This window comes from Vitis vinifera, chromosome 3 (genome assembly GCF_030704535.1).
Source record: "Vitis vinifera cultivar Pinot Noir 40024 chromosome 3, ASM3070453v1".
In the NCBI taxonomy this organism is placed as follows: Eukaryota; Viridiplantae; Streptophyta; class Magnoliopsida; order Vitales; family Vitaceae; genus Vitis; species Vitis vinifera.
In genome coordinates, this window is record NC_081807.1 from 6,729,655 (window position 1) to 6,801,743 (window position 72,089).

General features: G+C 31.2%; 7 protein-coding genes across 8 annotated transcripts; 5 read left to right on the plus strand and 2 right to left on the minus strand.

Annotated features, from left to right (window-relative positions):
• Nucleotides 1-6,173: 6,173 nt before the first annotated feature.
• On the plus strand, nt 6,174-9,462 carry LOC100257657 (uncharacterized). Its single transcript, XM_002271886.5, has 3 exons — nt 6,174-6,900; nt 7,645-7,992; nt 8,088-9,462. Exons 1-3 carry the CDS (start codon nt 6,445-6,447, stop codon nt 8,709-8,711), a joined length of 1,428 nt encoding a protein of 475 aa, XP_002271922.1. The 5' UTR covers nt 6,174-6,444; the 3' UTR covers nt 8,712-9,462.
• A 9,101-nt stretch (nt 9,463-18,563) lies between these two features.
• On the minus strand, nt 18,564-20,064 carry LOC100252521 (classical arabinogalactan protein 9). The gene is made up of 2 exons (XM_002272000.5): nt 19,373-20,064; nt 18,564-18,871 (listed from the first exon to the last, which is right to left on the minus strand). Exons 1-2 carry the CDS (start codon nt 19,958-19,960, stop codon nt 18,791-18,793), a joined length of 669 nt encoding a protein of 222 aa, XP_002272036.4. The 5' UTR covers nt 19,961-20,064; the 3' UTR covers nt 18,564-18,790.
• An 11,216-nt stretch (nt 20,065-31,280) lies between these two features.
• On the plus strand, nt 31,281-35,259 carry LOC100242279 (upstream activation factor subunit spp27). Its single transcript, XM_002272111.5, has 2 exons — nt 31,281-31,682; nt 34,855-35,259. The coding sequence occupies exons 1-2, from the start codon at nt 31,365-31,367 to the stop codon at nt 34,972-34,974; spliced, it is 438 nt and encodes a 145-aa protein (XP_002272147.1). The 5' UTR covers nt 31,281-31,364; the 3' UTR covers nt 34,975-35,259.
• A 2,113-nt stretch (nt 35,260-37,372) lies between these two features.
• Nucleotides 37,373-40,536, plus strand: LOC100257649 (pentatricopeptide repeat-containing protein At5g02860). The gene has a single exon (XM_002269435.4). The coding sequence runs from the start codon at nt 37,682-37,684 to the stop codon at nt 40,115-40,117; it is 2,436 nt and encodes an 811-aa protein (XP_002269471.1). The 5' UTR covers nt 37,373-37,681; the 3' UTR covers nt 40,118-40,536.
• A 4,305-nt stretch (nt 40,537-44,841) lies between these two features.
• LOC100264565 ((S)-8-oxocitronellyl enol synthase ISY1) lies at nt 44,842-46,539 on the plus strand. Its single transcript, XM_002272235.4, has 2 exons — nt 44,842-44,972; nt 45,158-46,539. Exons 1-2 carry the CDS (start codon nt 44,934-44,936, stop codon nt 46,286-46,288), a joined length of 1,170 nt encoding a protein of 389 aa, XP_002272271.1. The 5' UTR covers nt 44,842-44,933; the 3' UTR covers nt 46,289-46,539.
• A 1,758-nt stretch (nt 46,540-48,297) lies between these two features.
• LOC100259392 (uncharacterized) lies at nt 48,298-51,860 on the minus strand. Of its 2 annotated transcripts, XM_002272423.4 has the most exons (6): nt 51,573-51,856; nt 51,427-51,448; nt 51,234-51,339; nt 50,491-50,598; nt 50,201-50,345; nt 48,298-49,588 (listed from the first exon to the last, which is right to left on the minus strand). In XM_002272423.4, exons 1-5 carry the CDS (start codon nt 51,631-51,633, stop codon nt 50,244-50,246), a joined length of 399 nt encoding a protein of 132 aa, XP_002272459.1. In that variant the 5' UTR covers nt 51,634-51,856; the 3' UTR covers nt 48,298-49,588; nt 50,201-50,243. The 2 variants fall into 2 exon arrangements, with proteins under 2 accessions (XP_002272459.1, XP_010647941.1); XM_010649639.3 differs by lacking the exons at nt 48,298-49,588; nt 50,201-50,345 and having other exon boundaries at nt 50,352-50,598; nt 51,573-51,860.
• A 2,796-nt stretch (nt 51,861-54,656) lies between these two features.
• On the plus strand, nt 54,657-57,029 carry LOC104878832 (putative disease resistance protein RGA3). Its single transcript, XM_010649675.1, has one exon. It carries the CDS (start codon nt 54,657-54,659, stop codon nt 57,027-57,029), a length of 2,373 nt encoding a protein of 790 aa, XP_010647977.1.
• Nucleotides 57,030-72,089: the final 15,060 nt, after the last annotated feature.

Genomic DNA, 72,089 nt, shown 5'->3' on the forward strand with positions numbered 1-72,089 from the left:
AAAAATGGGAATCAAAGTTGAAAACGCGTTTTCTTTTGGGCCCTCAAACGTGGGAACTTTTGGCCATTCTTCGTCTTCTTCACATGCCCAACAACTCCCCCCATCTCCACCATTTCAAAGCCTACTACTATTCCATTCACATTCACATTTCACCCTTCCCTCACCTCCCCATACATATACAAATATTTTTCTTCTTTATATTATCTTCTCATATTATTATATTCTATACTTTATTATTAATTCCCTTTTATTAATTGCCTAAAATCTTACTATAAAAAATAATATATGTATATAAAAATAAATAAAAAATAAAAAATTGAAGAAGTTGGAGGGCAATAATAGAAGGAGAAATGGAGAGAAGAGATGTATGTGATGATTGATGAATTTGTTATTAGAAGGAACAAAAATTTGGAGGTTGTATATGAATATATGCCATGGAGAGAATCTTGGTGGATCTACTTTTTGTGACACTTTCCATCACCCACCAATGGTCACAACATGGATTTCATTTGTCTACCATCTCAAGTTCAATGGCTTTTATTTTATTATTTATTTATTTATATATATATTTTTTATTATATGCTTCAAAATGTATTATGGCTAGTTATGTAGGACCCTCTTCACTTATATGAATGGTGGTTATTAGGCATATTATAGATGTAAGAACAAGAATAATGAAATTTATTCTCCATTGTATGATTATTGAAATGATAGCAAGGATTTATTTTTTCTTCTTTTTGCATATATATTGTTAGGTGATGGCTAGCATTTTATTAATCATATTCTTCATAATTTCATATAAAATGGGAAAATAAGGGTTTGTTTGGAAACAATTTTTAAAAGTAATTTTTAAAAATGGTTTTTGAAAACTATTTTATGATTTTTATGGAACAAAAATCTGTTTGAAAATATAAAATGTTTTTAATATGTTTTAAACATGTTTTAAAAATATTTTTTATAGTAGTGTGTTATTTTAAATTATTTTACATGTTTATATAATTATTTATTAATATATTTTTCAGAAAATAAATAAAAATAATAAAAAACAAAATAGATTTTTTTTTAAATGCTTTGTTTTATGTTCTTAAAAATAAAAAATAGAAAACAATTTTTGGTTATCAAACGTGTTTCTTATGTTTTCTGTTTTATAGATTAGAAAACTATTTTAAAAAAACAGTTTCTAAATACGCCCTAAATTTATATTTTCTTAATTGATTTGGAACATTTTTTTAAAATAAAATATGCATATGAGAAGAAGAAAAGAGAAAAGAATAATAGGAATACTCGAAAAATAATTTGCCCATTTGTGACATTAAAAGAAAAACATAATTATTTTGAGTATTAATATGGTGCAACGTTTGGAAAAAAAAATCATTGAATTAGTCATAACAAGTCATATTAATTGGAATCCATAAATCAATGGCATCTCCATAATTTTATTGGAGTTTAAGACCAAAATAATATATTTATAAAAAAAAATGATAAGAATAGTATCCATTTGAAAATATTTGTCAAAGTAGTCTTCTTTATCCACGTAAGCATCCACATAGATTTTAAGTGTAAAGAACCACCGTTGGTAACTGTGGTTTTAGAACTTACAAAAATTTCCTTAAAACCACAGTTACAAACTGTGGTTTTACAATTTCTCTTAGAACCACAGTTACTAACTGCGGTTTTAAAATAAGTTTCCTTAAAACCACAGTTACAAACTGTGGTTTTACAATTTCCTAACTTTACAATTATTTTTAATTCGTTCACATTTTAATGGTGTTATAATTTTAATATTATTTTTAAAATATTTTTTTTATCAAAACAACCATAAAACCACAGTTATTCAAATTAGTGATGTTATGTTATTCACATGTTTCCTTGATAATTTAAACAAATAAAACTCAAATGCATCCTAAAGTCTAAATGAAATAAATTCTAACTAAATAAATTATTACAACCACTACCTATTTTTCTTTCATATAATTAAAAAATTATACATTTTAACCCAGACATAAGTTCAAATCATACTTAATAATAAATAACCTAAAATCATAATCACTGACATTAATTTTCATATGAAAAGATAAAATTTTAAAATAATATAAACAATTTCTTTAGTTATTTTAAAATTTAAAAATAATATGAATAAATAATTTTCTTTAGTTCATATGTGAAAATATTTGTAAAACAAATAAATATTTTATTTACTATAAATATATAAATTTTTATGGGAATGCATGTAGACCAAATTATTTTCTCAAATTTTCAAGGAAAATATGAAAAAATAAAGATAATATATATATATATATTTTAAAACAGTCGTAACAAAAAAATTTGTGAAAAGCAAAATTCTAAAATCCCATACTTTTTTATACATGAGTCCCCTTAAAAATATTTGTGAAAATTACAACATAATTGTAATTTTGATAAAAAAATATTTTAAAAATAATATTAAAATTACAACACCATTAAAATATATGCAGAATGAAAATAATTGTAAAACCACAGTTACTAACTGTGGTTTTATGGGTATTTTGATAAAAAAATATTTTAAAAATAATATTAAAATTACAACACCATTAAAATAGATGTGAATTGAAAATAATTGTAAAACCACAGTTACTAACTGTGGTTTTAAGGGAAATTGTAAAACCACAGTTTGTAACTGTGGTTCTAAGAGAAATTGTAAAACCACAGTTTGTAACTGTGGTTTTAAGGAAATTTTTGTAAGTACTAAAACCACAGTCACCAACGGTGGTTCTTTACACTTAAAATCCATGTGGATGCTTACGTGGATAAAGAAGACTACTTTGACAAATATTTTCAAATGGATACTATTCTTATCATTTTTTTTTACAAATATATTATTTTGGTCTTAAACTCATTTTATTGTGTGTCAAAATCGATTACAAAAAAAAAAAAAAGAAAAAAAAAAAGGTAAATTCAATCGAATTTTCTATCAATTACGAGAATAGATTACCCCAAAAAGGCTAAAGGCCAAAGGCCAAGAAAAAAAAATTAAAAAAGAAAAGAAATATTGAGTGGGCCCACGCATGAGACCAAGGGATGGCCCATTAGCGTAGCACACGTGCAAGCCTTGTGAGGCCAATTTCTTAGCAAAGTCCATATATGAACTGTCAAAAGAGAAGAAACATCAGCCGGTCAAAAAGCGGTCCAATTTTAATGGGCCAATTCTTTATAGTGGGCCCATTCCGTCCCTTCACTTTATTTCTAGGGATATGACCTCACTTCAATATCTTTGCTTTTAATCCTAAGTTCAATTTATTTTTATTTTTTACTTTAATCATTCTTTTACCACAATTTTCATAATTTATCACCACCCTTAACTTCTTGTAGACTTTTTTATAGCTTACCATTTTGGTCCATTTATACTATAATTTTCTAAATATTTAGGTCCTGTTTGGATCGACTTTTAAGAAGTCAAAATGTCTTATTTATTTATTTATTTATTTAAGCTCAATAAAAACTTATATAAATTTTATTTAGATGTTTTAGGGTTTTTAAAAAATATTACTATTAAAGTTAGAAAAACTTTACTTTTAAAATTCTAATTTTGACTTTTGGTAGGTCAAACTTCTTTTCTATAAGTTCAATAAGAATTTTCTATGCACTTTTCATTTTGTTTAAAGATTTTATGGTTTAAAAAATTCCTTAATATGAAAATTAATGAATATTTTATAATATTAATATCCTCCTTTAAAATTTATGACTTTAGTTTTAATTTCCAAAAAAAAAAAAAAAAAAAGAATCTCAAACCAGGACTTACTCTTTTTTTTTCTTTTATTTCATGCCATTATTATTATAATTATTATTTACTAAATTTTGCTATTTTTAAACTTAAAACCAAAAAGGTAGAAAATAATGAAAAGAGAAAAAAAAAAAAAAAAAGGGAAAAAGGAAAGCTTACGCATCATCAATAGATTTTGATATACTTGGAAAAAACATATTTCATTTGGTAAAATGCTTAAATCTATTTGATTGAATGTTTAATTATTTACCTTTAATAAAAACTTTTAAATTGACATAAGCTGGATTTTAGGCCCTTAGAATCATATTTATTAATAAGGCAAATAACGTATATAAAAAATGAATTTTTTTACTAAAATTTATGAGGTCATTGTATTTCTTTTATCGTGAAAAATGTGTTTTTATATGCTGATATGAAAAAAAATAAAAAATCATAAAATAGGAACTCAAATATATAAAACACAAATTTTAAAATGTTATTTTAAAATAATTAATTTTTTTTTTTACAAACGTGTTACCTTTCGGGTATTATTATATTACCATTGATTTTTTATATTTAAATAATGCAATAATTTATTAATTAAAAATTAATTTTACATTAAAATAAAAAATATTTATATTTTTAATATTATTTTGATGATGATGTATATTCATAATAATTTTATAATTTATTTTTTAAAACACTTAAATAATGCATTTAATTTCATAATTTATCAAACATTTAACTTTTTCTCATAATTTATTTTCAACATAATCAATGTGAAATTTAAAATTGGGACTATCAAATAAAACAAATATTTAATGAAAAAAATATATAAAAATCCAAAATTCTCGAGCTCCACCGAAATTGTAGGTGGGGGAAAAATAATAATATTTAAGCCATAAAAAATTTTAAAATTAAAAAGAAAGAAAAGAGAGGGAAAAAAAGTACAACAACCTCTGTCATTCTTCGCGGTTGCCGTTTCATTTTCTTTCTCTGCCGTTTTGTCAAAAATCTCACTCCGCTAACGGCGTAGAATATTTGGAACAGCTGTGCGTGCACCTCCGCGAGTGTCTAATGGCCCGTACTCGCTCGAATGATTGACCACGTGTCACACATGCAAAGGAGGAACATATATCGCATGAAATTACGGAAACGCCCACGATAAACACTGAGAGGTAAAATGTAACTACATTCCATGGAACACGGCAATCTTTTTTCCCGAATATATGCTGTCACTACTGACTCGCTCCCCTCGCGGGAATACGAGCCTCACGCGCTATAAAGGAGCGTGGTGAGTCCTCCTCCAATCACATAGGAGAATAGTGCTCTTCTTTCACCCATCGACATCAGCTATGGTCCATTCAAACACCTTTCTTTTCTCCATTCTTTTATTTTTTTGGACATCGCTGACGTCATCAATTTTTTTATTGAGTTTATTATCCCGCGTATGAAAATTTAATTATTTATATTATTTTATAATTACACGTCATACTAATAGTTTTAATTTTATTGTAATACATATACTCCTCGTGCCTCAATAACTCATTGAATTTATTATTTATCATATAAAATTTTAAATTTCTAATAATTTAATCTAAATTTATATATTTTATGTTAAATTTACAAAAATGATGATATCGAGTGTTTTATTACATTTTTTTATTTTTTATTTTAATAATTATTTGATTTTAAATTGGAACCGATTTGATAATGATTTTATGAATGGTTTTTTTTTTTAATTTTTTTAACATTTTAAAAATATTTGAAAAAATGTTTTATATGAATGACAAGACGTTCCAAACCCGTTTATTTAAATTTTAGACCGTCTTATTAGGAATAAGATAATGACACTAATCATCCCGATGTCATTCATAATTTTTTAGAATTACCATCAAACGTAAATTTGTATTAATTTAGATTTTCATCTTGCCATGATTTAAAATTTTTTATTTTATTTAGGTTTTGAAATTTTGATTATTTTTAAGAATACAAAAATGATTTTTTTTTTAGATTTTTCATTAAAGTTTATCCCAATTATAATATTTATTACCATAGACAAATCTTTTAAAGGACAATCAGATTGGATGTTATTATGATATTTAAAAATTAATGTTTTCTAAATGATTTAAATGAAGCCGTCTACAATTATTATTATTATGTATTATTTAATTAACGTACAAAAGTGTATGTTGATGAGTAGCTATTTAAAATCAAAGCCAAGTATGGAGTGTAAGAAAGTCTAGAAGATTTACAAAATCTTAACAGGTGTCTTGTTTTGATTGGTGGAGAGGATGGTGTATGGTGGACCTTCCATACCATAGAGCCAGCCTAGAAGCGATGAGCATCGTATCATTGTGAACACATGCATTCCCCACGCTCTTTGCATGCGCGTGAATATCTCTCGATCACCATCATGCAAACTCTCTTGCACTCTCTCTCTCTCAAAAATCGGTCACCGTACTTTTTCTCTCTCCAGAATCATTCTAAAGCCAGAGTCTCTCTCTCCTGTTTCTCTCCAAAATCACACTCTTCATCACTCTCCCTCTCTCTCTCTAAAACCAGTTCACCACTGTTGACTCTCTCTATGAAGAGCTCACATTCACATTCTTCTTACTCTACTCTCTCTTCGTCGGTTCACCAATCTCTTTGATTTCACCTTTGATTCGTATTTGTTGCAGTTAGGGTCAGGGTTAGTGTTTGTAATGGATCGGAAGCAAGGGTTCTTCGCGGCGTTGAAGGAGGAGGTGGTGAGGGGGCTTTCTCCGGCGAGGTCGCGGGCGAAGAGTCCGGGGAGGGCGGGGTCGCCGATGTCGGGGCTGTTACGGAGGAGGAAGCAGAGCCACAACCAGTACGTGGCAAATCCGGAGCCGCTGATTTCGAGATCGGGGAGTTTGAGGCCGGTGGTGGGGGAGACTTTGACGCCATTGATGGAGGGTCCGGATCCAGACGGCAGCGAAATCGGTGAGTCGAAGCGGAGTGGCTTAGGCTTAGGGCATTGGATGAAGGGACAGCTGTCCAGGACTCCGTCTGTGACTTCTGCGGCGTACAGGAGGTCTGATCTCAGGCTGTTGCTTGGGGTGATGGGCGCTCCTCTCGCCCCGGTGCACGTTAGCACCACTGACCCTTTGCCTCACCTGAGCATCAAGGACACTCCCATTGTGAGTATCCCTCCCTCTATTTGCTTGAGGTTTTTCTTTATGATTTTTTTATTTATTTTCAACTCCAGTGTGATCATTGAAGTGAGACAGCAATTCGATGTTTTGATTTAGGAGAGCAGAGTGTTTGTTTATGAGCGTTCTTTATCTTTTCTCTTTATTTGTACACATGGTTTGGAATGCTTCAAATTAATCTTTTCTCTTTTGGTAGTTGTGATTTACATTTAAGATTTTCCATTTTCTAACGTTTCTTGATTTTTTTCTCGTTTGGTTGATGATGGAGGGGGAGGAAAAGAAAAAGGAAAAGAAAAAGAAAATGAAAATTTAGTCTTGAATTTTACGTATGAAAAAAAGATCTTTCTATCGAGCCCGATTGGGCGGAGGGTTTTTTTTTTTTTCCCCTGTTTTGACTGTTTCAAACACCTAAAAAATTATCATAATTTTGTTTTATTTTTCTACATTTTTTATGATTAGCTAAATCACTAAGATCTTTGCAGCATAAACTTTTATAACTTTCATTTAGATCCATGAGCTTGTATATTTTTTGCTTTTAGATTTTTTTTTTTCAAATTTAAATATTTTTTTTGGCTGGATGTGTGGGGATGAAAATGGGATGTTGGTTGCTGAGATTCAGTTGATCCGAGGGCTTGAAATTATTTTCTTCAATTGGCAGCGTTCAACTTTATATTGTCTGTAGCTGAGTGAAATTACCCTGAATTTTTGTCTGCTTTGTGGGTGTTATTGTAGGAAACTTCTTCTGCCCAGTACATATTGCAGCAATACACAGCTGCCTCTGGAGGGCAAAAACTGCAGAACTCAATTCGAAATGCTTATGCCATGGGAAAGGTGAAGATGATAGCTTCTGAGTTTGAGACTGCAACTAGGGTTTTGAAGAACCGGAATGCCTCAAAAGATGCAGATTCAGGTGGGTTTGTGCTCTGGCAGATGAATCCAGACATGTGGTATGTTGAACTTGCAGTTGGGGGTAGCAAGGTTCATGCTGGCTGCAATGGCAAGCTTGTCTGGAGGCACACACCCTGGCTGGGAGCGCATTCTGCAAAGGGCCCTGTTAGGCCGTTGCGTCGAGCTCTTCAGGTGAAGCTTTACATGATCATTCACTTGCTCTAGTTTTGGTTTTCCATTTTAATCAGTCTTCTGATCAGATGGCTTTATTGCATTCTTTATTTCAGGGCCTTGATCCAAGAACCACCGCTAGTATGTTTGCTGATGCAAGATGCATTGGAGAAAAGAAGATCAATGGTGAGGATTGCTTTATCCTCAAGCTATGTGCTGACCCTCAGACATTGAAGGCCAGGAGTGAAGGCCCAGCAGAGATCATAAGACATGTTTTGTTTGGCTACTTCAGCCAGAAAACGGGTCTTCTTGTTCACATGGAGGATTCCCATCTTACCCGCATCCAATCCAATGGTGGAGATGCTGTTTACTGGGAAACCACAATCAATTCATTCCTGGAAGATTATAGGCCAGTTGAAGGGATCATGATAGCTCACTCTGGGCGGTCAATAGTGACCCTTTTCAGGTTTGGAGAGATGGCAATGAGCCATACCAAGACCAGGATGGAAGAAACTTGGACAATTGAAGAGGTGGCATTCAATGTTCCTGGCCTTTCAGTGGACTGTTTCATCCCTCCAGCTGACTTAAGATCAGGGTCCATTAGTGAAGCCTGTGAACTCCCTCATGAAGAAAGAGGAAAGAGCTCAGTCTCCCTAGCAGCACACCGTGCCAAAGTTGCTGCGCTGGAGAAAACGCATGATGGTGGCATTGATAATGTGATTTGGAGGATGGAAGTCTAACAAAGGGGTAGGATTAAATTAGGGCAATTGTTTATATTGGTAGCTAGTTTTAATTTACTAACAGATTAGATGGTAAAGTTACAGAGTAGGTGCTAAGTTGATCGAGGGCTTTTGGAAGTTGCGGTATGCCTCTATTAATCTGTAAATAGAGCATAATCATTCACAGGTTCCACCTGGGCCTCGATGAATCTTTATACTCTCAATGCAGGATCCAGCTATGGAGTTGGAGCTCGATTTTCCAATTAGGGATAGAGCAAGTGGAGGTTTTGTTTTTTAGTTTACCTTCCATGCATGAAGGTGGTGAAGCTTTGGTATAGCAGATCCATTAAAACCTTTTTATGATTCTACTAATTCTCTTTGTCTAAATGAATACGGTTGTGGTAGCGACAAAAACTCTGCTACCATCATCCTAAATGGGTTTGACACTAATATCTTAGTCCTTTAATTCTACTGTTCATGGATGTGCTAGTCCTGGTGTGGTTGTTTGATGTTATAGTTCTTGGTTTGGGAAGTAAAAAGGATTTCTTCAGATCTGAGGGAAGAAAGGCAGGCAGGGTAAAAGAAGAAAAAACTCTGTAGTGTTTGTTTTTTATTTTTGATAGACTCTGCCACAAAAATATGTCTGATATGGGGTTTCTGGTTGTAGTGTGGCATATTGTCAGTGCTGCCAAGAAAAGATGTAAACAGGACATTGTGTCCGTCACATATTGAATGCTTATGAATGTAGAGATAAGCATCTCTTCCTTTTGGATCTCTGTGAATTGTACATTTCAAATCTTTTTCAATGCCCAGACCCTCTTTTTATGATGAGTAGAGATATAAAAGCCAAAACTCCTGTGTTTCTGTATACATATTGAATGCCCAAGTCTTATTTTTTTTTTTAATCACAGTAGTTTTCCTGAGCCTGTAAATTGTTTGATCATTGATAAGAGCTTCAGTTCTTAGATCTCTTGCCTGTGGTGGGTAGGGTGTGGTTGGGGGTCTCTCTGAACTGAAGGTCTTCTTACTATCCATCTGTCCATGGATCTCTTATCTTAGCATGGTGCTACACAGCATCTAGGGTTGGTTGTTGGAAAGTTAAGTGGCAGGGTTGCCCTTAGCCTCTCTTCCTTTACTCTCCCCCACCTAGTGGGGGATGGTGGGGTCTCTGCAAAGTTGCTTTACTGTTTTTTAAAACCCATCTCTCACCAGTGGCCATCAAAAAATTAACCAATGTGGGGTTAGGTTGGAAGTGGGTTTGCCTCGTTTGAGGCAAAGCTTGTGCTTGAAATATCATTACAGCACCAGGGGCACTAGGTGAAAGCCCTTGCTAAACCCCCATGTGACTTCTATCTTTTTAGCCCTTCTCCTTCCTCAGCACAGCTGTTTTGTTTTCTCTTACATTTTAACCTGCTTTTCCAGACCTTGTCTTTCTCTTCTTTACTCCACTAGGGGTGTTCTTAAAATATATATATATGAAGTTTCCACCTCGTGATGATGTTCCTGAATGGTCAAATTCTGAATTGATGAGTGGGGGCTTAGTATCATTAGCTTTTTGGGGTAAGGTACATAGGAGCATTCGTATTGATGGTGGTTTTTGGATGGGAGGGATGACTTGGAAAAGTATCAGTACAAATAGTAAATGGGATAGCCCACCTCTCCAACAAAATCCCTACGCTCTTCAATTAGGCAGTTGCTTGTCTTTGCTTTTCATGGACCATTCTGCGCTGAGGATTTCTTGCTTTTCTTTTGTCTTCCAATGGGATTCTTCTTTTGCTTTGCCTTACACATTGTGTAGTGTTTTTCTTTTGTGTTGCTAAGAAAATGACCTCAATTTGGGTGCCTATCCAAATTTTACTTGTGTCAGCATAGTTGTTTCCATGGGTTGAGGACCATCCTAGTTAAGTTTTGATTTTGCAATTCCCTAAATGTGAAGGAACATTAAACAACTCTCCCAAGAGGCAACTCAACCAAACCCTTGTCCACCTTCTTAATTGCCACCTTCCACTGTCACAATCAGCTCCATCTCACTTATGCCTTGTTATTAAGCAAAGCTTGATAAAAAATGGGACCATTCAATTGGTTGCTGCATTCCTTTCATTTATTGAGTCCAAATATTTGACTCAAATCACTACCTTAACTTCCATTCTCACACGTCAGAGAAAGTGATGGTCGACCGCAGCCTAGAATCGTGCAATTAATTTAATTATTGGATAACTTAGCTCATTAAATGGGGAAGACCACTGGTTAAAAAATCAAGGCCAAGTGAGTTGAAGGTTGGTCTAAAGTCCAAGCTTTTCTTAGGAAGTGGGGCTCCATTGAGTTTAGTGAAACAATGTAATATACAAATTCATTCTTCTAATAAACTAATCTTGGGCAAGAACATCTCATATTCTTTATTTTAACAACCCCTCCTTTTCCTTTTCCTTTTCCTTTCTTATACTGGCTTTGTTAGATTCTAAAGTTGACTCAACACCCTCAATCCTTGACTACAAGCTCTGCTACCATTCCTTACCTTCGCTTCCATATAAACATACAAGCATGTGTTGGAGCGAAGGAGCGCCGGTGGCTCCGTCTCGCTCAATCCCCTTAAGTTGAACTATGACCATTATTTATCATATGGATAAAACAAAATTTTGATACCATGTTAAACTATTACTTTAGTGAATTCAAAATGAGCCAAGCTTGCGTGAAATTTGGTTCATTGACAAGGGCTATGCTTGACTTCACTTAAGAGTATAATTAAGAGTTGGAATCTTCACAAAAATTATGATAATACATTTGAGGAATGAAGCTAATATTTATGGGTATTTGCAATTGACTTTGGGTGGCTTAGTATATAGTATATAGTATATAGTATATAGTATAATCAATAAATGTGGTAAGAGTTTTAGGAAGTGTTGTTGATTTGCTTGACATGTTGAGCACTTCAAAAAATAAAATAGATGGGGGGGTTGGGAATTGGCATGAGAGTTGGAATTCAATTGGGTAGATATTTATGTACCTGAAAAAAAGTGTCGGCAAGGGAAGCTTATATGTATTGCAGTGTGAAAAGATTGGGGAGTGATGCATTTATGCTTTCTCAGGATATTCAACATCACTGCTTCTCATTTTACTGTACATGTTTGGCTCTTTGTAATTATGAGAAAAAGAATATAAAAAAATGGGAATTTTATTTAAGAAGAAAAATATTAATGAGATGCTTTTTTGCACATAGGAGTTTAGGAAGATGTTTTAAGAGTTAATTAAATTTTATTACAAATTAAGTTAGAGTATTAGGTAAATCTTTTACAAAAGATTACGAGCTTGTGATAATTGTTTTTGAGAATAATTTTTTATTTTCCAAAGCAAAAAAATAAAAAAATAAGTTTAACTACCAAAAAATTGTTTTTTGAGAACTGTTTAAAATATAATTATACAAACGTGTGAAATAATTAAAACTAAAGTACTTAAATATAAAAATTATTTTTAAAATATATTTAAAAATATTAAAAATATTAAAAACATTTTAAATTCTCAAACATATTTTTATTTAACAAAATATTAGAGAATGGTTTTAAAAAATTATTTTTTAGAAATATTTTAAAAAACAGTTATCAAACAAAACCTGTAAAACACTTGATTAATTGTAGAACTAATTTTCAAAGTAACCAAATGACCTTCATTTGTTGGTTATATAACCTTATTCACCTATGCATTTAGGAATGATAATGAAAGTTTTTGGACGCCATTGTCATCTCACCCCTCATCAAATAATGTTGGAAAAAGTACAAATGTTTTAAAAACCAGTTTGAATTTTTTTTAAAAAAAAACTCGAACTAGGTTCAATTATTATTTTATCTCGTGCCGTCCGATTATATATTAATTAAATAAAAATAAATTTATTTGATTTATTTTTTATTTTTCTTTTTTAATACATATAAAAATAAAATATGTTTCATAAAAATAAATAAATAAAATTTTATAATATTTATATTTTTACAAATTACATTTACTTTGAATATAATTAAAAAATTTAAAATAAAAAAAAATATTAAATGAAAATTTCCCTTATCCTCCTCTACCCATTTGCTATATTCACTGACCAATAACTGTGAGGAAACTATGGTATTTATTATTTATAAAGAAAACAATTTGTAGTTGGATACGAAATGAATTGAGAATCCTTAAAAATCCTCGAATAGATTTCATTGGTTGGCTGCCCACTTAACTCTCTTGGCTTATTATATCTTGCCACGACAAAGCCAAACAACCATAGGAATGCGCACGTGCTGTTTTGAGAAACAATATTGACATTAAAGAAAGCATTGGAAGAAGAGCCAAAAATAATACTGGATTTTTAGGAAGACGGGTATGAAAAGATTGAAAGTTATCTCCTTGATTTTAGGGGGAAAAAAATGATAACACGTTCCATATATTATTTTCCCTAGAATTCTCCCAAATATTGGACTCCTATGACTTTAAATGTAAATAGGATACATGTATTGTGATGGTGAATTAATAATATTGTTTTGTTTTTTTTTAAGAATTTGATTCTTCATCGACCCACTTCATATTATTTTCCTTTATTGATTTGATTTTTTCTATGGATATTGAGATTTATAGATGTTACGGTTCTATTATATTAATGTAAGGTAAATGACCTGATATTAAAATACAAATAAACAAAAATATAGTATATATATATATAAAACTTTTATAATGGTTCGATGTTATTAGATTGAGATCCACTCTCTTCAAACTCTTAATCATATCAAAATTACACTAACAAAACTTCAAGCTTTACACTTAAATTGATTGACTTCATTAGACACTTACACTTTTTCTTAAAAATGTTTTATTCTTGAATTTCCTAAGTGATATCCCACATTTATGATTTCTAAGTGATACCTTACATTTAAATGTGTTCCTCAAGTGATACCTCGCATTGGAGTCTATGAGCCACCTTATAAGGTATACAAGAAAATATTTGATAAGAATATAACTTTTAGTTTATTATTTTATACAATAGAATATAAGGAAATTATGGTTGAATGGTGCACTAAGATGAAATGCAAATTTGAAAGTGCAATTTAAAAACATTTCTCCAAGAATAAAATAATATTCAAGAATGATTTAAAACATTTCTCCCTCGATACAAGAAGTTTGGAGCCTTTAAATAGGAATTGGAAACATAAATGAGCTATTAGACACAGTTTGGGTTCTAATAATTGACCAATCGATCAATCAAGCTTTAGCCATTAAGGTTACTGTTACCCAACTAGCTCAATCAATTTTCAACCAACTCTATCGATTTTTAATTGGTTGATGTATAACCTCGATTGAATAAATACATGAAGAGAGAGAGTATAAGTGCACCTTGACTAGTACAATCCAATTGACTCAATTGGTTCCTTCCTACCTCAACTAGTTGCACTATACAGTGCATAAAAGACCCCAATTTGAAGTTTGGACCCTTCAACCATTTGTATTCAATTTCGCAAACCCTTTAAAGCAAGTTTAAGAAAGATTAGATTTAGAGTTTTAATATAAAAAAATGAAATCATCCAATTTATAAAAAAAAATAAAAAGAAAACCAATTTAAACATTAAAGAAGTTTGTATGACACTATTTCCCAATTTCTCACAATTTGGAGATAAAAATATCATTTATTGGCTAAAAAAATCACTTCATGGGCTTAAGCAAGCTTCTCATTAATGGTTTGTTAAATGATCATTAGAATTATTAGATGTTAGTTATAGGTAATCAAAGGCACATTATTCATTGTTTATTGAACTTACAAAAGATTCTTTCACTACAACAACATTGATGCAATCTAGGCCACTAAACAATTTTTGCACACTAAATTCCACATTTGAGATTTGGGAATTCTTGAATACTTCCTTGTGATTGAAGTTTTTTGCTTAAAGTGTGGTATCTTTTTTAGTCAAAGAAAATAATCCTTGAAGCTTTTTGAAGAATTTGACCTTCTTGCTTCCAAGCCTTCTTCTATACCTTTGGAATATCTTCTTGAGCCAAACATATTCAATGTTAAGTTAGTAATAAATCCTTCTAGTTATTGTAGACTAAGTAGGTTATTGTATCTCATAGTCACTCGGCTAGATATCTCCTATAGTGTTCAAGTATTAAGACAATTTTTGGATAAGCCGTGACAACCTTACCTTGTTACAATAAATCATGTTTTTTGTTATCTCAAAGGCTATTATAGGTATGGAATTCTTCTATCTTCTTCTATTACACTAAAGTTAAATGCTTACAATGATTCAAGTTAGGCCGGTTGCCTAGATTCATTGTTCCAATATAGGATATTGTGTTTTGCTTGGGGATTCACCAATTTCTTGGAAATCAAAGAAACAATATATTGTTTTGTGTTTCTTAGCTAAACTAAATATTGGGTAATAGTCACTATTTGTTGTGAAATCACTTGGTAAAATTTTTTGCTTATTGATCTCAATGTTTGTAACATGAAGCACACGAACCTTGCTACTCTTATTTGTGACAATAAAAGAGTTCTCCATATTGTTGCCAATCCTGCTTTTCTTGAGTATGCCAAGCACATCAAAATCCATTGTCATCTAATTCGCCAAAAGACTCAATAGAGATTTATTCAAATAGTTCATCTTCCTTCGACTAAGCAGTTAGCTAACATCTTTACAAAATCTTTTGGGTTAAACCATTTTCGCATCTAATTTTCAAGTTGGGTGTTCATAGCCTCCATATGTCAACTTGAGGGGAAAGTATTGAGATTTCAGCAAAAATTAATATTGAATTTTTAGGAATGCGAGTATGGAAATATGGAAAGTTGGCCCTTACTTGTTCCCATTTTTAATATAAATTATTTTCTAGAATTCTCCTAAATATTAGACCCCCATATGTATAAAGATAAATAAACTACATTAATACCATGTGATAGTGAGTTAACAATATTGTTTTGTTTTATTATTTTTATCTTAAAGCATATAGATTCTTTATTTTTGCATACAAAATTAAAATTTGAATGAAGTGTAGCTTGCCATGATTTTAGTTTAGATTTTTGAAAACTAGGGCCTGCTGTTACACGATCCAACAAGGATGCTTTCATTTAGTGTCCAAGAGTCGGATAAATGGCACAATAATGGTTTCGTCTAGCTCGCTCAAGATGTGGACGACTGTGGAACTTGCATACAAGGTTATCTAGGTGGTTTGTCCGGGCACGCCCCTTCGATGTTGAAGTCAATAAATGGCTTAAGCAAGTAAGAAATTTTTTCAAAAAGAAAGCGCATATCATTTATAGAATATGCATGGTTATTTATACCTATTGTGGTCTAATGTCTTTTTAGGTGTCTTAATGACACTTTAATTGTGCTTGATTGCATGATATTACGACATTGACCTGCATAACGCCTGTCTTGCCATGATGAGCCGCTGAGAATTGAATTTTTCCAGTAACAATTGTATTTAATATGAAGCGTGTTTGACACGTAATCTGCGCATTAATGAGTGAGTAAATGTGTGAAGGACAGTCGAGCATCAATCTTATTGTATTCATGTAGGATTTGTTCGTCTAACCTACTTTGGGACAGATCAATCACTCGACCTTAAGGTCATTGGGTCATACGACTAAAGATGGTCTATCAAACGACTTGCCCACCCAAATGATTGATGTAGAGTAGAGGATTACGGGACGACCTTGCAGAGGGGTCCTACAAGGCCTATGTGCTTAGACATTAACATAAGTTACTAATCACTTTTCAAAAGGCTTTGATTTTTTTTAAATTTGATAAATTAAATTCTAGTGATGATTAAAAGAAAGATGAAGAGAGGAGGTCTCGGTTGAGTCAATTCCATGTGGCCATACCTAATTTAAAATCGTTAGCAAGTCACATCAAGGTGGGCACCTAACTCCATTCAAATCTCTCTGTGGACCATATTCCAATAAGATTTGGGCCTGTAAAGTTGTGTTGCAAGGCCCAAATATTAACTTTCAACACCCTGAACAATGGGGCCCTATTGGATTAGCCCATACATATTTCCAACCAAAAAAAAAAAGAAGAAGAAGAAGAAGAAAAGAACCTATAAAGATTTGAATTGAAGATTGTGATTATGAAATTTTAGATCTCCACATGATGTAGTCTATAAGCAAAAAGGTCGGTTCATAATGAAAATTATAATTTGATGCTTGATACATTCATATTAGCTTTATAGGTTTGACCAATACAATAAGGGTTTGACTAATTGAGTTTTAGTGGGCTTTAGGCCTATAACCTAATCTTCAAAGTACCAGGATTTATTCTAAAGTTTTATTTACAAATAGAAACATTTCATTTTTCAAAATGCTTTTTTGAATTGCTTATTCTACAAATCGAATAGTACGTAATATTCAGAACCATGATCTGTTATATTTTTTATTTAAAAATATAATTAAAAAGACCAAGATATACATTGTAATATTTATTAGTAAAAGGCAGCAAATTTAAGAATACAGTGGGCAGAGTTTCAATTCAAAGTTTTTTTTGTAAGTGTTTTTAAGAGAATTATTTATCAAGCCTTTTTTTATAAAAGGCTTAACATGATTTTTTTTTTTTTAATTTTAAAAGTGTTTTCTAAATTTTATCAAACAAGTATTTTTTTTTTTTTTAAATGTTTTTTAGATAAAAACACTTTTTAAAATCATTATTGCTCTAAATCCTTAAATCCACCACTTTTTTGGAACAACTTTTTGTTTTATCTGGAAGCTGAAGTCGAATCCAAAGTCATAAGTTTCAAAAGACGATATTGGTATTCGAAGGCAATGTTTGGTTTCCAAAAAATTTGAAGAAAAATACGAAAAAAAAAAAAAGAATTTTTTTTTTTAAGTTAATAAATTATTTTTATATGTTTTTTCAAATTCATTTACTTCTTCATTTTCATTATATAAAGATTAAATAATTAAAAATTACATAAATTTGTAATTACTTTTAATTATATTTAATTTTCTTTTATATTTTACATGAAACCAAACATAAACAAACCATTTTCTTTTAACATTTTTTTTTTCTTTTATTTGCACTTTCTAGGAACCAGATATAGCCTAAAAGTTTTATTAAATATAAAATAATTTATTGTATAAACCGGCAAGAGCTAATATTTTTTTAACTTCCATCTTGAACTCATTTTAAATTATAAACTCTTTGAATAAAATTAGTAAAACACATACAAAAGCTCCTATTGAGTTCAAAAAATAACTTTCAGCTCTTCAGAGTCAAATCCAAACGGACCCTATAACACAAAAGTATTGTTTGTTAATCCTTGATGTTATTTGTAGAAAACTTTGGGCCTGTAGGGATGTTATGTGATGAGCCCATGTTTGTGTGATGATGGTAGGTCAATGAATCATGGACCATCTAAAAGGTGACTGAGCCCAAGCCCACATCATCACAACTAAATTGGGCTCCCAGAGAATAATTGTGGGCCTATAAAACAAACCAGTCAAGTGGGGCGGTTTTCATTGGAATTTGGGCTAATGGGATTGATTAACTTCTATTTGTGAATCTTGGCCTCCACCTCACTCTTTCCTATTTTCATCTGCAGACTGCAAACTGCTTGCCAAAGATTTCCCTGAATTGGTAAAACTTGGGATTCAAAACTATGACTTCACCATCCAAGCAAAGATGACAGCTCTTTGGAGGGGCTTTTGTATTTTTGTTACATGATATGGTATTGCTTCAAATACCACATTACAAACCTACCATACTATGATTGAAATGCTTTACCTACATGATCAAATAATTCAGTTGAAATTATTATGGAGAGGCATGAACGAACATAGGTGGACCAAGAATCCAAGTGCTGTTTCTGAATTAAAAGACAAGAAAGAAAGAAAGAAAGCAAAAGAAAGGGGGAAAGCAAAGAAAGGAGAGGGTAATGATAGGCACCAATTAATAAACCCAATGGCAATAATTCAAAATAACTCCCCTCAACCTCAAATACAAAAGCTTCCCTAAAAAATATCCCAAAGAATCCAACTCAATGTAGTAATAAAATGTCCCATCAACCCCGTAATGACATCCCCAGTCATAATATTTAAAATCAAGAAGTAAATAACACGAATTTCACAAGGAACGGAGAAGGAGAACATCTCTCTAGATCACCAGGCTCAGTGCCAGTCCAAATGCCAAGCTCCCGGCCACCTTCTTCATCGACCACAGCTTTTCCACTCCATTCTGCAATGTACAACACAGCTATCATTAAACGTCAAATAAACTTTATATAAAGCATATCGGGTTTGGGCACGTCTGGACAAATGTGCAGAGCCAAGGACTCGAATCCTGAGCCTGATGTTCCCCTGCTTCAATGCTAGCTGTCATAAGGAATGCTTTACTGGCCTAGTCTACTCCTAACTATGATTTGTTTTGGCACTTTTCCCGATGCGTTTGATGGTCGTGATCAGGTGTAATTGCAGCGATCTCACGCCTATCAGACTCTGTCAAGCTTACACCAGCTCCACAACCAATGCACGTGTCGAGGGGCTCGAGACGCCATAGTTGTGATCAGTGGAACCTTGCGGATTTATGTTAGAAAAACTAAGTGGAGTGTTGCTAATGTGCGCACTAACTAGGTGGCAGTTTAAACCAGTTAAATGTGAACTAGGCTAGCTTAGATCTAAGGATCGGATTGTAACTAGGCGCGCGATCGAGCCGCGAGGTGAAAATGAAATGACTTACCACATCGTTCGCAGCTGGTGCTGGTGAGATTCCGCCTGAGATCGGTCCAGGCGCCTCCGCTGGTGGTGCCGGCGGGCTGTTCGTAAGTGGCGATGGAGCCAAGGCCGGAGATTTCACTTTTGTGCTTGGAGCTGGCGCTGGAACCGCTGCTGGTGGAGAGGCGAGAGGAGCCGGTGGAGGAGTTGCGGGAGGAGGAGTTGCAGGTGGAGGAGTGGCCGGTGGGGGAGTGGCCGGTGGTGGAGTAGCCGGTGGAGGAGTGGCGGGCGGAGGGGTGGCCGGTGGAGGTGTTGCTGGTGGAGGGGTTGCTGGTGGAGGAGTGGCTGGTGGAGGAGTGGCCGGTGGTGGAGTGGCTGGGGGTGGAGTGGCCGGTGGTGGAGTGGCAGGCGGAGGAGTAGCCGGTGGCGGGGCTGATACCGGAGGAGGAGACGAGGCGGGAGGAGATGTAACAGCAGTTGGTGGTGACGCGGCGGGAGTTGTGGGGGTAGGAGGAGCTGGAGTGGCGGTGGGCCCTCCAGCGGGAGCCTGACCTCCAACGCCGGCGAAGACAATGCAGACCAATCCAAGAACAAGCAAACTCTTGCAATCCATCGTGTTAAGCTGCGCACACTGACACCCAATCCTATGCACAATGGGACTGCAAGCAGAGGGAGTGAGACAGAGAGAGAAGTGGAGAATGGAGATTATAAATAGGCAGTTTGTATGAGGGTGTTGCGGGGTTCCGATGAAACCGGCCACATGGAAGTGCCACCTGGCGCTACCGAACAAATCTTCACCGCTCTTTCTCCTCACCATCACAGTCTGTCAAGCGGGTCCCCTGTGCATGTGATATTTTGGGACAATTTTATCCATCTGTATGCCACGTCATCTGCCACCTCCTCCAATTATTTTGTCCTCTGTTTAAACTATTTTAATCATTTTATTTTGTCTGCCCACTTAAAAATGTTAAACAGTAAGTTCAAATTTGATACTTAATTAAAGTAACTCTAATACTACCACATAGGAGTCTGTCTACATATTCTTTGTTTTTCACTCGTGAGTAATAACTAATAACTGAGTGGCTCCTTCAAAAACGCTATTTGCAATGACTTTAAGTCAAAATAAAAGTTTACCTGCAAATAAGTCACATTAAGTTTATTAAGATCTATCAACTATAAATTAAATTAAATTAAATTAGACTGAAATGTAGTCTGAATAGTACACGAAAATTAAGGGGCATGGTGGAATGGAGTTTGAAGACGAGCCAACAACCAGTAGGCTAGAAAAGTAAGTACACAAGTAATGGGCTTTAAGTATGACCATTAAGAATTGGGTGGATTGGATTATTAGGCGGTGGGTCCAGGCTGGAAATGAACCCAAATATAGCTGGTGTTCATATCACCTAACTGTGGGTGGGCCCTAGGTCGTCTGCTGTTGTTACGCCGAGATGTGTGCCTTTCAAGCCAAATCTCTGTGCTGTAAGCCAGAACTTCCATGGAGAGAAAATTTTTGAGGACACGGAAGAAGGAAAAAAATGAAAACGAAAAAGGGAAAAAGAGAAAAGCTAGAGTGGCAACGGAGTCCTGGGATAATGGCTTGGTTCTGTGGTGGGCCCAGGAGCAAAAGAGTGATGATTGGAACTAGCTCACGTGTCAGGTTCCTAGTGGGTCACGTGAGCGTAGAAGTGACGGGTCAGTGGAAATTAGAATCATGCCTTTGCTTCAAAACCAATTCTGTTTTTAGGTCTTCCCAAGTCGTCGATAGGCTGGGCTTCTGTAGTAATTGTCCTTCCTAGCTACACCTGCTTTTGTACTAATTTATCAAAAATAAATAAAATTTCAAATGCTTTATGCCCAGGGGACATATATATATATATATATATTTTAAATTAGGAATATGTTTTTAAAAATTATTATTGTATTCAGCAAAATAAAATAACTTGATAATTAGAAAATAAAAAATTATTTTTTATTATTAAAAATAAAAAATATAATATTTTAAAAAAACATTTTTTTATTTTCATTTTTTTCTATTTTCTTACTTATTTTTAAAAATAATTATATAAATATAAAAAATATTATAAATAAAATATTATATATAATAATTATTTTTAAAATACATTCCAAAACATAAAAAAATAATTTAATAATGTCTGAGGCCTCGTGCAGCTTTTACCCTGTTTTAACAACGTTATTAAAAAATGATTATCAAAAATTATATTTTAAAACGGTTTTTGGAACACTTTTTCAAAAAAAAAAACCTATTCCTTTATATAACTATTTTTTAAAACAATTTTAAAAAATAATTTTTAAAAATAATTTTATGATATTTTGTAAAAGGAAATGATTAGTTTTACAACTCTTTTATATAAGAGTTTTTATTCTCAAGAATAAAAGAACAAGAAAACGTTTTATAACTAAAAAACTGTTTTTTATTTTTTATTATTAATAATAAAAAATATGGTGTTTTTAAATAATATATTTTAGTTATTTTCAATTATTTTTATTTACTTTTTTATAACAGTTTTAAGAAATGATTATATAAATATATAAATTATTAAAAATAAAACAGTAAATATAAAATTTATTTTTAAAACTATTAAAAATAGGTGAAAAATATTTTAAGTTCTTGAACATTTTCATTTTACAAAATATCATAGAACAAATTTAAAAAACTGCTCTCAAAATTGTTTTTAAGAACTCTTTTTAAAAGCAGTTATTAAACATTTTGTTTTGAAACTTAAAATATTTTTAACCTATTTTTAATATTTTTAAACATATTCTAAAAATAATCATTCTATATCTTCGTATAATTATTTTTTTAAACAAGCCTTCATAGAACAAGCGAAAATAATAAAAAATATTCTCTAAAAATATTTTGTTTTCTATTCTTAAAAATAAAAAATAAAAAATAATTTTCCATTATCAAAAAGTGTTTTTGTTTTTTAGAGAATAGAAAATATTTTATTATTTAATATTTGAAGAAATGGAAGGGAAACAATAATTACTTAAAAGGAACATTTAAAGGAGCTTGGTTGGAAGGAATAATGGAGGTTGTTGAAAAGAATCATATTGCATGATTATGCTTTAATCATATATGATGGGGTTGAGGATATCTTAATCTAAAGTAAGAAAAGAATTGTTATAATATTTTTTTAAGAAAGGGGAAAATTAATGATTTTTCTTTTCTTCAAACAAACGTCCATCAAATGATCTTAGAAAAGTGATGCTCATGATTTCGTAACTGCTAATTCTTCTATGGACCCATTTTTCCAAAATACAATTTAGAATACTAATTATACACCGTGTCTCATAAAAAAATATATAAAAAAAAAATGAAATAGAATATATAATATTACTGATATTATAATAATTAAAAATTAAAAATTAAAAAAAAAAATTAAGGGGGGAAAGCCTCATTAATGAGGAAGGATGAATGGATGATGGGAATAATGTGTTGGGGACAGCTAATTCAAAAAGGAGTGGTCCCCCCTGCAACGTATACCAAAAGAAATGGGCCCTTTGTTGGTTTAACGGTCATTTTTTTCCCTGATTTAAATGATGTTACATCCTATCATCCTCACATGCTTTTATATTTTTCCCTCAATTATTATTATTTTATTTTTACCTTTTGTTTTTTTTTTCTTTTCTAAAGTTTTATTATGATTTTCCTGATGATTTGGCTACTTTTATGGAGTTTTGGTCAAAATAGCTCTTTTATGTAAAAGAAAAAAAAAATTAAACTGCTTTATCAAATTTATATTTAAAATAACTTTTTTATTATCGGATAGTAGTTATATCATTAAAAACATATTTTTTAAAAGTTAAATTGAAGTCTTAATTATTAACAAAAACTTTAATTAAAAAATAAAACCCCAAATAATAATTATAACTATATTTTAAAATTGAAACCTCAATTTTCAATTGAAACTTTATTTTTATAGAAGGATGATGTGATGACGGAAAAAAGACCACATTGAATATAAGCTTTAAAAAAGCTTAAAACATTTTTTATTGTCTGCCCACTTCGACACAAAAATAAATAAATTAGGAGCATCCTTAATGAAGATATTTATTGATTTTTTTAAAAAAATATAGGAATGAAAATGATTTTAAAAAACTAGGCCATACTCACTAATCTAATATTTAAATGTAAAAATTATATTGTAAGAAAATTTGAAAAAAAATTAATAACTTTTTTATTTTCCTATTTTTTTAATAGAAAAATTAAATATGACTCAAGACTATGTTTGAAAGAACAGAAAAAAAAACAAAAACAAAAAATTAAATTAAAATAAAAATATATTTAATTTTTTAATTAATTTAAATTATATTTGACTTTGTTTTCATATATTTTTTTATTAAAACAAAAAATGATTAAATCATTTCTTAACATGTCAAATTGTCATTCATTTTCTCTTTCTTCTTCCCATTTTTATTAAATCAATTATTCCAAAAAAATTATTTTTGGGTGAACATCAAGAATCTCTATCAATGGAGATTACTATCCACCATGGTAAAAAGATGATTACCAGAAAAACAAACCAATTTTCAAATCGAATTCGGTTATGGTGGGATCAAACTTAACTTGTAATCATACTCAAGACACGTTATTTAATTGGTGTTTTATGTCACAAGTTACTTAGTTAGGCCGTCACAGGAGAAAGTCAAACGAAATATTCATATTCTTACATGCTTAGTTAGATGGTTATAACTTAATACTCACATGTTGCGTGACAATGGACTATGCGATTTGACATGAAATAAAAGTTTTTGATTTTATGTAAAAGGGACATGCTAGGATTGATAAATGTAAACTGCCATATAATGTGGCTTAGAGTGGGTGGCATGATGTTACCTTTGGGTGCAGACATGCCAACTGTTTGAGTGTTGTTGCATGATTCATGACCCTCTTGGTGGTTTCTGAGGTTGTTGGCTAGGATGATGGACTTAGGGCCTACGGAATCCTCCACCAACACAAGGAAGATGAACTGTTTTTCTAGATTCATGTGTATGATAGGTAAATTGTTACTAAATTAAAAACATTTTTATCGTATTTTGTTTGAATAAGCTTATTTTAATTTTTGTTATTATATAAATGGAAACTCTTGAGGGAAAGATTGGCCAAATGGATATTTTTATTATTTTTGTCACAAATATGAAAAAAATATGAAAAGGATAATCAGAGAACTTTGAACTTTTATTATATTTAATTCTATTAAAGCAACGAGTTTATATTCCATTTGTCAAGAAGTATATATATATGTTGAACTCAAATCCTGAAAGTTTAAACTTTTAGGAAAATTGGTAGTTCAACATGGTATTAGAGCCGAAGTCGTGGGTTCGAATCCCTGAGGGGGTGTCATAAGGGGAGATTATTTGACAAATTGGAGGGTTAATCGCGTCTATCAACTCCTCTTACGTTCGAATATAAAGTTAAGGTATCTTTTGACATCAATTGTTTTTAGGTTTTAAAAAAGTCTAATATGCATATTAAACCAAAATTTTACAAGTTTAAGCTTTTAGAAAAGTTGGTAGTTCAACACCTTTAATTACTAAAATATTGAAAATTTGAATGTAGAGTTGCCATTTATATTAGATTAGTGATTAATAGATGTTTTATTTACTAAGATATTCCATTATCGATGGATTTGGCCGTGGCTAGCCTTCTAATTTGCTTAACTCGTCTAAATTTCACCCCTATTCATGTGTGATCTTCCTTAAACTTGCAATTGAATTAAATAAATTAAGAGTAATAAACAAACAATAAAATTTGAAATTCCTTTAATTTGATTTGATTGATTTGTGAAACTATCTTGAGGGAGGTAAATAAGTAGTCTTCATTCTTAAAGCTCATTATTCAAATTTTAAAATAATTACTAACTATTTTGATCAATTCACAACATGAGGGATATGAATAGCAAGAAGATTGACGCATGTGAAAATCACCTATAAAATCTTATGGAAACCTTGCAAATCTAGAAACATGTTTAGTGAATGTAAAGCAAATTTAATAAATATGAGAAACAAGTTTTTAGTTTTCCTTGGATCAAACACTATCTACTCTCTTCGAGCTTCGATTGTGTTGATGATTTCACTAATTCAATGCTTTTAAATAACAAATCTCCAAATTCTTTGTACTTATATTTTCATTCCAATGAACTCTCACAACAAAATTGTTAAAGACAAAGTCTCTAAATTTCACAATTAGATTATGGTTCTTATGAACCTTTTGAAGATATCACAATACTCTTAAACTCCCAAAGTGACCCCATATTTGACAAACCTCACAAGGATTACAAATTAAAAAAGAATACGATCTTAGATCCCAATTTTGGGACAAATGGATTCAAACAAATTAGGGTTTAGGTTCATTAAGATGAAACACATGTAACACCCCAAAATTAACTATAGGGGTAAAATAGTAAATTATAAAGTAATTAATTAATTAAATAAACTCATTAAAGGTAAAAGAGTCATTTTACAATTAATAATCCTAGGTATAAATTATTTTTTTCTTGCCTTTTTTATTCAGAAAACCTTATTAACCAAAATTAGAGAATTGGATATCTAGGGCTGAAGGTTTAGAGGTTCAAAGTTTGAAGTTCAAATTTTTTTTAGGCAAAATTTCAACTCTAAATTAATATATTATATTTGTTAGTTAGTTTTGAACATGCTAGATATTATTTGAAAACAAAAATTCAATTAAAATTAAGGTTAGTTTATTTAATCCTTTTTAATATCAAAATATTGGAAATTGAAGATTATTCGTTGATTTATTGTTGGATTCTTAAGTTTTTAGATGAAAAAAAAATTATTTGGAAGATTTTGATTTAGGCTAGAGTTAATTTATTTAAATTTTTTAGGTTAAAATATTAAAATTATGAATATAAGTTGTTCCATTGATGAAAATAAGAAAATTCAAAATTTTCTTAGATGAATAGATCTAAGCAATGGAATTTCAAAAATTAAATGTGTAAATCAATATATGATTATATGTCGCTTAAGGGATTGAAAAATATTAGGAAGAAAAAAAAATTATATGATTTCAATGTATCAAGTGATTTATAGAAGAGTATAATAATAATAAACAGGTTTAAAAAGAATAAAAAAGGAAAAGAAAAGAAAAGAAAAGAAGAAGAATGCGTGCGTGTGAAGAATGATGAAAATAATAATAATAATAATAATAATAATGAAGACATGCATTATGCGTGGACCATGTGAGTGTGGTGGATAATATATATATTTATATATATTATACTGGTAGTTGTGTAAGTGTTGTTATGGTAGTTGTGTTTGGAAAATATGAAAGTAGAATAAATTATGTATAAATAAAACGAGGTGAAATACAAATTAGTCAAGTTTATAATATTATAAGTAGATTAATGATAAATATTAAGTTAATAAATAACATATAATTTAATTAATGAAATAAATTATAGTTTAATTAAATTATAAATAAATTAAAAATAAAATTTAAATTTTATATGAATTATAAATTTATTAATTCTTGTAAAATAGAAATAGATTAAATTATCTTTTATAATTAAAAACAATAATTTGAATGTCTAAAATTTTAGGACTATCAAACCTATAATTTTAGATAAATAGTCATAATTATTTATCTTATACTTTGTTAGGTGAATAGTAGATTTTTCAAAATTATTTTTCTTCAAAGTTTTTGAAGACTTCTTTTAAGATAAGGGAAATTAATGCAGATTTTGTAAAAAGAAATAATTTTCTTTTATATTGTATTTTGAAATATATAAAAATGTTATTTTTATTTATATGCATGAATCAAATATTTGTTTTATATGAAAAATATGTTTGAACATTTTCTTTGTTTATGAAAAATGAAAATTATGGAGATATAATATTCTGCTTTTGTAAGTTGAATGAATAAAACAAAAAAATTTGACTCTAATTTGTTTGACTCTTATTAACGGGATATAATAATTGACATTTACATTTTCATGGTGGGGAGTGTAATTAATTTGGACTCCAACCTCTAGGGGTTTGGTTAGAAGTTACTAGTACTAATAGTATTTGGTTTCATCCACCTTAAAAATGAACATTTGAGGTTAGTCACTCATTTGTAAAGTCTCACTTAATTAGACATTATTTGTTATTTGATAACTAAAGTGAAAATAATTGAAATGTATTTGATTTGAAATGGATATAAAATGATTTTGATATATATGAAAATGTTTGGTTGAACAATTTAAATGTATTAGTATGTTTAACTCAAAAGTTTTATAAATAGAGTACATGTTATATCTCATGTTTATAAGAATAATTGAAAATATTTGATCCATGAAACTGTGTTAATGTTCTTTATTGGGCTTTGAGTTCATCCCCCTTTGTTGATAATTTTTCAAGTATCTTCAGTTCAGGCGAGGAGTGACAATTAGGAGGAGAAATTGGTTTGTTAACACATCTGTCAAAACTTTCTTTATTTTGGACATTGTTTCGATGTTAAAATTTATTTTCCATTTGAATTATTTGAGTTTGGAGTTATTTGGGTAATAACACTTGGTTTTATATGTAAGTTTTTAAAATTGATATATAGAGATTTTATAATTTATTTATTTTACTCATCTGAATACCAATTTGGTAATTAGAAATTTTTAGTTATAAGATGAAAGTTTGTATCGTTTTCACTTTGAACCTTTTGTCTTTAAACATGAAATGACTGTTATGCCCTTAGAGTGGGTTTTGGAGCATGACAATACAAGTTTAAGAATAAAGTATAATAAAAAAACTCTTCTTTTAAGGATCAAATAGTTTTCATAAATCGACCAATAGTCGCTTGGTCTTGGTGGTTCTTCATGAACTTCAAGCTAAGCAAAGCACATGGGCACCATTAGGTGAAAATAATAAAAAAATGTACATTGTTTCTAAAAAAATTTATAATATTAAATAAAAATAATATAATGTTTTCTAAAATTATAAAATTAGTTAAAATTAAATAATTAAATTTTCGCTCATTTTGAATATATTTAAATTTAAATATTATACATATTTCATTTAATAATTTTAAAATATATTAATTTTTTCATTTCCAATATATTCACATTAAGTGAACATTAATCAATTAAGTGAACAGTATTTGGTTAAATAAACAATAACCGATTCAACCATATTCCCTGTACATTATGGTTTGTGTAGGGACCCCTCCCTCTGGGAAACACGTGGCACGTGTCACCAGCCGGACCATCATCATCCGGACCATGACCATCCGGATTCCCCTAAAGGATAAGCACGATGCAACTCTCCTATCCGGACCGCCTCAAGGGAAGGCAAACGACGTTTCAACTTCTCCTATCCAAGGAAGAGCAAACGTCGCTGACAAAACACAGACATCCGGACAACCTTCACAATGCATCCGCTCCACAACACATCCGGGCAATTAGCATGAGCCATCCGGATATAATCGTCCGGATCATCAATTAAGGTAAAGCGAGTCTTATATGCTATCACGACAACCAGCCATGACCCACGTCCCATCACCTGCAGAGTGAAAGGACGGGTTGAGGTGACAACAAGTCACTTCCCACGATCATTTTACATGATCGCTTCCCACGATCTCTAGACAGCAGCATCACCTACCACGATTTCTGACAGCCGCCAGTAGGGTGGCGATGACCATGCTGCCTCCGAATGTCATCATGACAAACATAAAATATCTCCTCGCCATTAATGAGAGGAATAGTACCCCTGAAGCTGTATATATACATCTTCGCACGAAGAAGAAGGGGATCCCCCTGGTAACCTCCTAATACCTGGTAAAAGGCCAACTGATTTATATTCCTCTCTCTGACCATGGCTAACAAAACCATCGGAGGGTGCGTCCGGACACCCTATCCGGATGCCTTCTTGCAGGTATAACGACTGGATCAAGAACCTTTATAAGTTGAAATCACGCGTCCATCCATCTGGCAACTACGTGGATCATCAAAGACGCGAGGTATCAACAGTTTGCAAATTTTATTTTTATGATTTAGAAAAAGGAAGTAATTTACAGTTAAAAATGAGTAAGAATAAACATATTCCAATTTTTATCTTTAAAAAATAAATATTTAATTTAAAAAAAAACCATTTTGAGTGGAATTTGGAAGTTGGTGATCAAACTCGAGCCAAAAGCTAATTTTTCTTCTAAACTATTAAAATATATGTATAATTATAAAAATACTAAAAGAATGTTTGACAGTATTTTAGCTCGTACTATTATTAGTAAAAATATTTTTATGAAAACCACTTATTAAGCATTTATTAAAAAACAATAATTATTTTTAATATTATAAATAATTTTTAAAAATACATTTAAAATTTTTGACTTTGTTTTTTAAAGACACTTTTTAAACTAAAGAGGCTTCATAAAATCATTGCTCAACGGAACCTAATAAATTAGATTTGAGTTGATTAGGGTTGTCCGAACAATTCGTTGGCTTGGATTTGAAGTCAGGCAAAACTGGATCGAAAATTTGTCATTACAATTCATGATCCAAACCCACTAAAAAGTCGTGTTGGACATTAGGTTGGGTCAGCCCAACCAAATAATAGACAAAAGAAGAAAACAGAGACCATGGGCCGCTCTTGGGCCTTATGGTCATCAGGTCGTTAACCCACAAATATAGTTTCTATTAATATATTGAAGATTAGAACCGTTCTACCAAATTGAATTCCACTTGGAATTCGTCTTTTAAAAATACGCAAAAAATAAAAAATAAAATTACTCATTTATTAAAAAGATGAGTTTAATGGAAAAATATAACGGAAAAAGGAGATTAATATTCGGTATAGTAAAAAATGTTGTATTTTTGTATTTATTTTTAAAAAATTAATTTTTGATAATATTCTTTTAAAAATAATATTATTTTAATACAAAATTTCAAAAAAACCACTTTTAAAAAATGATATAAAATAACATATAGTCCTCAAAAATAATATTTACAAGAGATTTATAATGTGTTTGGTAATGGTTTTAAAAAATATTTTTAGTTTTTTTAAATACTTGAATAATATAAATTTTCAAGTGTTAAAAATGATTTCAAAAATTACTACTACACGCAATCTTAAAAAGTAAAGCAAAAATACCTTAAAGAAATAAAAAATAATAATACGAAATAATGTGATAGGTATTGAATCATATTGGCCTCCCTATTTTACGGGTCAGACTATAATACGAAAAATCAACTTTTCGGTATCATGCCTCCACCTATCATCAAATAGGATATTGACATCTGTAAAAATGTAACAAAAAAATTGAAATGGAGGGCAAGGGCCGCAAGGCAAAACCGTCCAAGAGAAATAAAAGGTGACAATGTGAAATAATGTGATAGGTATTGAATCACATTGGTTATCAAAAATCAATAAAAAATTAAATAAAAATAATTAAAATGAAGGGCCCAGATTTCATTTTACACATCCAATGATGGCAAGAGAATCTTCCATATCCACCCCGGCGATAATTCTGCCTTCCTTTGTGGTCCACTTGTGGTAAATGGTAAATTTTGTAAATTACTCTCTCTTCTATTTTCATTTTTTAAATAAATAATTTTATTTCTCCTTTTTTTAAACACATTTTTAATTTTTAAAATAATTTGCATTTATAAATTAATAATTTAATATAGAAAAAAAATCATTGCCATGAGTCAAAAAGGTAAAAAATACTACTATTTTTTTTTTTCAATTCATTTTTTAATTATAAATAATAAATTAATATTCCTAATTATTATATAAAAAGATGGGAGAATATTCCTAATTTAAATAAATAATTTCATGTCTCCCTATTTTTTTTTGTTTTTAACTAAAAAGCCCAAGTAGGGGGACATTATGATTTTGTTCCCTCCAATGCAGGAACCATGGCATTTTTTCGAAATCTAATAGGAAAGGGTATTTACATAATTTCATAAGGGAGAATATATCATACTAAGCCTGGAAGCCCCCACATATTCCATTTTTGTTAAGAGGATAACAAGGGAAGCCGGTGGTACTAAGAGCTCTCGAGAGAGAAAATGGCGATGTCTTTGGGGGTTATCTCTACCTTCTTCTCCGGCGAAACGGCGTCGTTTTCTAAGTCTGCGTTGTCCTTGACATCACTCCGGCACCTTCCGCCTCCTTCTCCTCATACTAACCTGCGCCTGGTGCGAACCGTAACCTCGGCTGCCGCGTCGAAGCCGCCGGCTGCGGCCACCGGCAAGCGGGAGCCTCGAGGCATCATGAAGCCCCGCCGGATTTCGCCGGAAATGCAAGACTTTCTCGGCGTCCCCGAGATTCCTCGGACCCAAGCGCTGAAGCAGATTTGGGCTTATATCAAGCAACACAATCTTCAGGTCTTGTCCATAAATCCTTTTATCTTTTTGAGCAATGGTTTATCTGTGAAACTGTGTTATTGTTGAATGGGGTTTTAGATGGGTTTTATGTATGGATAAGGTTATGTTTGTCTTATTTTGCTTCTGTTGCCCTTTCTGAGTTCGGTTTTCTTGGGGTTTTTGTATGTTCCTACATATTTTATTCAGTGTTTTTTAAGAACTATATTTGGATAAAGCCATGTTGGTGTAGATTAAATGCGGGTTCTGTTTTTATTTTTGCTGAGTTTAGTTTCATTGGGGATTTGGATGGGGTTTATACGGTGCTCCTATATTTGGATAAGGCTGTGTTTTGGTGCGATTGGAATGTGCTTTTGTTATTGCTATACCTGATTTTGGTTCTCTTGGGTTTTGAGATTGGTTTTTGTGTTGCCTGTGGCCTGGAATCTGTAAGGCAATGTGGGTATAGTCAAGTTGTGGGTTTTCGTTATGAGTGGAAATTGGTTTGGTCCTCTTGAGTTTAGATGGTATTTGGGAGTAGTTGTTTTTGTACCTTCTTATGTTTGGATAAGGTTGTATTTTGCAGATTAAATGTTGGTTTTGACATTACTGGGACTGATTTGCTTCTGTCTCGTTATTGGAAGGCTTTACTTTTTATGGTCGGAATAGGTTTTGTTTTATGGAGGTATTGTCAATAGAATGGAGTTTCCATTAAGTTTATACATGGATTTATATATTGAGATGGATGAACTGATGAAGCTTTATTCTTGTAGATGAAATGTGGGCTTTAAATGGCTAGAACTGAGGTTGGTTTCAATGGGTTTTAGTTGGGTTTATATGCTGTTTCTTTGGGGTGTTTTTTCATTTTGGCAAGGCCATGGTATGTGGTTTTGATTACTTCAATAGATGAGTTTGATGCTATTCAATTTATATGTATTTGTAATTGGATTGAACAGGGTAAGGTATAATGATATAGATGTAATGGGAGTTTTGCTATTTTTAGGAATAGATTTGATTGTAATTTGTTTTTTTGAAGTGTTTTTTAGTTTTTCTTAATGTTTTGGTATTGAGATGAGGTTTTTTTGTTGCTTCTTAGATGCTGCTCCTGAGCTTGGTTATATTGAGATTTAGGTAGTTTATTTGTCCTTTGTCTGATGTTTCTGTTTTCGGAAAGTATCTATGAGATTCTGGGTTTTGTTATTGCTCTACCTTAGTTTGATGTGTTAATATTGATATTAATATAGTTTTTTTTTTAATGTTTCTGTATTTGGATATGATTGCCTGTTTGTTTGTATACGCATATAACCTTAAATGCATATGTATTTGTATATATGAGACCATGGGTTCAGTTATTGCTCCACCATAGTTTGATGATTTGGGTTTTTAGATGTGTTAATGTCAATATTAATATAGGTTTTTTTTTGGAATGTTTCTGTATTTGGACATGGTTGTGTCATGCCTGTTTGTTTGTATACACCACTACCTTAAATGCATGTGTTGGTTGTTTCATTTGCCTTTTCCATATACACGACGTTAAATGCAATTCCTGGTTACTTGCATGCATAAGGGAGCTATTTTTATTTTGTCAAAAAAATGAAATAATGGAAAATAGGGTATTGATGTTGCTGGGTAGTTGGAGGAGATATTTGTTGATATGCTCTGCTGTTGAAGCATTTGCATGATATAAGATGTAATTATTCATCCTTACTTTGACATTAGCATCCTTCTGCACCCTGAGAGAAAATGAAACTGCTTTCCTTTATTTTGGCCTATTACAAATCTTATAATAGACTATTAACAAAATCTTGCTTTCTGATACATTAATGTTCAGTGTTACTTCTTTGGAATAATTTCTTAATCCGATTTCCTCTAGCACCAAGCAACAACCTGTTGGAAAAGCTCATTGCTTATATATATTGCATAGTTTTAAAAGGCGTGCTTTAAGTGTGACTAAGCTCAAGGGGCAACCACTTCGTAGTTATAGTGCCTCGCTTGCCAAGATATGCGCCTTATTGAAGGGGCGTGCCTTATCGATTTTACTCTTCCTTTTTAAATGCTTTTATTTTTGAAATTTCTAGTTGTATATTGAAACTTGTATAATTTCATTATTTTTTTTTTATTGAATGCTTCTTTTAAATGTTTGGAATCTTAAATTTTTTATTGATTGGATTAGATTTTGAATAATATTTTATAGGATTGATATGCATCCCAGGTCACATTTCACTTCACTTAGACGCGCGTCTTGTGTTGCGCCTTGCGCCTGAGCTATAGGAGACTTTTACCCCTTAGGTGTGTCTTGCGCCTTTTAAAACTATGATATATTGACTTATTGTTTATCCTTTTCCATTGTGCTACTGTTCTCATGTACCTTATTTGTTGATTTAAATCCAATTCTGTCACTGTCATTTTGGTGTTATTCTTGTTCTTTCTTTCCTCACATCTGCTGTGTCATTTCGGTGTTGATATATGAATAATATTTATGGATATATTTCTTCAAGAGCCAGTGTAAAGTTTTCTTTGTTGGGATTCAATTTGTTTGTTTTTATTTTGTGGATAATGTTTGGATCTTTCAAAGTGGTCAGTGTGAGGGAAGCCTGATATGGTGTTTTGCCTTAATTATTATTTTTTGTGTTTTATTTGGATAGACTTCTTAAATGTTAAAAATGAAAACGATGTGGCTTTTGATCAAACTGACAAAGGATATCTTAGCACATTTATAGCATAACTCAACCCAGCAAAGCTTTTTTCCCAATTAATTTGGACTTGCCAATCAACTATTTACAAAGGCAATATTTGACACAGATAAGATATCGGATGAGGGGTGACTTCTGCACTTGGTGTTCCAAGCTGTTCATATATAATGTGGGGCAGCTTGCTTTGCATTACCCCTTCTCTAAAGAACTCACCCACCTGTATAAATATTAACCCTTTAATGCGACTAAAATTTTTTGTTTTACCCTTCTATTTGACTAATGTATGAGGGTTATGCAGTTATATTATAGGTGGGTTTAGATCACATTTTGATTCTTGTGGGGCTACATTTTAGTTGGACAGTTGTACCTTTAGTTTGCCTTTCTCTACCCCTCCCTGTTCAATTTTGCATTTGTGTGTGTAGATTGTGGCTGGAATTTAGTTATGCTATTTATGTATTCATCTATAATTTGGTTCTGACGTGGTTTGTCCTTTTCCCTGCTAGGATCCTGAAAACAAGAAGATTATAGTCTGTGATGAGAAACTGAAGAGTATATTTGCAGGGAAGGACCGCGTTGGTTTTCTTGAGATTGCAGGGTTGATTAATCCACACTTTCTTAAGTGAAACTCAATCTGCAAGAGGATGGATTTAGAACTAGAAAACCAGCTATGAAGCAAATTTTGCACAAGGGCTCTCTGTTGAGTTGGTGATATCACTCAATAGAAGTGGGAGCGCTTTATGCGACTTAGTACTTAATCTTCAGTTCTGGAACCTGCATATAGTAACTGGCTTTTTTGGTTTTGTTGAGTGGGTCTGTTTCTAGGATTATGCAGGCTATCTAATGCAATATTTTCAGACGCCCAGCCCAATTTTTTTAATTTTAGTTAATATCTTGAGCTTTTGCTGGAATCTTGTGTGCTTAAGGTGTGCAATGGTTCTTTCTGTTTAACCTTTTCTGCAGGTGTGCAAGCAGGAGTGTTTTAGTTAAAACATTCGGCCTGCCCCTAAGCCCAGTGGGGAATCTGCATAAAACCTAAAATGTGCATCAAAGCCCTGATTGACTGGCATTTTTCCCTAAGAAGTTTGCATTGCAATTTGTAGTAAAAGCATATATTTGGGAGGAGAAATTTCCCTGTCTCATTTGAGTGGGGAGTGTGGCTTTCGCCCAATTGCTGTTTCTTTTTTCACTGTGAATGAGGGAATGTGGTGTGGAATAAGGCATTTTGTGTCTTCATTCTTAGATTGTTGAGTGGGTTTTGTTTAAGCCATCATCATCCTAGTCTTGATGCAGGATGGAGAATTTTGTGGAGGGTTTGCATCAGAGGAACCAGAATGCCTTTTTATTATGCTAATTTTCAGAACAATGATTGTGGTTTTAGCTGCCGGAACGCATGCATGTGATATTGGTTAAGGTCCAGGAACATTTATGAATTATGAATATTCATTGCCGGTGTTGCCTGATGTCGGAGTTCAGCCCAGTGCAACCACAAGGGTTATCACTGGCCTATGTTTGGAAAGAAAATAGGAAAATGTATAAAGAAAGAAAATGCTTGAGGAAAGAAAAATTTAAAGAAAATAAAAAATAGATTTAAATTTAATAAATAAGTTTTTTTTTAAAATTTTATTTCAAACTTATTTTATTTATTTATATAAAGATTAAATAATTTTAAAATATGTAAATTTTAATTTTATATATATATATATATATATATATATATATATATATTGATAAGAAAATTACTTTTCTTAACCATTTGTGTTTTAACAAAAAAGTAAGACATAACCTTAAATTAGAGGGAAAATTTGAAAAAAAGAGTATGTGGGACTTATTCTCAAAAAATGAGACTAAAAATTGCACTCGTCATAAAATGGCGAGATGATTTAGCTCATTATTTGTTTGATCAATAAAATCCCTTCACATCTCTTTTGGGCGATCTAGTCTTATCCCGTTAATTCAAATAATTTATATCTTAATTTCTATTTTTTTATTTAAATCCTGTCTCATTAATTCTATCTTTTTATTTAAATCCTGTCTCATTAATTCAAAAGAATTTTTATCATCGTCTCATTAAAACAGACGAGACAAATATGGGAATTTCCTGTACTGATATCCATCATGCTTCATCATGTTTAACTTATTTTTGAAATTTTTTACATTTTTTAATTATATTAAAATAAATAGTTTTTTTAAATAATTAAAATATTATAATTTATTTGATTGACAAGTACTTATTTTATATATATATATAATAAAAAATTAAAAATTTAAATTAAATTCATTTTTAAATTTAATTTATATATAATTGAGGTGGAGTAGGATAAAACAATACCAAAACCCATCTTTTATCTATCGTTCTAAAAAAAATTCAAACTCATCCACAGCTCATTGATTTAAATTTCAAATGGAATGGGTATTCGAACACCATTGCTATCCTAAGTGGGTGCCATTTTATATCCATTTCCGACAAGCTTTTATCCAACCATGTCATGAAGGGACAAATAGTGCCATGAGCACAAGAAGCCCTCATGGGACCGTTTGATTAAAGACCCAAGGAAATAAGGTTTGGAAGCTCCAACTAAAAAACCAACCACTAGCTTCCAACGTCCTCTTCTCATGAGCAAATGGACATTTGGAGTCAACAACCTCGGATGGAGTTAAGGCTAAATTCGAGAAATAGGGATGATGCACGATCACATCCAATTACAAGGTAGATTCATCTACAATCGATGCTCACTGGTGAGAGAAAGGAATGAAAGCATCAAGCTATATCACAAACCTCTACCCAGATTTACTATCCTCAAATTTAATCTCTTTCATGAAAAAACTGATCCATACATATATGAGTGATTACTTTGAGACAAACAATGAGTCTTATTGTACAACATTCTTCCTTCAAGCCTGCAAGGCATGTAGTAATTTTTTTTGGTATCCATCCCTAATAAGATCGGTTTGGGATGAAAATGTATAGGTAAAGGACAATTTTGAGATGTTTTTTTGAAATCTGAGGTGGGTATTTTCATACTAACATTATAATAAAAATCCATCCTTGTAAAGAGTATTGTGAAGAACCGTCCCGAGTAGCAGAGGAATTTAAATTGAGTTATTATTGTTATTTTCGTAAAAATTTTCTGTGGGTAATATGAATGGGTGAGGCATGTGGGTGAAGCCAGCCACAGCGAAGGGAAGAATCCAAACCCATCTCCCTCCCGAGTATAGTCACTTGAGTCTTGGAAGATTTTTTCCACTTTCTCATCTTTCAAAAACCACCACAAAACCCACTTACCAAACTCTCTCTCAATCCCTTCTCTCCCCCGCATACAAGCTGTTTTGATGGCAGAGAAGCTGAAGCTCTCTCTCCCGGTTCTCCTACCAGGTCCACCTCCCTCAAAACCACTCTTCTCAGACCACCACTTGTCCACAACCCCCTCTCCGCCACCTCCCATTACCCCTCTTCTCCAAAACTTCCAACCGCATACCCAAACCCCAAACCCCCAATCCCCAATAATCCCCAGACGCCGCAGACGTATCGGGAAGTCTCAAGACGCCAACCGTGGAAAGCCATGGTCTCACGGCCGTCTCTCGCCGCCAGGTCAGCGAATTCTGCAAACCCTAATCGACCCCACATTTAATCTTGCTCAAATTGATGAGCTCTTACTTGAATTGTTCGAACAACAGCCGGGAGAATCGGATTTTAGTGTGGAGTCGCTGTCTTTGGATGTTTTGGGTATTGTCAAGGGTTTAGGGTTTTACAAAAAATGTGACACTGCTTTGAGGGTATTCGAGTGGGTTCGGAATCGGAAAGAATCTGAATTATTGTTGAATGGTTCGATTATTGCTGTCATTATAAGTATTCTTGGGAAAGGGGGTCGGGTTTCGGCTGCGGCTTCTTTGCTTCATAATCTTTGTAAAGATGGGTTTGATGTTGATGTTTATGCGTATACTTCTATGATAACTGCATTTACCAGCAATGGGAGGTACAGGGAGGCTGTGATGGTTTTTAAGAAAATGGAGGAAGTGGGATGCAAACCTACTTTGATAACTTACAATGTGATTTTGAATGTGTATGGGAAAATGGGTATGCCCTGGAATAAAATGGTTGGTCTTGTTGATAGAATGAAGAGTGCCGGGATTGCCCCTGATTCATATACTTATAACACGCTTATAAGTTGTTGTAGGCGGGGGAATTTGTATGAAGAAGCAGCAGGGGTTTTGAAGGAGATGAAATTAGCAGGATTTAGTCCTGATAAGGTGACTTATAATGCTTTATTGGATGTTTATGGGAAGTCTAGGCGATCCAAGGAGGCCATGGAGGTCTTGCAGGAGATGGAGGGTAATGGGTGTCCCCCTAGTATCGTGACTTACAATTCATTGATTTCAGCTTATGCCAGAGATGGGTTATTGGAAGACGCCTTGGAGCTCAAAAACCAGATGGTGGAAAAGGGAATTAAACCTGATGTTTTTACTTACACTACTCTTTTGTCAGGATTTGAGAAGGCTGGGAAGGATAAGGCTGCGGTTCAGATTTTTGAGGAGATGAGAAATGAAGGTTGCAAACCCAATATTTGTACATTCAATGCCCTGATTAAGATGCATGGTAACAGGGGAAAGTTTACAGAAATGATGAAAGTTTTTGAAGATATCAAGACATTCCAGTGTTCACCTGATATTGTTACATGGAATACACTTCTTTCTGTGTTTGGGCAGAATGGGATGGACTCTGAAGTTTCAGGAGTGTTTAAGGAAATGAAGAGGGCGGGCTTTGTGCCTGAGAGGGATACTTTCAACACCCTAATCAGCTCCTACAGTCGATGTGGATCATTTGACCAAGCCATGGCTGTTTATAAGAGGATGCTGGAGGCTGGGGTCAATCCTGACCTTTCCAGTTATAATGCTGTTTTAGCAGCATTGGCTCGGGGTGGGCTTTGGAAACAATCTGAGAAAGTACTTGCAGAAATGAAGGATGGTCGATGCAAACCTAATGAGCTGACATATTGTTCTTTGTTACATGCTTATGCCAATGGGAAGGAGATTGAACGAATGTGTGCTCTTGCAGAAGAAATATACTCTGGCATAATTGAACCTCGTGCAGTGCTCTTGAAGACCCTTGTTCTAGTAAATAGCAAGTGTGACCTTCTAATGGAAACAGAACGAGCTTTCTTGGAGTTGAGACAGCGAGGGTTTTCACCTGACATAACTACTCTTAATGCCATGGTTTCCATCTATGGCAGGAGGCAGATGGTTGCAAAAGCAAATGAAATTTTGGATTGCATGAAAAGGGGTGGGTTCACTCCAAGCTTGACAACTTACAACAGCTTGATGTACATGTACAGCCGGTCTGCAAATTTTGAAAGATCAGAAGAAATCCTGAGGGAAATTCTGGCAAAAGGAATAAGGCCTGATATCATTTCATACAATACTGTTATTTATGCCTATTGTAGAAATGGTCGGATGAGAGATGCTTCACGGGTACTCTCAGAAATGAGGGAGTCTGGGCCTGCTCCAGATATAATTACTTATAATACCTTTATTGCAAGTTATGCAGCTGATTCCATGTTTGTGGAGGCTATTGACGTTGTCTGTTACATGATCAAGCATGGCTGTAAACCAAACCAAAGCACATACAATTCCATTGTAGATTGGTACTGCAAGCTTAATCGCAGAGATGAGGCAAGCATGTTTGTCAACAACCTTCGCAAGCTTGATCCACATATTTCCATGGATGAAGAATGTAGGTTATCAGAACGAATGGCAAAGAAATGGTCATAGGAACCCTTTTCTACAAATAATATTACAGGTCAGTGAACACTCTTCTTGGCCTATAATACTCCTGTGCATCCAGCCCTGTATCCTGTCTTCCTGTGCCTGTGTTGTGTATTATCCAGGCATGGAAATTAGCAGATATGATATTGTTGTACATAAATATTTTTGTCCCTTTTGGAGGTTTAAGAGCTATAGATGATTCATCAACATCCGAGTTTGAACTATTTTTGCTGGTTTGGCATATATGGCCATCGGCAATCTTGTATGTTTCAGATGAGAGATGATGGAAGAGCTGAATAACTTCCAGGTATGTATAGTAAACCTTTGTAGCACTCAAATGAGAACCACTGAATAACTTAAGTGGTTGTTTCTGTTAGTTCTTGCAACATATTTTTGACAATCAAGTTGTAATTTTGAGCTTTTTTTCCCCTTAACATCTCATTGTGTGTCAGTTTTATTTAATTGCCTCTACATCAGCAAAAAAGTGAATATTGTAGTTTGGTGGTCTGTTGCCCTAATGTGGGTAGTGAGAAATATGCATCCATTGAATCTTCACTCGAATTGTTCTGATATGTATGTTATGGCATTTAGCTTGATTGATGGTCATTAGAATGGGGTAGCGTTGGTCCACAATTTTGGTGTATTATGCATATACATAGTTGGAGGTGGACACATTCACTGAGAAAAACAGGTGTGGGAAGATGCGCTTGGAGGAGTATGGTTCATGTGATGATTTCATTCAGCATATAGTATTTGCAGACTTGATCAATCATATTCAATACTTGGGTTGACTTGGACTCAATTTAGGTTGGGTTCAGACCAAGGTTTGGACATCTCGAGTCTAACCCAAACTTGGTTTAATGTTTTTATGATATTTATTGCATATTATACTATATAATAATCTTTATTTTCTTTTTATATATATATATTTTAAAAATATTAAATTAATTATATTATATATATATTTTTTTATTTTTTTAGAAAAATATATAAATTTTTGTTTATTTTTTTGTTGCTATCTTGAAATTTTGTCCAATTTACTATTTAAATTTTATATAAATATATGGAAAAAAGTTTTTCAAAAAGTATTATAAATGAATTTTGAATTAAGCAACCCGATCAATCCCAACTTAACCCCATCAACCTAGTCTAACTTAAACTATCAAAGCTTAATATGACTTTAAAAAAATGAGGTTGAGTTGGACTTGGGTTGAGTCCCTTGGGTTAGAGGTTGGGTTGAGATCGATTGATTGTTTCTTAATTGAGATTTTGCTCTAGTTGGTTATCAACTGATCAGTTTGCCCAAGTTGCAACCCTAAGTATTTGTGATTCTATGATATAAATTTCTTTATTATTATTATTTTTAAATTCTTCCAAGTAATTTTGATATTATAATTTAATTTAATACGTAATTTAGTAATTATTTGATGTATATTAAACTAACAAATATTTATAATTTAAATTCAAAATTGTAATTGTAATTCAAATAATTACATTTTTGTAAACATTTAATTTGCATTTAATTTTAGTTTTTTTTTTAATTTTAATAAATATAATGCAAAAATATTTAATATAATTTTTATGGATTTTAATATATAATTTATTGAGATTTATGTTTCTTAAATTATAAATTATAACTTCTTATTCATAGTTATAAGTTATAATTTCCTTTTGAAATTTATTAATTAAAATTAAAGAATATGAATCGGGCCACAATTGTTGGGTCCTGTTTCCGAGCCTGAGGCCCATGTGGCTGGGCTCTGGGCTTGAGATGCGGCGGAGAGGGCTGAACCCCTTCCGTCGGCCCAAAATAGCCAACTGAGCCGGTCTGATCGAGCCAATTGAACGACCCCAAATTATATCCATGTGTGTTGGTCAGCATCATCAAGAAAGATGGACTTTTTTTAATAGTACGGTAATTTAAAAAAGTTATGCTTAAATTATTATAGTAGAAGAAGTTATTACAAATATATGGTAGTTTTTGCCACATAAGAGAGAGGAGATAGGAGAGAGGAGAGATGGTGAACGGATAATTTTTTTTAAAACCAAAATCATCTTTCAAACAAAGGGAACTCGTCTCTTGAAGAGACGAGTTCCATAAAAAAAATATATATATATATTTTTAAAAAATTCCCCATTTACTCAAGGGAACTCGTCTCTTCAAAAGACGAGTTCCATGAAAAAAAATATATATATTTTATTAAACAAAAAAAAATAGTTGCTCAAGGGAACTCGTCTCTTGAAGAGACGAGTTCCCATGGAAATTTTTTTTTTTTTTTAAAAATTCCCAAATTATAAAAAAAAAAACAAAAAAAAAAAAAAAACAAAAAACAAGCTCAAGGGAACTCGTCTCTTGAAAAAAAAAATATTTTTTTTTAAAAAAATTCTCAAATTATTTATAAAAAAAAACATTTTTTTCCTCAATGGAACTCGTCTCTTCAAGAGACGAGTTTCATGAAAATATATATATATTTTTAAAAAAATTCCCAAATTTAAAAAAAATAATAATAAAAAAAACAATTCCTTAAGGGAACTCGTCTCTTGAAGAGACGAGTTCCATGTAAAAAAAAAATATTTTTTTAAAAAAATTCCCAAATAAAAAAAAAAATTTGCTAAAGGGAACTCGTCTCTTCAAGAGACCAGTTCCCATGGAAAAAAAAATATTTTTTATTTAAAAAAAAAATTCCCAAATTAAAAAAAAAAACAATTCCTCAAGGGAACTAGTCTCTTCAAGAGAGACGAGTTACATGTAAAAATAAATAATTTTTTTAAAAATATATATATATATATATTTAAAAATTCCCAAATAAAAAAAAGAAAAAAAAATAAAGGAATTTTTTTAAAATATATATATATATTTAAAAAAATTCCCAAATTAAAAAAAAAAAAAAAAAATTTCCTCAAGGGAACTCGTCTCTTGAAGAGACGAGTTCCCATGGAAAAAAATAAAATATATATATTTAAAAAAATTCCTAAAGGGAACTCGTCTCTTCAGTTCCCTCTTGAAGAGACGAGTTCCTATGGAAAAAAAAAAATATATTTTTTAAAATATATTTTTTATTTAAAAAGAAATCCCAAATTAAAAAAAAACAAAAAATTCCTCAAGGGAACTCGTCTTTTGAAGAGACGAGTTCCCATGTAAAAAAAATATTTTTTTTAAAAATATATATATATATTAAAAAAAAAAAAATTTCCTAAAGGGATGAGTTCCCATGGGAATTTTTTTTTAAATATATTTTTTATTTAAAAAAAAATCCCAAATTTAAAAAAATAAAAAAATAAATAAATTTCCTAAAGGGAACTCGTCTCTTGAAGAGGCGAGTTCCCATGGGAAAAAAAAAATTTTAAATATATTTTTTATTTAAAAAAAATCCCAAATTAAAAAAAAAAAAAAAAAATCAATTCCTCAAGGGAACTCGTCTCTTCAAGAGACGAGTTCCCATGGAAAAAAAATATTTTTTTTAAAAGTATATATATATATTTTTTTTAAAAATTCCCAAATAAAAAAAAAAAAAAAGAATTTCCTCAAGGGAACTCGTCTCTTGTTCCTATGAAAAAAATTAGTTTTTTTTAAAAAAATCTTTAAGGCAATTAGTAGAGACGAGTTCCCATGAAAAAAAAAAAATTAAAAAAATCTCAAATTAAAAATATATATTTTCAATGTCATTAAAGCGGCTTTTTCTGCTTAAAAATAAAATTATTTCAAACAAAAATTAGATTTTTAGGATATGAAATTTTTAAAGGATGACCTATGTACTTTGTTATCTCAAACAAATCATGGAGGAATTGCTTTTGTTTTTTATTTTTAAATTTGGGAATTTTTTTTTAAATAAAAAAAATATTTTTTTTTCTATGGGAACTCGTCTCTTGAAGAGACGAGTTCCCTTCAGCAACTGTTTTTTTTTTTTTTTAATAAAAAATATTTTTTTTCATGGGACGAGTTCCCTTGAGTAAATGGGGAATTTTTAAAAATATATATATATATATTTTTTCCATGGAACTTGTCTCTTCAAGAGACGAGTTCCCTTTGTTTGAAAGATGATTTTTTTTTAAAAATACATATATTTGTTTTTTCATGGAACTCGTCTCTTCAAGAGACGAGAGTTCCCTTTATTTGAAAAGATGATTTTGGTTTTAAAAGAATTTATCCGTTCACCCTCTCTCCTCTCTCCTCTCTCCTATCTCCTCTTTCCTATGTGGCAAAAACTACCATATATTTGTAATAACTTCTTCTACTATAATAATTTAAGCATAACTTTTTTAAATTACCGTACTATTAAGAAAATTCCCAAGAAAGATTGAGAGGTCCATGTGACAGGAAGAAAAATTCCAGTTAGGAACAAGCTTGATTTTCTTTTTAATGTCAAAATGAGGGTTATATGTGTAATTTTCAATGATTCTTTATAAAATTGAAAGAAACATCAAAGTTTCTGACATGGGAATGGGGACGCCAGTGGTGTCATAAATTTCCGTGTTTGCAATTATTTTAGAAAAAGTTGAAAATTCCAGAACAACTTGAACGGCATTGCATCATGAGGCATGGGTATAGATAAGGATGCTACGACAGCTTCCATTAATGTGTCAACATGTCTCCGCTCCCCTGAGAGACAAGGGCAACGACACATCAGCCAAAATTTGTCCTTTTCGTTTGAGCTCCATTTCATTTGAAATTGTTTACTTAGAATCCATCAAATGTCGACGTCTCTTAGGTGGGAAACGGTCAATTGCCAGGTACCTACTTCAATTATATATTCCTGTGAACCCCATCTGTCAACCCAACCTAACCGGAAGGGCAAGAAGAAGTCTCTGGGAAACCAAAAGAATGAGCTGGTGGTGGTCTGGAGCGATTGGAGCTGCAAAGGCAAGTGATTTCAATCCCTCTTCAGTTCAATTCTCCGTGGTTTCAGCTTTCTCTCTGTTTGGTTTAGGAAAATAGAAGAGAAAATGGAAGAGAATTGGCTATGATTTCCTCACCCCATTTGTGTGGTGGAGCTAAAAACTAAGTCAATTCAAAACCCTCCTAATCTTTCTTGTTTTCTGGCACAGAGGAAGCTCCAAGAGGATGAGGCACACCCCACCAACTACCAGGGTGTTGGGCTGATTGTAGGTGTCACCGGCATCGTTGGTAACAGCCTTGCTGAGATCCTTCCACTCCGGGACACTCCCGGCGGTCCCTGGAAGGTCTATGGTGTCGCCCGCAGGCCTCAGCCGGCCTGGAACGCCGACAACTGTGTCGAGTACATCCAGTGTGATGTGTTTGACCCGGAAGAAACTTCGTCAAAGCTCTCCAAGCTGACTGATGTCACACACATATTCTATGTGACATGGGCTAATATGGGCAGTGAAGCTGAGAATTGCAGAGTTAATGGTGATATGTTTAGGAATGTTCTGAGTGCGGTGATCCCAAATGCCCCAAATTTGCAGCACATTTGCTTGCAAACTGGAAGAAAACATTATATAGGTCCATTTGAGGCTCTAGGCAAGATTGAACCTCATGATCCTCCGTATCATGAAGAGATGCCCAGATTAGATGTTGAGAATTTTTACCATGTACAAGAAGATATACTGTTTGAGGAGGTGAGGAAGAAGGAGGGCTTGACATGGTCAGTGCACAGGCCTGGCGTCATTTTTGGGTTTTCGCCTTACAGCATGATGAATGCAATTGGGACTCTGTGTGTCTATGCCACAATCTGCAAGCATGAGGGTTTACCATTAAGGTTTCCGGGAACCCAAGACACATGGAATGGATATTGGGATGTTTCCGACGCAGACCTAATTGCTGAGCATCATATATGGGCTGCAGTTGATCCTTTCGCAAAGAATGAGGCATTTAATTGTAGTAATGGGGATGTGTTCAAGTGGAAGCATCTGTGGAAGGTGTTGGCAGAGCAGTTTGGATTGGAGTTCCATGAACCTGAGGGGCAGGGATTGAGCTTGGAGAAGATGATGAAGGACAAAGGACCAGTGTGGGATGAGATTGTGAGGGAGAAAGGCCTGGTCCCAACCAAATTGGAGGAGGTTGGGCAGTGGTGGTTTGCAGATGTTGTTCTGAGTGCTGGGTCATCATTGGATAGTATGAACAAGAGCAAAGAACATGGATTCTTGGGGTTCAGAAACTCAAAATCGTCTTTCCTTTCTTGGATCGATAAAATGAAAGCTTATAAATTTGTTCCTTAAGTTGATTCCTTCAGGGTTTCTTGGTGCTACTCAGTATCTGCAAGTGTTTGTTCTAGTGTAATAAAAGCAAACAGGCAAACAGTTACAACATTGTACTGGCTTCGTTGTTGTTGTTTCTCTCAAATATTATGTCAAATTCTGAATTCGGGTTTGAGGGCTAGCAGCTCAAACATCAGGGCTCTGGTTTGATTGTAAAGATTCATAAAACTTAGTCAATGAAGATCTCTATCATGTACTCTTTCCTCTTCAAATGAGTGTTTTCAGCCAGGTCTTGGCCCATTTTTGTTGGCTGCATCCTTGCAAGGAGGCCATGTGCTATAGAGCACCCTGGGGCTAAGTCGAATTCCTGCTCATGTAAAAACAAAGTGCTCCCTAGGGGTTGCACACACTCTGCTTGGGATGGAACCAGTACCACACAGAGTGTATTCTCTAGGTTTAAAACAATTGCCATGGCTAATTCTGAAATATCATACCCTCATCTCCACTCCACTATGAAAGGGCTTCCTAATTGTTTTTTTTTTCAAAGTGGGCTCATAAGTTGCCATTCTTCCCATCCTTGAATCTTGTATTAGTATGAACACTAAATTTTGGACCAAATTAATTATGAAATGTGATAAACTAGTAATGAAAATTCAATCATTCAGTCACCTGGATGCAGAGACTGTGGACAATGAGAGGAAGACTTTTGATCCAAAATCAATCCATTGATATTCTTGTTTTTCAAAGCAGGTTGCTTTTTGGACACTAGCAGAACAGTGCTCACAAGTTGCAAATCATGTACTCTTCACAAAGACTAAGTGATCTGAGTAGCATTTAGAAAAACCAAGAGAGATTGATAATCCATAAAGCTTATCAAACCACTCTTGAGGGATATTTGCCTAGACTAGCAAATGGGACATTTAGTTTAGGACCTATAACTATTTCAACCGGTCAAGATTAACTTGTCCCTTACAGATAACTTCCTTCTGGCAAAAGGGTCTTGATTAGGAGCATCTACAAGCATTCTTATTTTGTATTTTGTCATTATATATTGTGGGTTTATCTGGGTATAAAGAAATTCATCCTTCTGTCCAATCTAATGCTGATTCCGTCCCTATCTAACTTTCAAGGTTTTCATGAAGAGAAGAGAAACATAATTTTTCTTTACTTTCATCTCTAATGGGATCATTGGCCCATAATGTCAGGGATGCCTCAGAGCAATTCAGAAGGTGACAGACCCCATAATGATACTTAACATATAGCATCCTTCTTTAGCACATGAATTCTTCATTTTAATACAGTACAAACTGAATTACAATGAAGCAAAGTGAAGCAGGTCTGCCTATCAATTGCAAAACATTCCCGGTCACCACAACCCCAAGCCACTGGGACATGGCTTGCAAGGGTTGTTATTTCTGTTTATGGTCAAGTGTGCACACCTCACTACTTAGCCAGCACTCACTCACACTTCATCCCCATCCCATGCTCCTGCACAATCAGTAGTAAGTTGTGCTCCACGACTGCTTTTAATCCCCTATTGGGCACTGCCTCAATATACTACCAATCTGCACCTGCAGAATGTCCATCCGTAAAAGTAGAATCAGCATCTCTACCACTGTCCACCAACTCAACCTGCATGGTGGGAACCCGCTTTTTGGCGGAGGTTCTGCACAAGACACTCCCAGAGCTCTATTGTCCCTAATAACTTCATCTCAAAAGATTGAGGACATCCAGTCTGGAATAAACAACTCTCAATGTTACTCACTCCACTCCACCTCAAAGCCAAGATCATCCGGAACAGAGTCATCCAGCAGGGGATAGATGCTGATGGTGATGCTGCTAGATAAAATCACTAGTCTTGAACAGTCCTGTGGCTCAACTGATGATGGGGTAGGCACACATGACTAAATCCAGGTAAGGCACTGTAGTGCCTCTGCCAGAAGGTGAAGCACCAGCCAGGAGACCTGAATGCTGATCCTCACCAACGGTTGAGCAGCTGGAAGAGATGTTGGAACTACAGGCTTGCACTCTTTTTATTTTATTATTGTTATCAGAAACAAAAACATTTTCATTAACAGAGTAAAACTAAGAATGATGATAAATCCTTCCCCAATTACGAACCTGATTAAAACAAAGGAAAATAAAAAAGATCCAGAAGACATCAACACTACTATTACAGGCTTGCACTCTTGTGCTTAACAGATTGCCAGGACTTCTAGGAGGCAAAAACCTCTAAGGTGGAGAGATCCTTGGGAGGCTCCAACCAGCAATAAGGTATTCTCCAGGATCCATCTCAAAAGCATCTCCATCATCCAAAAATAAGAGGGTGCCCCTCTGTAGGGCAAAGAAGACCAGTCATACTAAGATTAGAGAAAATTCATAGGGACTTTCTTTGGGGAGGAGGCTTAGAGAACAAAACCCACTTAGTGAAGTGGTCGTCCATCTATAGGGCAAAAGAGAAAGGTGGGCCAAGTGTTCGTTCACTCTCTTTGATGAATAAAGCTTTGGCCTTGTGCGAGTGAAGGGGGTTTGCTTTGGATGAAGGTCATTAAGGGGATGTATGGGAAGGAAGGAGGGTGGTGGTCTTGTGAGGTGAGAGACCCTTTTGGGGTCGGCTTATGGAAAGTTATAAGTAAGGAGTGGGATCTCTTCAACTCTAAAATTTGTTATGGGGATGGGAAAAGAGTGAAGTTTTGGAGAGATAGATGGTGTAGTCAAGAGCCTTTAAAAGTATTGTTCCCTATTTTGTTTGCTTTATCCGGGGCTAATTGTGAATGTGATAAACTCAGAGTAAATCAGTATCATAATCTGGACTAGAGATCATGTGGTCCAATTGAGCAGCAGTGACACTGGAGTTGCAACAATGGCGTCAGAATCCTCTTGGAAGTCCCACAAGACAGAGAGCAAGACAAGCAACTCCTGGAGCTAGTGATACAACTAGATTCTCAGGAGGGGGCAGCTGGGACTTCTTCTTATGGACACCCATGAAAGCAAAATTTCAATCAGTATAACTAACATAACCAACCACCCAGCGACACCACCAAGGTGGCAAATGATGGAAATCCTCCAAGCAGTCCTCAAGACTGAAAGCAGGGGCATAAGCATCTCCTGGAGGTAGTAATGCAACGGCATCCTTATGAGGGGTCAGCTGGGACAAACACCTCCTGAATGTCTAGATAGGAGAGCAACAAACTTGAAGGCAGAAGATCAGTATCATTATCTGGACCATCTGAACAAACCCCAGCCACAGCAACACCTGAGTTGTTAATGATGGCTTCCAAGTACCCCAAGTGGCCTGCCAGACAGCAAGTAGGACCTCCTCTGCAGTTGTGTCATTTGAGATGGAGACAACAACAAAGTCACAAAATACTTGATAGAGAAAATATTTAACAATAAACAAGAATTAGTTGTAATTTTTAACAATAAACATGAACCATTGTCTACCAATATCAATGATATTGAGAAGAAAGAATGAACTACGATATTTGTAACTTTAACAATATGAGGACCAATGTTTAGGCTGAAGATGAAGTCATCTTCATCTGACTCAATACTCAGAGGTGTGTAAAAGAAACATTTGTAATGTAACACATCCTTGTTACCTCTCTTGTATCATCATTGCTTTCTGAATCTTTTTTTTTTTTTTTTTGGCTTCAAAATAAGAAGGGGGAATAACCTAGAAAGCTGTTATGTTCCTAAACTATAGCAGTGGGGCTGAAGATGAAATAGTAAACCACAAAATAAATGAGCATAAATATGTTAAACTAGACCTGATCATAAGCTTTTTAGAAGCTCTAGAAAGTAAGATATGTAATTTAGAACTTCCCCAAAGGTACCAACTTCATATTCCAGAAACAATTTCCCACAAAGTAAAAATGAAGAACCAAAAAAGAAAAGGAAAAAGAAATAATAAACATATATCTTACTCACTACCTCTTCAATTCCAAGCACAAAATTTATGTTTAGGTCCAAGATGTCAGAGTTTGGAAAGCAATAGTGCCAACTGCTCATCAGAGACCTTAACTTCAACACACGCTCCTACGGAAGCAGCCAGTCTTGCGGCTAATTGATGCTTACACTTGCATGGAAACAATAAATACATAAATATTTTAATTAATATATAGATAAATAAATATGCAAGGGAGCATTTTGAATTTATCATAAAATAAATAGTATTTGAGACAGCAATATAGTATAGTCAATAGGAAGGAATGCAGACTTACACAAAGCTGTTCTCCTCTGTTAACAATGTCATAGAAAAATGAATAACAAGCACAGTAATGCTCTGCGAAACAAAAATATTCCTCCTTCTTCCGAGATTCTCCCACAACCTAATCAAACCAAAAAACAATTGGGAACTCCGAATAAAACTGCCTTTTTAGAAGAGGTAAGCCCTATCCACAAGTTATTGCCAGAATTAACCAACAATTTTTTCTTGGACCATCACGGTTTTTTTTTTTTGGAAGTTCCCAATCTATGGTCAACTTTACACAACCCCATCTTTTCCTTTTCCTTTTCCCTTTTTTCTTTTTTCTTTTTTCTTTTTGTTCATAATTACTTGACCAAATCTCACAAAGTTTCAACCAGCCAAAATTTGCAGATCTCATGACTTGATTTTTTTATTTTTATTTTTTTACAAATTTCAGCTTAGTTTTGAGTTTATGGCTAAATGGGAAGCGATAAGAAAGCTTGTGTTTATTGTTTGCATTAGCAAAAAACCAGAGACCATTGGATATCGGTGCCATCATACCAGTGATTGGATCTTGTCTCCTCACATGGTAGAGACAACTGGCGAATTTAAGGGTTAGCAGCTCAGACTTATACAAGCACAGCTTTCTGAATCATCAACCCTAAATTCGGTTCCACCTTGATTTCATCCAAATTCTATTGAGATGGCTCATAAGTACTACTTATCAAAGTTTAAAAATAATGTTCATAAATAATAAGGAGAAAGAATACAATCAACCTGAAAGATCCAACGCCCACTAGGCTCGCCAACGATTCTCTTGACACCCCTTTGATCCACAATCCTAGTTGCTCGCTCAAAGTTCTTCCCGAACAGGAAATGCATGCTATGTTACCACGCCAAACAAAGAATCACTTTTCATCCCAACACAAATTAATTCTGATGAAATAATGAGATGAAGAGATTTACTAACATTGAAATCTGATCATCAGTCACTGTTTCATTTCAAATCATTTGTTGTCACTCCACAGTCGCATGTACAATCAAAATCAAAGAAAAGAAAAAATCAATAACTAATAATTGAAAATGAAGAGATTAAGGAATTGAAAATTCGAGGACCTGAATGAGTTGATTCAATCTCCTTCCACACTGTTTCTGCAACTAAGCTGCTTGGTCCCATTCTCGCTAATTTTTCCTTTCCAACCTCAGCTATTAGGGTTTATCTACTCAGATTCAGAAACAATAGACAACCCTTTTGGACAGTTGATAGGAAGAAATCCTAACGGCCCGTTTGGTTGCCGAGAAACAGAAAAAAAAAGAAAAAAAAGAAGGAAATTATGAGACATTGGCATTGAATTTTAGATCCGAAGTAGTTCCTGCTTCTATTACCTACAATGGCTCGTTTATGCTCTGTTTGGTTGGGTCAATTAATTGATTATCAGAAATATAAAAATTATCACAGTAACTTTTTTCACATATCTATTTTTATATCATTAATATATTACTTAAATATAAAAAAATATATATCATTAAATGTAATTGAATTAAAAGAATAATAATTTTAATATTAAATATATTTTAAAATTATACAAATTATAATCAAATATCAAAATATTATTAATATAATTTAATAATAAATATATATTTATAAAATTCATATTTTTTAAATTAAATATAATAAATTTTATCATACATATATCATTTTCTTTAATAAAACAATTTTAAAATGTGTATTATTACTTATTATATTATTTTTTTTTCCAAATTTTTTATGAGTTTTGATTAATTTTTACTTAATAAAATAACTTTAAAGTGTGTATTATTGATTATTATATCATTTTCAGAGTTTTTTTTTTTCAAGTCTTTCATGAGTTTTGATTAATTTTTACTTTATTGATATTTTTCGTAAAATTAAGTTACCATTAAAACTTATATTTTTATCCTTGACTATTATACATTTACTAAACATTTTATTTTCAAAAATAAAAAATTAAGATACACTTCTAGTTTTTAAAAACAAAAATGATAGGACATCTTATATAAAATGTAACGAATTTTTTTATACTTATCTTAAAAAATAATATACTTTTAAAAACTGTTAAAAAAAAAGTCGATGTATTGAATAAAATTTTCTTACCTTAAATTTAAAAAATTTTAAAAGTAAATTTTAAGAATTCAAGGTACATTCATACTTCTTATATAAAAGTTATTATATTGATGTTATCCCATTATCCAAATGCTTCATTAATATAGATTTCATTTCTCAATTTTTTAGAGCCAATTTGGATGCAAGAATTTTTAGACAGTTTGATACACTTCTTGTTTTTTATTTTTAAAAAATAAAAAGTAATAATAAATTTTATATAAAAATTGATTAAAAAAATCTTTAAAAGTAATTTTTAAAGACATAAATTTATATTTTTTGTATAAAGAATTTTTATTTTTATATAAAAGTTTCTATTTTTAGAAACAAAAACAAGATGTGTATTAAAATGAAGCTTAAAATTTTCAATTAGAAACATTCTTAATTTAAAGTTAAGACTTCAAAATACAGTCTTAAATATCACAATATCTAATATGAAAACTTTGGGTATTAATGAGGGGTGATAAAATTTGATATGATTCGTTAATATGACTTAAACCCAATACTTGTTTTTACGAGTTTTGGTTGAATATAATTGTATTTGGATCAAATTCGTGTCAGACTTGTATAATCCATTTGATAAATGAGTTATTTTTGAGTCAACAAAAAAAAAAAGAATTTGACTCAAATTAATCTATTTAGTAATCATATTAATTAATTTGATTATAACTTTAACTTATTTAATATATTTTGATTTTGAATAAATAGATTAATCAAGTCATAAATATGTCAAGTTAAAAGGTTAACCCTACTGATTCAAATAAGACATAACTCAACTTAATTATTAAATATTACCTAATTATTATATGGATTATAGATGTGTTATCTATTTAATAATTAAATCATGTTTGAGTTTATACTGTTTAATTAACTAGATTATTATTTGTGTTGCATTTGAATCGACTTGTTTAGCTAAGTGTCTGAGCTTTGATATCACTTGAAAATGATCTATCAACATGAATTGCTTTAACATTGGTGATGATACTTTTCTATCCATAATTGTTTTTAATATTTTAATTTTATTTTTGTTGAATTTGTTTTAAGGTTTGATAATAATTTGACAAGTCAATAATATATTTTCCCTAGTTTTATAATGTTATTAGTCTACATGTTTCTTGATGGGCTGAGAAATTATATAATATAAGGATGAAAATAAATATTTTATTTTCATTCCTATTTTTTGGTGAATGGAAATGAATTTGGTGATTCAATTTCTAGTGTTTAAAACAACTTATGAATTCAAGATTGAAATAATTATTTGTTTCAATTCTAATGTTTAGTAATAATAAAAATGATAATGAAAAAGAAATAAATTGACAATAATACCCTTACACAATTTAAAATAATTTTTTATATTTTCATTTAAAAATAAATAAAATTTGAGAACTTTTTTTTTGTTACTAATTAATAAGACTAAAAAAATAGTCTTATTATGGGATAAAAAGACATCAAGGTTTGATTAATGAAATCTAATGTTTAAATTATCTTATATTTTCTTATGAGATGGATGAATTAAAATATCATCTACTTGTAATGAATTAAAATCTTACTTATAACTAGAATTTGATTTCTACCGAAATCATTTTTTATAATATTTCTACCTTTATAAAATTTATCCAAATATAAAAACGGGGATAAAAGAATAAGATGTTTACTCCCACTCCTCATTCCCATGTGTCAAACATTCGGTAGAGTCCTGCCATTAATTTGCCTCAATCCACAGACACTGGTGACATCAACATAATATATATTATCATCTTCTGTTAATATTTTTATTCCTACCTTAATTTTAAAATAAAACAACTTAATAATGTTCCAATAAAAAAAAGAAGATATAAACATCATTTTAGTCTCACTTCTCCGTGGGAGAGCTTAATATATAATGTCCCACTCCATCCGCGGTTTGACCATGTCTCTATATAACAACTCACAGATTGAGTTAAGATGCATGTCAGAGTTGATCATCAAATTTCCATTGACGTCCCCAACGTTTGCTAAAGGCTTAGTTCCTCAAATAATTCCTTTCTGTATTTGGGGTTCCCTCAATATTTCTTGAGAAGATGGAAGTAGAAATTCTGGCTATTTTAGCAGAACTTGTTTTGGAAAAGTTGGCTGCAAAGACTTGGGAGCAAATTGAGCTTGCCTGGAACGTTGAAAGCCAACGACTTAAGCTTCAGAAAACAGTGTCCGCCCTCAAAGAATTGTTGTTGGAGGCTGAGCAGCGGAAAAACCAGGGACGCCAGCAGCTGAGGGATTGGCTTGGAGAGCTCACAGATGCTCTTTATGATGCGGATAATGTGCTGGATGAGTTTCACTACCACTCTTTGCAGCGCCAGGTAGAGAGTCGCGGGGGCATTGTTGAAGGCACGGTACGCAGATCCTTTTTCACTTTCACTGAACCCACTTTCAGCTATAAAATGGGTCGTAAAATCAAGAAGATTAGGAAGACACTTGATGATATTGCAGCTGATTGGTCCCGCCTTTGTCTTCCAGAGCTAGGAGTGGATATGGGTATTGTTCAGAGGGACCAGAGCCACTCCTATGCGGATCCGTCCAATGTAATTGGAAGAGACCACGATAAAAATGTTGTTATTCAACATTTGAGGCTCTGGACCGAGACTCTTTCTGTTATTCCCATTGTTGGGATTGAAGGTATTGGTAAGACTACGGTGGCTCAATTGGTGTACAATGACCCATGGGTGGCTGCCCATTTTGAACTAAGAATGTGGGTTTGTGTGTCGAAGGACTTCGATGTTGAAAGGCTAATAAAACAAATCATCGACTCCGCGGAGGGTGGAAACTGTGGCGAAGTAAGTATGGATGAGGCTCAAATCAGGTTGAGAAGTGTGTTAATGGAGAAAAGATTTCTACTCATTTTGGATGATGTATGGAATAATGACCGTGGCAGATGGCTCGATTTGGAACTTTTTCTAAGAGAAGGCGAGGCGGATAGTAAAATCATTGTCACAACCCAGAGTAGATCATCTGTTGCTGCAGTCATGGGTACTGTTCCCATGCATGAACTAAGTCATCTTTCCTTCGAGGATTCTCTGTCTTTGTTCACCAACCTTGCATTCGATAATAGAGTGCAAGAAAGACTTCCAAGCCTCGAAAGTATTGCGCAGGAGATTGTTGAAAGATGTGGCGGAGTGCCTCAGCTCCTGAAAACCACCGCTTGCTCGCTGTACTCAATCACGGAGCAACATATATGGTTCTCAAAACGAGATACTGCTCTCAAATTGAGACTAGATGGATTGCCCTCCGCCTTGAGGCAATGCCTCGCCTTGTGTTCCATCTTCCCCACCAATTTCAGATTCTACAGCCTTCGACTGAACCAGTTATTGATGGCCCAAGACTTCATCACCTTATCCCATCCGAATGAAGATTTGGAAGATGCTGGACATCAGTATATGGACATTTTATACTCTAGATGCGTCTTTCAAAATCGTGAACAAGACTATGGAGATTTCTTTTATGTTCAGATTCATAATCTCATACACGACCATGCATGGGAAGCAGCACAACCTGAGTACACCGTACTAAATTTTCACAGGAACGCTCATCCTCCCCAAACCAATATTCGACATGTCTCACTTTCTGAAGACGAGTGGCCTGCAGCAGAAGGGGTTTTGGATGTTCTCAGGGCCTTAGGGAGGGCCAACAAAGTGCGAACCATTTTATGTCCGTTTGTCAGAGTGCAAACCATTGATGAACCATTCATCAGCGCTTTCATAGAAAGATTCAAATACATGCGAGTGCTGGATTTAAGTTACTCATGTTTTGAGAGGCTGCCGGAGTCGATCAGTGATCTAATACATTTGAGGTTGCTGAGTTTAAGGAGCAATATCAGGATCAGAAGGCTCCCCAATTCTATCTGCAAGCTCTACAATCTGCAGACATTGGTGCTCCTGGACTGCTGTGAACTGGAAGAACTGCCAAGAGATACAAAGAACATGATTAGTTTGAGGCATCTTGAAATAACCACAAAACAGAGCACTTTCCCAGAATTGTATGACTCGAATTCTCTTCGATTCTTGGGGATCGTGGGATGCATCAGTTTAAGATCTCTTCTTAGAGAGGGACAAAGCTTCCCTGCTCTTCGGACATTGTTTATTCACAGTTGTGGGAGTCTGGTGTCTTTGCTGCCAAGCATCAGAAACCTAACTGCTTTACGGACACTGAAAATTGCTGATTGCGAAGCGCTTGATTTGTTGGATGGGGATGATGACAGGTTTCCAGGCTTTCAAACTCTCTGGTTTCTGGTGATTGTGAATTTACCCATGTTGGTGGGCTTGCCTCAGTGGATTCTTCGGACTGCTACTTCTAACTTTCTGCAGCGTGTAGTCATTGAAGCTTGTCCCAACTTCACAGGCTTGCCGCTGGCGGTGCAGCAAAATATCACAATCCGTCAGAAATTTAAGACTAGAGAGTAGGTAAGGGATAAATCCTTTCTTCCTTTAAAATCCTCCTCCTCCTTGGTTCTCTTTTCCTCATTACAAACTTTGTCATTCACTTGATACTCACCTCACTAGCTTTAAATATGCTTATCCTCTTTGTAAATTATAAGCTAAATCATTTGTGAAATGATCAAAATTTACTTCAGATGCATTGATGGCTGTTGTTAGTGGTTGTTGGGACATCACATAAGTTTTCATGTAATACTCAATCGCTCTCAAGACCTTTTTGAAGGATTAAGTTGGCCAAAGCCTACTAGCAAACTAGTATTGCTGAGCAAAACTAAATAGTTACTTTGGTACTAATGAGCTAGGGCAATAGAGCATTGAAGAATATTTATACAAATATATATAATGATTAAAAATAAAGTTATGGATATAAAAATTATTTTTAAAATATATTTTAAAATATTAAAAACAGGTTAAAAATAATTTTAAGTTCCCAAACAGACTTTGTTCTACAAAACATCATAGAATAATTTTTAAAAATTATTCTTAAAAACTATTTTTTTAAGAACTATTTTAAAAAACAATTACCAAATAAGGTTTAAGTATGTCATAACCACTATTCCAAAGTTCCACAAGATATCCAAGTCCTTACATAGCTTAACATCCTTATTTTAGCACATACCATTGACATTTCGATAACCAAAATGGTGTGTAGATGTATATGTACATAGACAAAAATGTACGTACACACACGATGATGCCGTAGTTTTAATCAAACATAATAGGGTAACTAGTATTATGTTTTCCTAAATGAACAAAATGGAGTCTAATTATTACATTAAGATTTAACAAAATTCTTAATGGACATTAGGATTTTTCCATATCATCATTATGCAAATAATATACACTTGTACATGTCAAAACTATAGTAGAATAAAATATGATACCCCATATTCAATTATTCATATAACAATAGATGAATATAACTTGTAGCATAATATACTTGTCAATTTTTTATAAATCTTTATGGTCATTTAGTTTGGATAGAAAATAAACTCTTTTTTTTTTTTTTTTTTGTAATTAGAGATGCATATACTTGTCATAAATCCCTTCTTCGAAAGTTCAAAAAAAGTTAAAAAGCCCTTAGAATTGTTATGGTACCATAGTGGTAATATAAAACATACAATCCAAATCGTTCTATGTGTGATGAGATCTAGACCTTTGAAAACATAAGTATAAGAATACACTTGAAAATATGTGTATGTGACATCATTTGATTAGCTATGCTTTTTCGATAAGTATTGAAAGAATATATTTTTATATGGTAGTTGGATTTGAAAATTTTGGATAAACCAACTTCTTACCTAATAGTAAATAAACAAATAAATCAAATAAGGCGTTTCCTTATAACCTAGTCTATCTTCAATTTCTTATATAAACATTTATGAATGAATATTTGTTGGGAATCTTCCTCCAACTTTACAACCTTGCTTATGACATTGATGTATTTAATAAAGTAGGTCCTGTTTGACAACTTTTTTAACAATAATTTTCTATTTTTTAGAATAAAAAAAATTGAAAAACACGTTTTACAATCAAAAACTGCTTTTTGTTTTTTGTTTTTTTAAAATTTTTTTTTCTATTTTTTATTATCAGAAAACATAAAATCAGGTGTTTTCAGATAATTTCTTTTTACTGTTTTAAGTTATTTGTTGAGAGTTTTTTTAAATAATAATTATACAAATATATATATATATATATATATATATATATATATATATATATATATATAATGATTAAAAATAAAACTATGGATATAAAAATTATTTTTAAAACATATTTAAAAATATTAAAAACAGGTTAAAAACAATTTTAGGTTCTCAAACAGACTTTTGTTCTATAAAACATCCAAAAACAATTTTCAAAAACTGTTCTTAAAACTGTTTTAAAAAATAGTTACCAAACAAGGCCTAAGTTTGTCATAACCACTATTCCAAAGTTCCACAAGATGTCCAAGTCCCTACATAGCTTAACATCCTTATTTTAGCACATACCATTGACATTTCGATAACCAAAATGGTGTGTAGATGTATATGTACATAGACAAAAATGTACGTACACACACGATGATGCCGTAGTTTTAATCAAACATAATAGGGTAACTAGTATTATGTTTTCCTAAATGAACAAAATGGAGTCTAATTATTACATTAAGATTTAACAAAATTCTTAATGGACATTAGGATTTTTCCATATCATCATTATGCAAATAATATACACTTGTACATGTCAAAACTATAGTAGAATAAAATATGATACCCCATATTCAATTATTCATATAACAATAGATGAATATAACTTGTAGCATAATATACTTGTCAATTTTTTATAAATCATTATGATCATTTAGTTTGGATAGAAAATAAACTCTCCTTTTTTTTTTTTTTTTTGTAATTAGAGATGCATATACTTGTCATAAATCCCTTCTTCGAAAGTTCAAAAAAAGTTAAAAAGCCCTTAGAATTGTTATGGTACCATAGTGGTAATATAAAACATACAATCCAAATCGTTCTATGTGTGATGAGATCTAGACCTTTGAAAACATAAGTATAAGAATACACTTGAAAATATCTGTATGTGACATCATTTGATTAGCTATGCTTTTTCGATAAGTATTGAAAAAATATATTTTTATATGGTAGTTGGATTTGAAAATTTTGGATAAACCAACTTCTTACCTAATAGTAAATAAACAAATAAATCAAATAAGGCGTTTACTTATAACCTAGTCTATCTTCAATTTCTTATATAAGCATTTATGAATGCATATTTGTTGGGAATCTTCCTCCAACTTTACAACCTTGCTTATGACATTGATGTATTTAATAAAGTAGGTCCTGTTTGACAACTTTTTTAACAACAATTTTCTATTTTTTAGAATAAAAAAAATTGAAAAACACGTTTTACAATCAAAAACTGCTTTTTATTTTTTGTTTTTTTAAAATTTTTTTGTCTATTTTTTATTATCAGAAAACATAAAATAAGGTGTTTTCAGATAATTTCTTTTTACTGTTTTAAGTTATTTGTTGAGAGTTGTTTGAAATAATAATTATACAAATATATATCTATATATATATATATATATATATATATATATATATATATATATATATATATATATATATATATATAATGATTAAAAATAAAACTATGGATATAAAAATTATTTTTAAAACATATTTAAAAATATTAAAAACAGGTTAAAAACAATTTTAGGTTATCAAACAGACTTTTGTTCTATAAAACATCCAAAAACAATTTTCAAAAACTGTTCTTAAAACTGTTTTAAAAAATAGTTACCAAACAAGGCCTAAGTTTGTCATAACCACTATTCCAAAGTTCCACAAGATGTCCAAGTCCCTACATAGCTTAACATCCTTATTTTAGCACATACCATTGACATTTCGATAACCAAATAGTGTATAGATGTATATGTACATAGACAAAAATGTACGTACACACACGATGATGCCGTAGTTTTAATCAAACATAATAGGGTAACTAGTATTATGTTTTCCTAAATGAACAAAATGGAGTCTAATTATTACATTAAGATTTAACAAAATTCTTAATGGACATTAGGATTTTTCCATATCATCATTATGCAAATAATATACACTTGTACATGTCAAAACTATAGTAGAATAAAATATGATACCCCATATTCAATTATTCATATAACAATAGATGAATATAACTTGTAGCATAATATACTTGTCAATTTTTTATAAATCTTTATGATCATTTAGTTTGGATAGAAAATAAACTCTTTTTTTTTTTTTTTTTTGTAATTAGAGATGCATATACTTGTCATAAATCCCTTCTTCGAAAGTTCAAAAAAAGTTAAAAAGCCCTTAGAATTGTTATGGTACCATAGTGGTAATATAAAACATACAATCCAAATCGTTCTATGTGTGATGAGATCTAGACCTTTGAAAACATAAGTATAAGAATACACTTGAAAATATGTGTATGTGACATCATTTGATTAGCTCTGCTTTTTCGATAAGTATTGAAAAAATATATTTTTATATGGTAGTTGGATTTGAAAATTTTGGATAAACCAACTTCTTACCTAATAGTAACTAAACAAATAAATCAAATAAGGCGCTTACTTATAACCTAGTCTATCTTCAATTTCTTATATAAGCATTTATGAATGAATATTTGTTGGGAATCTTCCTCCAACTTTACAACCTTGCTTATGACATTGATGTATTTAATAAAGTAGGTCCTGTTTGACAACTTTTTTAACAACAATTTTCTATTTTTTAGAATAAAAAAAATTGAAAAACACGTTTTACAATCAAAAACTGCTTTTTATTTTTTGTTTTTTAAAATTTTTTTTTTCTATTTTTTATTATCAGAAAACATAAAATAAGGTGTTTTCAGATAATTTCTTTTTACTGTTTTAAGTTATTTGTTGAGAGTTTTTTTAAATAATAATTATACAAATATATTTATATATATAATGATTAAAAATAAAACTATGGATATAAAAATTATTTCTAAAACATATTTAAAAATATTAAAAACATGTTAAAAACAATTTTAGGTTCTCAAACAGACTTTTGTTCTATAAAACATCCAAAAACAATTTTCAAAAACTGTTCTTAAAACTGTTTTAAAAAATAGTTACCAAACAAGGCCTAAGTTTGTCATAACCACTATTCCAAAGTTCCACAAGATGTCCAAGTCCCTACATAGCTTAACATCCTTATTTTAGCACATACCATTGACATTTCGGTAACCAAATAGTGTATAGATGTATATGTACATAGACAAAAATGTACGTACACACACGATGATGCCGTAGTTTTAATCAAACATAATAGGGTAACTAGTATTATGTTTTCCTAAATGAACAAAATGGAGTCTAATTATTACATTAAGATTTAACAAAATTCTTAATGGACATTAGGATTTTTCCATATCATCATTATGCAAATAATATACACTTGTACATGTCAAAACTATAGTAGAATAAAATATGATACCCCATATTCAATTATTCATATAACAATAGATGAATATAACTTGTAGCATAATATACTTGTCAATTTTTTATAAATCTTTATGATCATTTAGTTTGGATAGAAAATAAACTCTTTTTTTTTTTTTTTTTTTTTTTGTAATTAGAGATGCATATACTTGTCATAAATCCCTTCTTCGAAAGTTCAAAAAAAGTTAAAAAGCCCTTAGAATTGTTATGGTACCATAGTGGTAATATAAAACATACAATCCAAATCGTTCTATGTGTGATGAGATCTAGACCTTTGAAAACATAAGTATAAGAATACACTTGAAAATATGTGTATGTGACATCATTTGATTAGCTGTGCTTTTTCGATAAGTATTGAAAAAATATATTTTTATATGGTAGTTGGATTTGAAAATTTTGGATAAACCAACTTCTTACCTAATAGTAAATAAACAAATAAATCAAATAAGGCGTTTACTTATAACCTAGTCTATCTTCAATTTCTTATATAAGCATTTATGAATGCATATTTGTTGGGAATCTTCCTCCAACTTTACAACCTTGCTTATGACATTGATGTATTTAATAAAGTAGGTCCTGTTTGACAACTTTTTTAACAACAATTTTCTATTTTTTAGAATAAAAAAAATTGAAAAACACGTTTTACAATCAAAAACTGCTTTTTATTTTTTATTTTTTAAAATTTTTTTTTTCTATTTTTTATTATCAGAAAACATAAAATAAGGTGTTTTCAGATAATTTCTTTTTACTGTTTTAAGTTATTTGTTGAGAGTTTTTTTAAATAATAATTATACAAATATATTTATATATATAATGATTAAAAATAAAACTATGGATATAAAAATTATTTCTAAAACATATTTAAAAATATTAAAAACAGGTTAAAAACAATTTTAGGTTCTCAAACAGACTTTTGTTCTATAAAACATCCAAAAACAATTTTCAAAAACTGTTCTTAAAACTGTTTTAAAAAATAGTTACCAAACAAGGCCTAAGTTTGTCATAACCACTATTCCAAAGTTCCACAAGATGTCCAAGTCCCTACATAGCTTAACATCCTTATTTTAGCACATACCATTGACATTTCGGTAACCAAATAGTGTATAGATGTATATGTACATAGACAAAAATGTACGTACACACACGATGATGCCGTAGTTTTAATCAAACATAATAGGGTAACTAGTATTATGTTTTCCTAAATGAACAAAATGGAGTCTAATTATTACATTAAGATTTAACAAAATTCTTAATGGACATTAGCATTTTTCCATATCATCATTATGCAAATAATATACACTTGTACATGTCAAAACTATAGTAGAATAAAATATGATACCCCATATTCAATTATTCATATAACAATAGATGAATATAACTTGTAGCATAATATACTTGTCAATTTTTTATAAATCTTTATGATCATTTAGTTTGGATAGAAAATAAACTCTTTTTTTTTTTTAATTAGAGATGCATATACTTGTCATAAATCCCTTCTTCGAAAGTTCAAAAAAAGTTAAAAAGCCCTTAGAATTGTTATGGTACCATAGTGGTAATATAAAACATACAATCCAAATCGTTCTATGTGTGATGAGATCTAGACCTTTGAAAACATAAGTATAAGAATACACTTGAAAATATGTGTATGTGACATCATTTGATTAGCTCTGCTTTTTCGATAAGTATTGAAAAAATATATTTTTATATGGTAGTTGGATTTGAAAATTTTGGATAAACCAACTTCTTACATAATAGTAAATAAACAAATAAATCAAATAAGGCGTTTACTTATAACCTAGTCTATCTTCAATTTCTTATATAAGCATTTATGAATGCATATTTGTTGGGAATCTTCCTCCAACTTTACAACCTTGCTTATGACATTGATGTATTTAATAAAGTAGGTCCTGTTTGACAACTTTTTTAACAACAATTTTCTATTTTTTAGAATAAAAAAAATTGAAAAACACGTTTTACAATCAAAAACTGCTTTTTATTTTTTGTTTTTTTTAAATTTTTTTTTCTATTTTTTATTATCAGAAAACATAAAATAAGGTGTTTTCAGATAATTTCTTTTTACTGTTTTAAGTTATTTGTTGAGAGTTGTTTTAAATAATAATTATACAAATATATATATATATATATATATATAATGATTAAAAATAAAACTATGGATATAAAAATTATTTTAAAAACATATTTAAAAATATTAAAAACAGGTTAAAAACAATTTTAGGTTATCAAACAGACTTTTGTTCTATAAAACATCCAAAAACAATTTTCAAAAACTGTTCTTAAAACTGTTTTAAAAAATAGTTACCAAACAAGGCCTAAGTTTGTCATAACCACTATTCCAAAGTTCCACAAGATGTCCAAGTCCCTACATAGCTTAACATCCTTATTTTAGCACATACCATTGACATTTCGATAACCAAATAGTGTATAGATGTATATGTACATAGACAAAAATGTACGTACACACACGATGATGCCGTAGTTTTAATCAAACATAATAGGGTAACTAGTATTATGTTTTCCTAAATGAACAAAATGGAGTCTAATTATTACATTAAGATTTAACAAAATTCTTAATGGACATTAGGATTTTTCCATATCATCATTATGCAAATAATATACACTTGTACATGTCAAAACTATAGTAGAATAAAATATGATACCCCATATTCAATTATTCATATAACAATAGATGAATATAACTTGTAGCATAATATACTTGTCAATTTTTTATAAATCTTTATGATCATTTAGTTTGGATAGAAAATAAACTCTTTTTTTTTTTTAATTAGAGATGCATATACTTGTCATAAATCCCTTCTTCGAAAGTTCAAAAAAAGTTAAAAAGCCCTTAGAATTGTTATGGTACCATAGTGGTAATATAAAACATACAATCCAAATCGTTCTATGTGTGATGAGATCTAGACCTTTGAAAACATAAGTATAAGAATACACTTGAAAATATGTGTATGTGACATCATTTGATTAGCTCTGCTTTTTCGATAAGTATTGAAAAAATATATTTTTATATGGTAGTTGGATTTGAAAATTTTGGATAAACCAACTTCTTACCTAATAGTAACTAAACAAATAAATCAAATAAGGCGCTTACTTATAACCTAGTCTATCTTCAATTTCTTATATAAGCATTTATGAATGAATATTTGTTGGGAATCTTCCTCCAACTTTACAACCTTGCTTATGACATTGATGTATTTAATAAAGTAGGTCCTGTTTGACAACTTTTTTAACAACAATTTTCTATTTTTTAGAATAAAAAAAATTGAAAAACACGTTTTACAATCAAAAACTGCTTTTTATTTTTTGTTTTTTAAAAATTTTTTTTTCTATTTTTTATTATCAGAAAACATAAAATAAGGTGTTTTCAGATAATTTCTTTTTACTGTTTTAAGTTATTTGTTGAGTGTTTTTTTAAATAATAATTATACAAATATATGTATATATATAATGATTAAAAATAAAACTATGGATATAAAAATTATTTCTAAAACATATTTAAAAATATTAAAAACAGGTTAAAAACAATTTTAGGTTCTCAAACAGACTTTTGTTCTATAAAACATCCAAAAACAATTTTCAAAAACTGTTCTTAAAACTGTTTTAAAAAATAGTTACCAAACAAGGCCTAAGTTTGTCATAACCACTATTCCAAAGTTCCACAAGATGTCCAAGTCCCTACATAGCTTAACATCCTTATTTTAGCACATACCATTGACATTTCGGTAACCAAATAGTGTATAGATGTATATGTACATAGACAAAAATGTACGTACACACACGATGATGCCGTAGTTTTAATCAAACATAATAGGGTAACTAGTATTATGTTTTCCTAAATGAACAAAATGGAGTCTAATTATTACATTAAGATTTAACAAAATTCTTAATGGACATTAGGATTTTTCCATTTCATCATTATGCAAATAATATACACTTGTACATGTCAAAACTATAGTAGAATAAAATATGATACCCCATATTCAATTATTCATATAACAATAGATGAATATAACTTGTAGCATAATATACTTGTCAATTTTTTATAAATCTTTATGATCATTTAGTTTGGATAGAAAATAAACTCTTTTTTTTTTTTAATTAGAGATGCATATACTTGTCATAAATCCCTTCTTCGAAAGTTCAAAAAAAGTTAAAAAGCCCTTAGAATTGTTATGGTACCATAGTGGTAATATAAAACATACAATCCAAATCGTTCTATGTGTGATGAGATCTAGACCTTTGAAAACATAAGTATAAGAATACACTTTAAAATATGTGTATGTGACATCATTTGATTAGCTGTGCTTTTTCGATAAGTATTGAAAAAATATATTTTTATATGGTAGTTGGATTTGAAAATTTTGGATAAACCAACTTCTTACCTAATAGTAAATAAACAAATAAATCAAATAAGGCGTTTACTTATAACCTAGTCTATCTTCAATTTCTTATATAAGCATTTATGAATGCATATTTGTTGGGAATCTTCCTCCAACTTTACAACCTTGCTTATGACATTGATGTATTTAATAAAGTAGGTCCTGTTTGACAACTTTTTTAACAACAATTTTCTATTTTTTAGAATAAAAAAAATTGAAAAACACGTTTTACAATCAAAAACTGCTTTTTATTTTTTGTTTTTTTAAAATTTGTTTTTCTATTTTTTATTATCAGAAAACATAAAATAAGGTGTTTTCAGATAATTTCTTTTTACTGTTTTAAGTTATTTGTTGAGAGTTGTTTTAAATAATAATTATACAAATATATATATATATATATATATATATATATATATATATATATATATATATATATATATATAATGATTAAAAATAAAACTATGGATATAAAAATTATTTTAAAAACATATTTAAAAATATTAAAAAAAGGTTAAAAACAATTTTAGGTTATCAAACAGACTTTTGTTCTATAAAACATCCAAAAACAATTTTCAAAAACTGTTCTTAAAACTGTTTTAAAAAATAGTTACCAAACAAGGCCTAAGTTTGTCATAACCACTATTCCAAAGTTCCACAAGATGTCCAAGTCCCTACATAACTTAACATCCTTATTTTAGCACATACCATTGACATTTCGGTAACCAAATAGTGTATAGATGTATATGTACATAGACAAAAATGTACGTACACACATGATGATGCCGTAGTTTTAATCAAACATAATAGGGTAACTAGTATTATGTTTTCCTAAATGAACAAAATGGAGTCTAATTATTACATTAAGATTTAACAAAATTCTTAATGGACATTAGGATTTTTCCATATCATCATTATGCAAATAATATACACTTGTACATGTCAAAACTATAGTAGAATAAAATATGATACCCCATATTCAATTATTCATATAACAATAGATGAATATAACTTGTAGCATAATGTACTTGTCAATTTTTTATAAATCTTTATGATCATTTAGTTTGGATAGAAAATAAACTCTTTTTTTTTTTTTTTTTTTTGTAATTAGAGATGCATATACTTGTCATAAATCCCTTCTTCGAAAGTTCAAAAAAAGTTTAAAAGCCCTTAGAATTGTTATGGTACCATAGTGGTAATATAAAACATACAATCCAAATCGTTCTATGTGTGATGAGATCTAGACCTTTGAAAACATAAGTATAAGAATACACTTGAAAATATGTGTATGTGACATCATTTAATTAGCTGTGCTTTTTCGATAAGTATTGAAAAAATATATTTTTATATGGTAGTTGGATTTGAAAATTTTGGATAAACCAACTTCTTACCTAATAGTAAATAAACAAATAAATCAAATAAGGCGTTTACTTATAACCTAGTCTATCTTCAATTTCTTATATAAGCATTTATGAATGCATATTTGTTGGGAATCTTCCTCCAACTTTACAACCTTGCTTATGACATTGATGTATTTAATAAAGTAGGTCCTGTTTGACAACTTTTTTAACAACAATTTTCTATTTTTTAGAATAAAAAAAATTGAAAAACACGTTTTACAATCAAAAACTGCTTTTTATTTTTTGTTTTTTTAAAATTTTTTTTTCTATTTTTTATTATCAGAAAACATAAAATAAGGTGTTTTCAGATAATTTCTTTTTACTGTTTTAAGTTATTTGTTGAGAGTTGTTTTAAATAATAATTATACAAATATATATATATATATATATATATATATATAATGATTAAAAATAAAACTATGGATATAAAAATTATTTTAAAAACATATTTAAAAATATTAAAAACAGGTTAAAAACAATTTTAGGTTATCAAACAGACTTTTGTTCTATAAAACATCCAAAAACAATTTTCAAAAACTGTTCTTAAAACTGTTTTAAAAAATAGTTACCAAACAAGGCCTAAGTTTGTCATAACCACTATTCCAAAGTTCCACAAGATGTCCAAGTCCCTACATAACTTAACATCCTTATTTTAGCACATACCATTGACATTTCGGTAACCAAATAGTGTATAGATGTATATGTACATAGACAAAAATGTACGTACACACATGATGATGCCGTAGTTTTAATCAAACATAATAGGGTAACTAGTATTATGTTTTCCTAAATGAACAAAATGGAGTCTAATTATTACATTAAGATTTAACAAAATTCTTAATGGACATTAGGATTTTTCCATATCATCATTATGCAAATAATATACACTTGTACATGTCAAAACTATAGTAGAATAAAATATGATACCCCATATTCAATTATTCATATAACAATAGATGAATATAACTTGTAGCATAATATACTTGTCAATTTTTTATAAATCTTTATGATCATTTAGTTTGGATAGAAAATAAACTCTTTTTTTTTTTTTTTTTTTTGTAATTAGAGATGCATATACTTGTCATAAATCCCTTCTTCGAAAGTTCAAAAAAAGTTTAAAAGCCCTTAGAATTGTTATGGTACCATAGTGGTAATATAAAACATACAATCCAAATCGTTCTATGTGTGATGAGATCTAGACCTTTGAAAACATAAGTATAAGAATACACTTGAAAATATGTGTATGTGACATCATTTAATTAGCTGTGCTTTTCCGATAAGTATTGAAAAAATATATTTTTATATGGTAGTTGGATTTGAAAATTTTGGATAAACCAACTTCTTACCTAATAGTAAATAAACAAATAAATCAAATAAGGCGTTTACTTATAACCTAGTCTATCTTCAATTTCTTATATAAGCATTTATGAATGCATATTTGTTGGGAATCTTCCTCCAACTTTACAACCTTGCTTATGACATTGATGTATTTAATAAAGTAGGTCCTGTTTGACAACTTTTTTAACAACAATTTTCTATTTTTTAGAATAAAAAAAATTGAAAAACACGTTTTACAATCAAAAACTGCTTTTTATTTATTTTTTTTTTAATTTTTTTTTCTATTTTTTATTATCAGAAAACATAAAATAAGATGTTTTCAGATAATTTCTTTTTATTGTTTTAAGTTATTTGTTGAGAGTTGTTTTAAATAATAATTATACAAATATATATATATATATATAATGATTAAAAATAAAACTATGGATATAAAAATTATTTTAAAAACATATTTAAAAATATTAAAAACAGGTTAAAAACAATTTTAGGTTATCAAACAGACTTTTGTTCTATAAAACATCCAAAAACAATTTTCAAAAACTGTTCTTAAAACTGTTTTAAAAAATAGTTACCAAACAAGGCCTAAGTTTGTCATAACCACTATTCCAAAGTTCCACAAGATGTCCAAGTCCCTACATAACTTAACATCCTTATTTTAGCACATACCATTGACATTTCGGTAACCAAATAGTGTATAGATGTATATGTACATAGACAAAAATGTACGTACACACATGATGATGCCGTAGTTTTAATCAAACATAATAGGGTAACTAGTATTATGTTTTCCTAAATGAACAAAATGGAGTCTAATTATTACATTAAGATTTAACAAAATTCTTAATGGACATTAGGATTTTTCCATATCATCATTATGCAAATAATATACACTTGTACATGTCAAAACTATAGTAGAATAAAATATGATACCCCATATTCAATTATTCATATAACAATAGATGAATATAACTTGTAGCATAATATACTTGTCAATTTTTTATAAATCTTTATGATCATTTAGTTTGGATAGAAAATAAACTCTTTTTTTTTTTTTTTTTTGTAATTAGAGATGCATATACTTGTCATAAATCCCTTCTTCGAAAGTTCAAAAAAAGTTTAAAAGCCCTTAGAATTGTTATGGTACCATAGTGGTAATATAAAACATACAATCCAAATCGTTCTATGTGTGATGAGATCTAGACCTTTGAAAACATAAGTATAAGAATACACTTGAAAATATGTGTATGTGACATCATTTAATTAGCTGTGCTTTTTCGATAAGTATTGAAAAAATATATTTTTATATGGTAGTTGGATTTGAAAATTTTGGATAAACCAACTTCTTACCTAATAGTAAATAAACAAATAAATCAAATAAGGCGTTTACTTATAACCTAGTCTATCTTCAATTTCTTATATAAGCATTTATGAATGCATATTTGTTGGGAATCTTCCTCCAACTTTACAACCTTGCTTATGACATTGATGTATTTAATAAAGTAGGTCCTGTTTGACAACTTTTTTAACAACAATTTTCTATTTTTTAGAATAAAAAAAATTGAAAAACACGTTTTACAATCAAAAACTGCTTTTTATTTATTTTTTTTTTAAATTTTTTTTTCTATTTTTTATTATCAGAAAACATAAAATAAGATGTTTTCAGATAATTTCTTTTTATTGTTTTAAGTTATTTGTTGAGAGTTGTTTTAAATAATAATTATACAAATATATATATATATATATATATATATATATATATATATATAATGATTAAAAATAAAACTATGGATATAAAAATTATTTTAAAAACATATTTAAAAATATTAAAAACAGGTTAAAAACAATTTTAGGTTATCAAACAGACTTTTGTTCTATAAAACATCCAAAAACAATTTTCAAAAACTGTGTTTAAAACTGTTTTAAAAAATAGTTACCAAACAAGGCCTAAGTTTGTCATAACCACTATTCCAAAGTTCCACAAGATGTCCAAGTCCCTACATAACTTAACATCCTTATTTTAGCACATACCATTGACATTTCGGTAACCAAATAGTGTATAGATGTATATGTACATAGACAAAAATGTACGTACACACACACGATGATGCCGCAATTTTAATAAGTCATAATAGGGTAACGAGTATTATGTTTTCCTAAATGAACAAAATGGAGTCTAATTAGTACATTAAGATTTAACAAAATTCTTAATGGACATTAGGGTTTTTCCATATTATCAATATATAAATAATATACACTTGTACATGTCAAAACTATAGTAGAATAAAATATGATACCCCATATTCAATTATTCATATAATAATAGATGAATATAACTTGTAGCATGATATACTTGTCAATTTTTTATAATCTTTATGATCATTTAGTTTGGATAGAAAATAAACTCTTTTATTTTATTTTTTGGTAAATAGAGGTGCATATACTTGCCACAAATCCCTTCTTCAAAAGTTCAAGAAAAGTTAAAAAGTTCTGAGAAATGTTATGGTACCATAGTGGTAATATAAAACATACAATCCAAATCGTTCTATGTGTGATGAGATCCAGACCTTTGAAAACATAAGTATAAGAATACACTTGAAAATATGTGTATGTGACATCATTTAATTAGCTGTGCTTTTTCGATAAGTATTGAAAAAATATATTTTTATATGGTAGTTGGATTTGAAAATTTTGGATAAACCAACTTCTTACCTAATAGTAAATAAACAAATAAATCAAATAAGGCGTTTACTTATAACCTAGTCTATCTTCAATTTCTTATATAAGCATTTATGAATGCATATTTGTTGGGAATCTTCCTCCAACTTTACAACCTTGCTTATGACATTGATGTATTTAATAAAGTAGGTCCTGTTTGACA

What these genes read in the sequence shown, in the direction of transcription:
- LOC100259392 (XM_010649639.3), bottom strand. Translation starts at nt 51,633, where the DNA reads ATGGGACCAAGCAGCTTAGTTGCAGAAACAGTGTGGAAGGAGATTGAA. An exon ending in ACTGATGATCAGATTTCAAT is followed by an intron (nt 51,340 to 51,426) that starts GTTAGTAAATCT and finishes GTGGTAACATAG; the next exon opens with CATGCATTTCCTGTTCGGGA. An exon ending in GTGGGCGTTGGATCTTTCAG is followed by an intron (nt 50,599 to 51,233) that starts GTTGATTGTATT and finishes TGGTTTGATTAG; the next exon opens with GTTGTGGGAGAATCTCGGAA.
- LOC100257657 (XM_002271886.5), top strand. Translation starts at nt 6,445, where the DNA reads ATGGATCGGAAGCAAGGGTTCTTCGCGGCGTTGAAGGAGGAGGTGGTG. An exon ending in GCATCAAGGACACTCCCATT is followed by an intron (nt 6,901 to 7,644) that starts GTGAGTATCCCT and finishes GTGTTATTGTAG; the next exon opens with GAAACTTCTTCTGCCCAGTA. An exon ending in CGTTGCGTCGAGCTCTTCAG is followed by an intron (nt 7,993 to 8,087) that starts GTGAAGCTTTAC and finishes TCTTTATTTCAG; the next exon opens with GGCCTTGATCCAAGAACCAC.
- LOC100264565 (XM_002272235.4), top strand. Translation starts at nt 44,934, where the DNA reads ATGAGCTGGTGGTGGTCTGGAGCGATTGGAGCTGCAAAG. An exon ending in GAGCGATTGGAGCTGCAAAG is followed by an intron (nt 44,973 to 45,157) that starts GCAAGTGATTTC and finishes TTTCTGGCACAG; the next exon opens with AGGAAGCTCCAAGAGGATGA.
- LOC104878832 (XM_010649675.1), top strand. Translation starts at nt 54,657, where the DNA reads ATGGAAGTAGAAATTCTGGCTATTTTAGCAGAACTTGTTTTGGAAAAG.
- LOC100252521 (XM_002272000.5), bottom strand. Translation starts at nt 19,960, where the DNA reads ATGGATTGCAAGAGTTTGCTTGTTCTTGGATTGGTCTGCATTGTCTTC. An exon ending in CACCAGCTGCGAACGATGTG is followed by an intron (nt 18,872 to 19,372) that starts GTAAGTCATTTC and finishes TGTACATTGCAG; the next exon opens with AATGGAGTGGAAAAGCTGTG.
- LOC100257649 (XM_002269435.4), top strand. Translation starts at nt 37,682, where the DNA reads ATGGCAGAGAAGCTGAAGCTCTCTCTCCCGGTTCTCCTACCAGGTCCA.
- LOC100242279 (XM_002272111.5), top strand. Translation starts at nt 31,365, where the DNA reads ATGGCGATGTCTTTGGGGGTTATCTCTACCTTCTTCTCCGGCGAAACG. An exon ending in TCAAGCAACACAATCTTCAG is followed by an intron (nt 31,683 to 34,854) that starts GTCTTGTCCATA and finishes TTTCCCTGCTAG; the next exon opens with GATCCTGAAAACAAGAAGAT.